The sequence below is a fragment of the Garra rufa genome, chromosome 12, assembly GCF_049309525.1.
Source record: "Garra rufa chromosome 12, GarRuf1.0, whole genome shotgun sequence".
NCBI classification, from domain to species: domain Eukaryota; kingdom Metazoa; phylum Chordata; class Actinopteri; order Cypriniformes; family Cyprinidae; genus Garra; species Garra rufa.
The window spans coordinates 6,054,596-6,126,684 of NC_133372.1; the positions used below are offsets into that span (position 1 = coordinate 6,054,596).

At 32.6% G+C, this 72,089-nt stretch overlaps 1 long non-coding RNA gene across 1 annotated transcript; it reads left to right on the plus strand.

Annotated features, from left to right (window-relative positions):
- Positions 1-21,023: 21,023 nt before the first annotated feature.
- Positions 21,024-51,242, plus strand: LOC141346346 (uncharacterized). The gene is made up of 3 exons (XR_012357199.1): positions 21,024-21,119; positions 44,166-44,279; positions 50,563-51,242. It is a non-coding gene; the product is annotated as an uncharacterized lncRNA (long non-coding RNA).
- The last annotated feature ends 20,847 nt before the right edge of the window (positions 51,243-72,089 follow it).

Here is a 72,089-nt window from a genome sequence, read left to right on the forward strand (position 1 = left end):
TTCAGGACCGGACTGTCATCAAACATGTGAAGTTTGAGGCAGATCGGACATCGTATGCCTGAGTTATAGCAACTTCCTTTTTCATGGCGAAACATCAAAGTTTGTCAGGCCGCCACGGACACGCCCATCGACGAAAACTCTAAAGCTTCGCAATTTAACATCGCATAGGCCTTATGATGACACTCAGCAAATTTGAAGATGATCGGATAAAAACTGTAGGAGGAGTTCGTTAAAGTACGAGGCCTGAAAATGGCAAAAACTGCACAAAAATCGTACAGGAAATTCAATATAACGGACTTCCTGTTGGGTTTCGGATGTTGCACCAGGAGACTTTTTTGTAGGTATTGGTGTGTTACATATGTGTACCGAGTTTCGTACATGTACGTGAAACGTAGCTCGAGGCGCACTCCGTTGAAATTTTATAGGTGGCGCTATCGAGCCATTTTGCCACACCCACTTTTTAAAACCATATCAGATTAAATTTTCGCCAGGTCTGATGCATGTGCAAAGTTTCGTGAGTTTTCGGGCATGTTTAGGCCCTCAAAAAGACTTTTCATTTTGGAGAAGAAGAAGAAGAATAATAATTAAAGCTGCAAGCAGCGATGGTAGGGCCCTCGCACTCGGGCTCACCGCCGATCTGTGGCGAATGGTGGGGACTATGCTATTAACACAGTAAATGTAGAAGGAATATGTCAAAGTCATTGATATGTGCCAATCTTCCTGCTGCCAGCTGGTGGCGCTATGCCTATAACTGAATATTGGCATGCAGATGTGTTCAGGCCAGTGCTTTCATGAAACATATGAAGTTTGGTGAAGCTTGAACATGGCATGCTTGAGTGTAAGTCATGACATATCCTGCTGCCAACAGGTGGCGCTATTACGAAATATTGGCTTTAAGATGTCTTCAGGCCAGGACTATTGGCAAACATGTCAAGTTTGGTGCAAATTGTACATTGCATGCTTAAGTTAGTGTAAAACAAGTAATTTGCTGTTGCCAGCTGGTGGCGCTATGACTATAACTAAATACTGGCATGTAAATGTATTCAGGCCAGGACTCTTATCAAACATATTAAGTTTGGGGCTGATTGGACATTGCATGCCTGAGTTACAGTAACTTCCTGTTTCATTGCATTAAGAGTATGCTTTAGCACTTAGCTAAATGTTGCTAACATGCTTCTAGAATGTTGCTACCCTATTTAACACTTGTTGATATTTTTAAAATGTTGCTTGGCATCCACAACAGTATTAAACATGTGACTTCCTGTTGCCAGCAGGTGGCACTATGACTATAACTGAATATGGGCATGGGCTTGTGTTCAGACCAGGACTCTTATCAAACATATTAAGCTTGGGTCAGATTGGACACTGTATGCATGAGTTACACTTATTTTTCTTTGTATTAATATCATGCTTTAGCTCTTAGCTAAGTGTTGCTAGCATGTTTTAACATGATTCTAGCATGATGCTAGCCTATTTAAAACTTGCTAAAGCTTTTTAATATGTTGCTAGGAGTCCGTAACACCATTAAACATCACTTCCTGTTGTCAGCAGGTGGCGCTGTGACTATAACTGAATATGGGCATGTATATATCTTCAGGCCAGGAGTCTTATCAAACATGTGAAGTTTGGGGCTGATTGGACATTGCATGCCTGAGTTACAGTAACTTCCTGTTTTATGTCTTTAACAACATGCTTTAGCACTAAGTAAGTGTTGCTAGCATGTTTGAGTACGTTTTGAACTAGTTTAGCACTCAATGGCTTTTTTAGTGTGTTGCTAATAGTGTGTCACAGTGTTAAACATGTCACTTCCTGTTGACAGTAGGTGGCGCTATAACTATAACTGAATATTGGCATGTAGACATCTTCATGTCACGACTGTTATCAAACATGTGAAGTTTGGGGCTGATTGGACATTGCATGCCTGAGTTACAGTAACTTCCTGTTTCATTGCATTAAGAGCATGCTTTAACACTTAGCACTTAGCTAAATGTTGCTAACATGTTATAGTATGTTTCTAGCATGTTTCTACCCTTTTTAACAGTTGTTGAATTTTTTTTTAAAATGTTGCTAGTCATCCACAACAGTATTAAACATATGGCTTCCTGTTACCAGCTGGTGGCGCTATGACTATAACTGAATACAGGCATGGGCGTGTGTTTAGGCCAGGATTCTTATCAAACATGTTAAGTTTGGGGCTAATTGGACATGGTATGCCTGAGTTAGAGTAACTTCCTGTTTTGTTGTATTATTAGCATGCTTTAGCATATTAGCTAAGTGTTGCTAGCATGCTTTATTATTTTTGTAGCATGTTGAATATTAAGTTTGGGTCAGATTCAACAGTATTTACATGAGTTACAGCAATTTCCTTTTGTATTTGTATTAATAGCATGCTTTAGCTCTTAGCTAAGTGTTGCTAGCATTTTTTAGCATGTTTGTAGCATGTTGCTAGGCTATTTACGACTTGTTAACGCTTTTCAATATGTTGCTAGGAGTCCGTAACAGTGTTAAACATGTCATTTCCTGTTGTCAGCAGGTGGCGCTATGACTATAACTGAATTTGGGCACTGACATGTGTTCAGGACCGGACTGTCATCAAACATGTGAAGTTTGAGGCAGATCGGACATCGTATGCCTGAGTTATAGCAACTTCGTTTTTCATGGATAAACATCAAAGTTTGTCAGGCTGCCACGGACACGCCCATCGACGAAAACTCTAAAGCTTCGCAATTTAACATCGCAAAGGCCTTATGATGACACTCAGCAAATTTGAAGATGATCGGATAAAAACTGTAGGAGGAGTTCGTTAAAGTACGAGGCCTGAAAATGGCAAAAACTGCACAAAAATCGTACAGGAAATTCAATATAACGGACTTCCTGTCGGGTTTCGGATGTTGCACCAGGAGACTTTTTTGTAGGTATTGGTGTGTTACATATGTGTACCGAGTTTCGTACATGTACGTAAAACGTAGCTCGAGGCGCACTCTGTTGAAATTTTATAGGTGGCGCTATCGAGCCATTTTGCCACACCCACTTTTGAAAACCATATCAGATGTAAATTTTCGCCAGGTCTGATGCGTGTGCAAAGTTTCGTGAGTTTTCGGGCATGTTTAGGCCCTCAAAAAGACTTTTCATTTCGGAGAAGAAGAAGAAGAATAATAATAAACGGAGCAATTCCAATAGGGTCCTCGCACTGTAGTGCTCGGGCCCTAATAAACTATTTGTGCTCCCCACAGTATGTTTTATGCTGTGTCAAGATCATGAAAAAATTTAATTCAAACCAAAACTGTCTATTTTGTCACTTATTAAATGTATCTTATTTAGCCTACGGCTAAAATCATAAGGCCAATTTGTTTGCTTTTTGTACTATGTACTATAAATCATTTTCTGATACTGTAACCAACAATAAAAGTAGCAAAACAGGGTTGAATTGTTGATGGGTAATATAACACAAACCGCTTACCAAACAATAATTCAGAACTGAGCAGTGTGGGCAAATAAAAGCGTAGTTTTGGCAGTGAATGGTCACCATTTCCCCATTCATTGACCGGGCCGTTACTGTCCAGCGATAGGGCCACTGAGTAATGGGTCAATAAAGGCCAAGTCAGTGCGGAGCACCTGCTATCAGAGCACCGCAATAACGCCGCAATACCTCTCGCTTTCCCTTAAGAGACCTCAGGCCTCGTCATGTAGTCCAATCCAGAGTCCTTCTCATAATAAGGGTCACTTACTAAGTCAACATTAAAAGCCTATTCCATTAGGAGACCAAAAGTACACACGGCTTTAATGTCTTACCGGCTTCAGTTAAGACCGAAACAGCTCGTGTGCATTAGCAACACATGTTGAAATAGTCATGAGATTATTATCGAATCACGTTTTAGTATGTTTGGCAACACAGATGTTTTTATTCATGGCATACATCTGTTCCCAAGTCATGCTTTCCACATGCTTTATGATGACTCTTTTGGGAGCTGCAGCTTGTAGAAAAACAATATTTACTGCACGCTGAATTTCCACCTTTGAGTTAAACCCTTCATTGATTGCGTATTGGGAGCAGTCGAGGCCAGGCCGCTTACGCCACCCCTCCTCCTCCTCCTCATCTTCATCCTCTGGTGGGCAGCAACACCTCCACCTCAATAAAGACAAGGTGCAGGCCTCCGACTGATAACCTGCTGACTCCTACATCACAGGTTTCCCCTCTGAAATTGAGTCCTACATCATGATCAATTGGTTGTTGTCATGGATGAGTAATGCTGCTTTACCCATGCCATCCCAAACACACACACATACACTTTAATTAACATATACTTTCATGGACCATTTAAGCAGAGGGGATTCAATCCATTATGTAGGTTTTTGCATGGTACATTTTGGTTTAAATTAAAATAATTCTAGCATCAATTCTAGCATCAAATTCTTGTAATAAAAACAAACTGACATGCATTCAGACAAGAGTCAATTTATTACTGATTCTTATATATACAGTTGAGGTCAAATGTTTACATACACCTTGCAGAATCTGCAAAATGTTAATTGTTTTACCAAAATAAGGGGGATCGTACAAAATGCATGTTATTTTTTTATTTTGTACTGACCTGAATAGGATATTTCTTATTCAGATATTAAGATTAGGGTAAATGTAATTTATTTTGTCTTCTGTGAAACATGTAAGTGTCTTCTGTAGCCTCTGAAGGGCAGTACTAAATAAAATAAAATAATATTTAGGCAAAATTAGAAAAATGTACACATCTTTATTCTGTTTAAAATGTTTTCAACCCCTGCCTCTTAATGCATCAGTAAGTGTTTAAACCTTCTTTAATTAGTTTCAGCTGTCCTCAGTGTGAAAAGATGGATCTCAAGTCATTATTAGAAAGGGTTTAAATACACTAGTTCTGGAAAACCAAAAACTTTGTGGGACATGAAGGATTTTTCTGAAGAAAAGCAGGCAGTTTAACTGTTCAGGACAAGCAAGGGACTCATTAACAACTATCACAAAAAAAAAAAAAAAAAATCAGCTGTGGATCATTCAAGTAAGAACACAGTATTAAGAATCAAGGGGATGTAATCTTTTGAACTTGGTCATTTTTATCAATTCAACTATTATTTTCTCTTGTGGACTATATGTGATTTTTTTTTTTATGTGAAATGCCTTATTTAGGTCAGTACTAAATAAAAAATAACATGCATTTTGTATGATCCCTCTTATTTTGGTAAAATAATTAACATAATGCAGATTTTCAGAAACCTTTGACCTCAAATGAAATTTTTCTACTACGATAAATAAAAATCAATCCTCTGCAGTGAATGGGTGCCGTCAGAATGAGAGTCCAAGCAGCTGATAAAAGCGTAACAATAATCCACAAGTAATCCACACACTCCAGTCCATCAATTAACATCTTGTGAAGTGAAAATGCATATTTGTAATTAACAAATTCATCATTAAGGCAATTTAAATTGTTGCTTCTTTCCAAAATACCATAATCCATAATAAAGCTTCCTCCAGTGAAAAAGTCCATCCTATGTTGTCCTCGCAAATCAAAATCCACCAACATATTTGTTTTGGACTGTTTTCTCTTGTAAACAGTGCTTGATCTGTGCATATTTCTCTTCATGATTGAGACAAAACAACTTTTTCACAGTAGAAAGTAATTCTATGAATAAATGACTTGTATTTTAGCTGGAAGCAATGGTTTGATGGATTTGTTTCTTACAAACATTGAGTATTTCACTTTACAAATTGTTAATTGATGGACTGGACTGGAGTGGTGTGGATTACTGTGATGGTTTCATCAGCTGTTTGGACTCTTTTTTGTGTGTTAACTGTTCCTTTAAGATAACACAATAATACTAATGCTATAAAACATGTTTAGCATCCATTGAGAGAGACACAGCAATATACAAAATCTTCTTGCAAAGAGATAACAATATGGACACGTTTTTAAAAATAATAGTATAAATGGATAGTGTCTAGAATTTAATCCAGTTGAATGTATGCAAAAAGTTAGTTTTTATAAGCGACTTTCCTTTACAGCAGGCCTTCTGTGCCACAAAAAAAAAGCCACAGCTAATGTTGGGAGTATGAGACCTAATTAAAAACAAAGTAATAAGTGAAAGCACACAATAAAGAAAGAGCTTGTCACAATAAAGAGATTTCTGAATAATAGCCATTTCAGTGTTCTTCAGAGAGTGTATTGCTGTATTGGAGACGCCTGTATTATAAAACACTATGATCAGTGAATTTCAGTCACCCGCTGCGTGAAAGTTAATCATTTTCAGAGTGTGTCATTGATCAGTGTTACATCTGGAGACTGGCCTTCTGCCTTTCTCCCAGGAGTCTCGATGCCCTGCGAATTAGCAGCAATAAAGCTATAAAACTGTTCATTTGTATCTCCACATCCCTCCACCTCTGTCTCCCCCTCCTCCTTCACTCCCTAAAGTGTCTCCCATCTGCTTTTGGGACTGTCGGTTGCGGTCTTACAGCAGGAGTGAGATAAGCACAACATTTTCCTGTCGATATGTTTCTATTAGGCTCCGCAGCTCCATCCATCAGCGGGGCCTTCAGGACCGTACAGGACTGACTCTCTGTCTTTGCTTTTTCACTCAGTGCTGAAGTTACGAGACTTACAGTCTCATTTGATTGCAAGGAAGGAGAAAACAGAGACTTCAACTTAGATTTGAGATGTGTTGAACGTCTGACAGCACCCCAAGTTACTTTTGTTTGACTTTATCCATTTATACAGTGCTGGAGAAGATACCTAGTTCATAGTCAGTGACATAAAATCATTGAAAGATACTTTTTGTTTGAGGCACTTACACTCTTAAAAAAGGTTCTTCAAGCAAAGCCATAGAAGAACCATTTTGGGGTTCCACAAAGAACCATTCAGTCAAAGGTTCTTTAAAGAACCATCTCTTTCTTACCTTTTTATAATCTGGAGAACCTTCTTTTGCCACAAAGGACCTTTTGTGAAACAGAAAGGTTCTTCAGATGTTAAAGGTTCTTTATGGAACCATTTAGACAAAAAAGGTTCTTCTCGGGCATTGTGGCAACCTTTATTTTTAAGAGTGTATTAGCAAGTTAAGTTGTTTCTGTAAAAAATAATTTATTTTGAAAGTCTACACTCTGCTAATTTTGTCAGTGTTTTTTGACATCAATCTATTCGATTGCAAACTAATTATTTTTCATGTTTCTATAGTCTAAATCATCCACTTTTTTATGCCAACAGCCAGTTTTATCAAATTATCCAGATTTTTTTGTTCTAAATTTTAAGAATAAATGGACTTAACAGGGCGGATTTTCAACGAGCAATTAGTGTCAAGTGTCTTCATTTGTAATCCACTTTAAGAGCATTAAGACAGAAGCACAAATCCCACTAAAGACGACTAAATCAAACATGCTCTATTGATATTGCCAAAGGTCATGACCTGGAAATGATGTCCCCTTTTGGTCTCTAACCTTTACGCGTGGTTGGGCTATAATGACGTTGCAGAATAGCAGCGAATATTGAGATGTAAGTGACAGTCAGTGTTAATGTCTCATTTAAACACAATAGACGACACAAGTCACATTGAGATTGCTTATTGATTACTGGTTAACCATTTGGATCATGAAATCAGTTTGAACTGTCTCAGAGAGATTTTTGTAGTTTTCAAAATGTTAGTGTTCAGAAGTTGCTTTTTTAAAGCTGCTGGGATTTAAAGAGATCCAAAAAATGCTGGTCATTCTAGTTTTTTTTGTTTTTTTTTTGAAAATGAAATAAGCTTTCAACTGTTATTGTCCTTTTTTTTTTTAAGTCAGTGGGATCCAAAACAACATTGCATCCCACTGACCTTTATTGAATAAACCAAAAATGTTTTCAAAACATCTTCCTTTGTTGGTGTTTCATCAAAATGTCAGCTTCATTGCAGATGTTTCTCCTAAAAAGAGATCATTGTTCTTGGAAGCATTTGGTGTGAAATGAAAGTGCTCTTAACATTTTTATGAAACACTGTGAATGATAAGCCAAACTAAAAATAAGTTTACATCAGCATGCAGGTGTATGAATATAAGTATGCTTGTATTTTTTGTAAGTATGCACTGTATTTGCACACAAGAAGATGAAAGAATGATTCTAGATAGATCTCTCCTCCACCTGCAGTTCTCCTCAGATCGTCTTTTAGCATTGAGATGTGAGAGTCGCTTTAAAGCGCAGAGTCTTTATTCGATGGCAGACTGGCCTACTTCCCGTAAAGGGCCTCGGTTTGAAACAAAAGCACTACAGGAGCTACATCTGAAGCTATTGATTCAGTAATGTCATAAGAGAGAGAGCACGCAAAGCATGAATGGGCTGTTAAACAGCAAAACCAGAGAGAGCCGAGTTACTCATACTGTGCTCAGGGCTAAATATGAAAGATTCAGTTTGGAGTTTTCCCACTTATGAATGTGGTACGTTTCTGCCTGCCACGCAGATAAATGCAAATCCCACAATGGCAGCAGATGTACACATGCATACACGCACAGATACCTGTATTGTTAAGATACGAGCATATGGCTGTGAACGACATGTGGGTTTCTCGGGGACAGTTTTCCAGATGCATCCAGAGGAAGAAGGCAGACAAAAACATGTCACATCTATGTCTCTCTGTCGGTCTCTCCCTCTCTCTCTGCCTCTGGCAGGTGTCTTGTACGTACTGACTGTTAAGCACTTGATAATCACAGTGCCTGAGAGCATTGAGCATATAGCAGTGAGACCAGATCAACATCTCTTTGATTTAAACTGGTCGTCTCCTGCTGCTCTCAACTAACTATTAAGCAATAAATTCAGAATTATAGAACTGGGTTCTCTTCAGTTCTATCTATCTATCTATCTATCTATCTATCTATCTATCTATCTATCTATCTATCTATCTATCTATCTATCGTTCTGATCTCTTTCTATTCACAAATCAAACACATGATTTGTTTATTATAAATAATTCATTGAATTATTCATTTAACCAATTTGTTAAAAAAAATAGATTCATTCAGGAATAAAACACGATTTGTCATTAACTCATTAAATCATTCATCCCAATGATTTGTTCAAAAAAGTTGATTAATTTAGGAATAAAACACAATTTGTCATTAAGACTGAGTCATTGAATCATTCATTCAAATGATTTGTTCAAAAAATTTATTCATACTAGAATAAAACATGATTTGTCATTAAGAGTGAGGCACTGAATCATTCATTCAAATTATTTGTTCAAAAAAAAAATGTTAATTCAGGAATAAAACATGATTTGTCTTTAAAAGTAAGTCTATTTAATAATTTATCCAATGGTTTGTTCAAAAAAATGTAATAATTCAAGAATAAAACACAATTTGTCTTTAAAAGTGATTTGAATCATTCATCCAAATGATTTGTTCAAAACGATTGATTCAATCGGGAAAAAACACGATTTGTCATTAAGAGTCATTGAATCATTCATTCAATTGATTTGTTCAAAAAAGTTGATTAATTCAGGAATAAAACACGATTTGTCATTAAGAGTGAGTCATTGAATCATTCATTCAAATGATTTGTTAAAAAATTATTATATCAGGAATAAAACATGATTTGTCTTTAAAAGTGAGTCATTGAATCATTCATCCAGCTGATTTTTTTTTTTTAATTTATTCATTCACGAATAAAACACGATTTGTCATTAAGAGTGAGTCATTGAATCATTCATCCAATAGATTTGTTCAAAAAAGTTGATTAATTCAGGAATAAAACACGATTTGTCATTAAGAGTGAGTCATTGAATTATTCATTCAAGTGATTTATTAAAAAAATCTATTGAATCATTTATCCAAATGGTTTGTTCAAAAAAAAATTAATAATTCAGGAATAAAACACGATTTGTCTTTAAAAGTGATTTGAATCATCCATCCAAAGGATTTGTTCAAAAAAATTGATTCAATCGGGAAAAAACATGATTTGTTATTAAGAGTGAGTCATTGAATCATTCATTCAAATGATTTGTTAAAAAATGTATTCATTCAGGAATAAAATGCTATTTGTCTTTAAGAATGAGTCATTGAATCATTCATCCAACAGATCTGTTCAAAAAATTAATTAATTCAGGAATGAAACATGATTTGTCATTAAGAGTGAGTCATTGAATCATTCATCCAACTGATTTGTTCAAAAAATTAATTAATTCAGGAATAAAACATGATTTGTCTGTCCATGTATCTATCTACCGTTCATTTGTTTGTTCTGTCTATCATCTAACTATCTTTTTCTATTATTCTATCTATAGTTTTATCATCCTATCTGTCATTCTATCTCTCTCATTTTATCTATCATTCTATTTTTATCTGTAACTTTTAAACTTTCAAAGAAAGCTTTGTCAACATTCTTAGTTTGTCTTGTTTTGCCAATTAAAAATTACATTTATTGTAACTGAATGTGTTTGAATTTTCAATTAATTTTCATTTTCCTACCTTGCATTTAAATCCGAAATTGCAATTCTGAATTCCGTTTGCCACCTTAATTGAATTTAAGGATTTGAAATCTAATTAAAATGTATTGAATTTAAAAGGCATTCTATTCTGAATATGGTTAGAGCTTTGTTTTGTTTTGTTCCATTAATGTCCATGTTATGTTATCTAAGTGTCGTCTCATTATAAGAACATCTAGTGTTTGACATGTGAACTAAGGTTAAGTGAGTGAACAGGTGTTATTATATCACATTTGGCTGAAATGCTGTATTGATCAGTCGTCCAGGACCGGAACTGTCTGATTTGTAATTTCTGATAAGAACTCCCTCCCAGGCCTTTACCGTTACATTCAGCCCTCATTATATCATATTTACTCAAAACCCCCTGCAGCCACAGTGTAATCCGCCGATAATCACCCCAGCAGCAGTTTTTCTTCCTGCCTTTTTTGTTGCAATCGCTTCTTTTTTCTTTAGCGTTTTTTTCCTGCTGTTACTGGTTTCTCGAGTCTCCACAGGAAATCCAGTCTCCTAACAGGTCATTTAAATGCTGTCTCTCTTTCACATTATTGATCGAGCGGCCGGCACGGACGAATGCAGGGTCCTTGAGATGTGTATCTGTCTGGTAAGGGCAGTAGTGTCTACCATGAGCTGATACACGGCTCTGACCTTGTGCTGATGTGCTAATACTGCCAGAGAAAGACTCTACAAATGCAAAGAAAATGTTTAGACATCTCTGTCAAGGAAAGACTCAGTGTATTTTTAATTATGATCAAACTTCAATGGCTTCAGGGAATGTTTGGAATAGCATACTGCATATTATTATTTATGTAGTTTTTAAATGCAGAATGTACATTACTGTTAAAAAAGTGTGAAATATTTAAGATTTTTTAAATGTTTTTGAAAGAAGTCTCTCATGCTTACCAAGGTTGTAAAAACAGTAAGATTGTGAAATATTATTACAATTTAAAATAATGTTTTTCTGTCTGAATATATTTTAAAATGTAATTAATTCCTGTAATCAAATCAGAATTTTCAGCATCATTACTCCAGTCTTTATTGTCACATGATCCTTCAAAAATCATTACATATGCTGATTTGCTGTTCAAGAAACATTTCTCAATTTTAACAGTGAAAACTGTAATACAAACTGGGATTAGATTTTTTTTAAAGAAGAAAAACAGAAATTAAAACTTTTATTCACGTAAGACACATTAAATTTATCAAAAGTGAGGGCATTGATTTTTATAATGTTCCAAACTGTTTCTATTTCAAACAAATGCTGATTTTTTAAAAACTTTTATTAGTAAAGAAAAAAATGGTTCCCACAAAAATATTAAGCAGCATAAGCATTTCGATCACAATCTCTTGATTTATTTAATTGTTTTTTATAATCAATAATTTTGTGTGCTATTGTGCTTGTAGCTTATGAACTGAATTCTAAATTAATGATTCAATGACTCACACAGAAAGTTCAAGTTGTTGAATTCAGTTTCAATTCCTGAATTTAAAAAAAAAATCCAAGAATGTCTTACTTTTGGCAGTGAAATGAAAGAAAAAGATGAGTCAAGAAAAAGATGACAATGGCTGATATTACTTCCTGCTCATTCATCACATTATAAATGGAAAGTCAGTATTTAGGGTTACAGTATTTCTCACAGTAAGCTCCAGTGTATACTGCACATTTTGGCAAATGTAGTGTTCTATGCACAGTATGCTTCCAGTATATCCTTTCAAATGTTTGTCATTGCAAATTACATACTGTTTGACATTATGGACAAAAATAGTATAAAGCCAACAATATATGAAATAGTATTCAGTAGAAAGTGTGTTAGTATTCCAATCTGAACATAATCAACATTTTCAAACATTCTTTGAATATCCCACTTGGTACAGCAATTTCCCATCAGCAGTGTCTTTACCATTCGCATGATTAATCTAATAACTCAAACATGCTTGTTTTTCATCTCAGAGGCCTTCATTTCCCAGTCCACTCTTCCTTTCTGTGCTGGGTTTCAAATGCTCATGCTATCAGAAGGCTGAAGTGCATTCATTAATAACCAGCCTTTGTTCTGAGAGATTTCCATTATCACTGCAGAAATCTATCACTCTGCATTTTCATCTCTTAACATGCCAGCTATAATGAGCGACTGGGACTCCAGAGCGATTCATTCAGATATAAAACTAATGGTTCAGACTCTGCCCAGAATTGTACTGAGAGAATTGGGAAAATGTGTCCCTTTTCTTTTATTTCTACATTGGTTCATAAGATATACCCTAGAGTGGGTTAATGCTGAAGTCTCTCTTGCAATATCCACAAGAGATATGAGTTTGTCCTCTCGGTGAGCAGAGCAGCATCTCTGGCCTCCAGGCAAGCCGATGAGATGAGACTCCATTGCGCATGACTTGCATGTGAGGGGTGAAAATTAAGGCCTTGGCATAGAAAAGAAATGACTCCAGCCGACTGACTACAAATACAGTGTTATATTAACCCTGAAAAGGCTCGGTTAAAGCAGTTAATGTTATACAATGCTGCAGTAACGTGTTTTCGGTGGCCTCTGTGAGAGTCTAGGTCACTGCTTCCCAACTGGGGTTACGTGTACCTCAGAGGGCACACAAATTGTTAAAAGAAAAATATGTCTATTAGATTAAAATACAGTATGCCAGTAATCTGTTTTTAGTATACATTTAGTTCCTTTTAGTGTGTTAATGGTGGTTATACTTCAGTGACTCAGGATACATTGTTATTGAATCATTTGGATCATTTACTAAATCCATTTGTTTACAAAAAAATAATTCATTCAGGAACAAAACACGATTTGTTATTGTGAGTCATTTAACCATTTGTTTAACTGACTTGTTTAAAATCATTGATAAATTTAGGAACAAAACAAATGATTTATCATTAGCAGTGAGTCTTAGAATCATTCATTCAATTAATTTGTTCAAAAGCATTTATTCATTTAGGAACAAAACACATGATTTGTCATTAACTGTGAGCCATTGAATCATTCATTCAATCAATTAGTTCAAAAACATGGTTCATTCAGAAATAAAATGCATGAGTTATCATTATAAATGAGTCATTGAATAATTTGTTCAACCAATTTGTTTAAAACATTGATTCATTCAGGAACAAAACACATGATTTGTTATTATAAGTGAGTCATTGAATCATTATTCAACTGATTTGCTCAAAAACATTGATTAATTCAGGAATTAAACATTATGATATTAAACATTTGTTATATTGGATGTTTTATTGAATAATTTGTTCAAAAATATTGATTAATTTAAGAACAAAACACATGATTTGTTATAAGTGAGTCACTGAATCATTCATTCAACCAATTTATTCGAAAATATTGATTCATTTAGGAACACATGATTTGTCATTAACTGTGAGTCAATGAATCATTCATTCAACCATTTTGTTCAAAAACATTGGATCATTCAGAAATAAAACAAATTTGTCATTATAAATGAGTCAGTGAATCATTTGTTCAACCAATTTACATAAAAACATTGCTTCATTCAGGAACAAAACACATGATTTGTCTTTATGAATGAGTCATCGAATAATTTGTTCAAAAGCATTGATTAATTCAGGAAAAAAAACACAAAATTTGTCATTAAGAGTGGGTCACTGAATCATTGATTCAACCAATTTGTTTAGACACATTGATTCATTCAGGAGCAAAACACGATTTGTCATTATGAGTAAGTCACTGAATCATGCATTTAACTGATTTGTTCAAAAACATGGATTCATTCAGGAACAAAACATATGATTTGTTATTATGAGTCATTGAATAATTTATTCAAACAATTTGTTAAAAAACGGATAAATTCAGGAATAAAACACGATTTGTCATCAAGAGTAAGTCTTTGAACACTTGTTCATCGTTTGTCTCTTGGTTTGGATCTATTTTTGTTTGCAGAGGAAACAAAGAAACTGATAATATGTGACCCTGGACCACAAAACCAGTCATAAGGTTAAATTTGTCAAAACTGAGATTTATACATATATATACACATATGAAAGCTCAATAAATAAGCTTTCTATTGATGTATGGTTTGTTAGGATAAAACAATATTTGGCCGAGATACATCTATTTGAAATCGGAAATCTGAGGATGCAAAAAAATCAAAAAGACTGAGAAAATCACCTTTAAAGTTGTCCAAACTAGGTTCTTAACAATGTATATTACAAATCAAAAATTACATTTTGATATGTTTATAGTAGGAATTTTACAAAAAATCTTCATGGAACATGAACTTTACTTAATTTCTTAATGATTTTTGGCATAAAAGAAAAATCTAAAATTTTGACCCATGCAATGTATTTTTGGCTATTGCTACAAATATACCCCAGCGACTTAAGACTGGTTTTGTGGTCCAGGGTCACATATTGTGTTTAAAATGTCTGAAGTTACTGAATATTAACTTGTGTATCGAACTGTTGAATAAAAGTAGGTCTATGAGACAGTCCTTATTTTTTTTTCTTTGATTCTTGTCTAGTAAAATGACTTAAATTATTAAAATGCAGGAAACCATTATAATGCAGTCAGAGAAGAGGTTTTTGATATTGCTGCATTTTAATGAAAACTAGGGTGCTTAACTCTTTATAATTACTTCTAAATATTTTTTCCTTTTTTTATTGATTACTTTAAATTTTAAATTTGCTTAGATGTACTTATTTTTGCCTTTGAAATGTTTGAAAAGACATCACTGTCTTTAACATAAAATGCAATAACTCTAAAACAGAAAACTGTGAATTGTCTATGAAATCCTGGATGTCATGAACAGGCTGGTTTATTGTTTGCAGTGCAGTCATAAGCACCATAGTTTGCTAGCCAATAAAATTTGTATCAGTAATGGATGCCAGTGCTCCTTCAGTAAAGCAGTTCAGTGATAATGTGGATACGGTTATGCCTATCGACCTAACAAATAGTATTATCAGAGAAAAACAACCTGGAATTGCTCCCCTGTGTGAAGAGAATACATACTCAAGAAAGACAATCACAGTCTAAATTCTACTCTCATGATAAGACTTTTCTCTTATTGATTATGTGAACATCATTAGCATTGGTGAAATTCAGAGGGAGACACTGCAGGCAAAAACACAGTTTTTTTCATGCACCTGTCAAGTTTGAGATTTTGGGCTTTTTAGTGTTTCATAAAGTGTTTTTTGAGACTAGTAGAAAGAAAACACCCAACAGACACTGTTAAGTGTTTCTTTTATAGCAGTTTATCTATTTGTGTCAGTAGATTTCAATTGCAATCCATATTTTTAAAGGCCGTTTTCTCAAAATGAGTTTTTCTGTCTGTTCTAAGTTTCTCGTGACACGAGATACCCAGAATTCCCTCTGTAAAAACACTTCATCCAGTGTTTAGATTACTAGAAATGTATGCAAATTAGTGCATATTTCATTAAATAATGCCTCATTTGCATGTTTAAACCTAACATTTAGAAAATTTGTAATACAAAAAAATGTTTGCAAAAGTAAGGTGATAACTATTAGTTTTTTTTACCCTATTCAGCTGCAGTGTCTCGCCTTAAGTCTATACTTAAAAAAAAGAAAAAAAAATAACACTGGCTTGTTGATATCATCCAGTTTGTTTCTAAGCCACAGTCGGCTGTTATTTTTTAATTGTTTTGCTTTCTAGCACTCCCACAACATCCAGGCTGAAAAATCCCACTGTCTGCAACACTTTTGCTTATGAAATATTTCTTTCCGTCCGTCATTCTCAGTCTTGATCAGTGCTCAAGCTAATTTTGTCCAGACGGAGGACTGTCGCTGCACATCAGAAAGAGATCGCAGCAAAAACCTGGACCTTCAGTGGGGAACATGTGGCGTTATAATGGAGGACCCTGGCCTTGCACTGTCCTTATAGCAAAACATGTCCTGCAGCAAAAACCTTGAATCACTTTGTCCTTTCAAGTGACTAAAATGTCCTAAAAAGTGAAACATCTCATGCTCTTTTGAAATACAGTAATCTATCACTTACAATTTCCAGCCACAGATACATTATGCTTATTAACAAAACATCCCTTTTTTCCCCACTGTGTCCATCATTTTGCACTATATCCAGATCTCTCCTGACATTCCAGCACTGATCTTATAGCCATCTATTAATCTAGGGCATTACGGCCCTTCAGTCCCTCTGCAAACAGCCAAGCAGCCCAGAGAGGCTCGTTCAGTCTCTCGCCGGCCCAAATCTGATTATGCTGCTGTGAGGAGCTGTGGCCCGCGGCCAGAGCCAGCAGGTCCGGTGCAGGACCGCTCCGCTCCGCCATGGCCTCACACCTTTAGAGTGTGTCTTAATTATGCTGTGTGTGTTGAGCAGGTGGGAGCAGATGTGCAGTACAAGGAGCCCTGAAGCAACGTGATCCAGACCTGTGAAATTTTATAGCGTTTAGATCAGGCAAATGCGTATCGCGTTAAATTAATAGAGAGGATAATATGACATATGGAATTCCAGACAACATGGGATTAAGAGCTTGTTTTGGATTTCAGGAATGAACTTATATTGTTAAAGGGAAACAATGGATTTTCTGAAACATCTGGAAATCTAGTATTGCTTTGGTTAAATTAAAAGTAAGGTGCTTAATTCTTTAGAATTTTATTGTTTAATTAATAAATTTTATTGTGATTTCAGTTTTTATTAGAAATTTTGAAATGGTTTAGATGATGTTGTTCAGGTTCTCTTTTAAGGAAAATAGTATTTGATGCATAATTTCTCTATTTTCTTTTATCTACACAATTTTGTGATGGTAAGATTTTAGTTTTTGATTTGAAAAAAACATTGTTCAAAAATATTGATCAGCTTTGGAACAAAACACACGATTTGTCATCGAGTGAGTCACTGAATGATTTATTCAACCAATTTGTTCAAAACATTCAGGAATAAAACTTATGATTTCAGGTTATATTTGAAATTTTGAAATGGTTTAGATGATGTTGTTCTAGTTCTCTTTTAAGGAAATTAGTATTTGATGCACAATTTCTCTATTTTTTTTTTTTTTTTTATCTACACAACTGCTCAAAATTTTGTGACAGTAAGATTTTAGTTTTTGATTTGAAAATGCATTGTTCAAAAACATTGATTCACTTAGGAACAAAACACATGATTTGTTATTATGAGTCATTGAAGGATTTATTCAACCAATTTGTTAAAAAAAAAAGCATCAATGAATTCAGGAATAAAACACGATTTGTCATTATTAGTGAGTCATTGAATCATTCATTCAACCGGTTGTTATGATTGTTTTTGATTATGATTTCAGGTTATATTTGAAATTTTGAAATGGTTTAGATGATGTTGTTCAGATTCTCTTATAAGGAAATTAGTATTTGATGCTGACAGTAAGATTTTTTTTTTTTTTTTTTTGAAAAACATTGTTCAAAAAACATTTGTTCTTAGCAATGCATATCAAAAATCAAAAATTACGTTTTGTTATATTTACGGTAGGAAATATCTTTGCTTAATATCCTAATGATTTTTGGCATAAAGAAAAATTGATCATTTTGACCCATACAATGTATTGTTGGCTATTGCTACAAATGTACCAATGCTACTTAAGACTGGTTTTGAGTTCCATGGTCACAATTATTATGAGGTGTGTTGCATGTACAGTACTTATGAAATATAGTTTTAAATGCAGTACAGCTCATCATGCCCCAGGACTTGTCAGTTTTGCAAAACTTTTTCCTGTCAACAGCCCAAACACGCAGAGCGCAAGTGAATGTGAGATGTGAAGAATGATATTTAATAAGTTGTGAGACACTGAGCCAAACTGAAAGTGCGGAGTGAATCACAGATGGCACAGAATGAGAAATGATTCTTCTTCTGTTGGATTAATTATTGAGTCTGAAGTCTATGGCTATTGTTTTCAGTGAGGAACATCAGAGCATGTGGCTCCTAACAGGAAGTGTCACATCCACATCTGTCAGAGACTTTTAGTTCCTGAAAAGTGGAATTAAAACAGCTTATTTGGCATTTTCTACATCTAAGTTGTGTTTGCTTGTTAACCTTTCTCACAGATGAGAGTTTACAGCACTTATGTTGGCCTCAAATCCTGCAGAAAAGTTTGTATCTATGAGTTTGTGATGTGTTTGTGCAAGTGTTTTTGTTTGGAATTTTGGGATAGTAAGATTGTTTTTATATTTTGAAGTCTATTTTGCTCATTAAGGTTGCATTTATTTGATCAAAAGTACAGTACAAGCAGAAATATTGTGAAATGTTATTACAATTTAAAATGACTATTTTCTATTTGAATATATTATAAAATGTAATTTATTCCTGTGATCAAAGCTGAATTTTAGGCATCATTAAAAGTTAAAAAGAAGTGTGTTTTGAAATATAAATATTTTGTTATAAACTTGTATATACATTATAAATGTTTTACTGTCACTGTTGATCAATTTAATACATCCTTGCTGAATAAAGATTTTTTTTTTTTTTATCTTACTGACCCCAAAATTTTGAATGGTAGTGTATATGTGCCATTTTTCTTTTAAGTTTTGATTTATCCAGTTAAATTTATAATTTTATTTTATTGTATTTTATTATTTTATTTTATTTTAAACATTACCCTGTTTATTACCCAGTTTGAATGACCTGACACTATTTGTTCAAATTGGGGAAAAAGGTAATTGAATTGTGAAATGTTTAAAAATTACACAATTTGTATTCAGACCCAGCTAAAAAAATATTTATTTTATTTTATTTTATTTTATTTTATTGTTTTATTTTTTTATTTATTTTATTTTATTTTATTTATTTTATTTTATTTTATTTTATTTTATTTTATTTTATTTTATTTTATTTTATTTTATTTTATTTTATTTTATTTTATTTTATTTTATTATTTTATTTTATTTTATTTTAAACATTACCCTGTTTGAATGACCTGACAGTATTTGCTCAAATTGGGGAAAAAAGTAATTGTTTGAATTGTTAAATGTTTAATAATTTCACAATTTGTATTCAGACCCAGCTAAAAAAAGATTTATTTTATTTTATTTTATTTTATTTTATTTTTTTATTTTATTTTTTTATTATTTTATTTATTTTATTTTATTTTATTTTATTTTATTTTATTTTATTTATTTTATTTATTTTATTTATTTTATTTATTTTATTTATTTTATTTATTTTATTTTATTTTATTTTATTTTATTATTTTATTTTATTTTATTTTAAACATTACCCTGTTTGAATGACCTGACAGTATTTGCTCAAATTGGGGAAAAAAGTAATTGTTTGAATTGTTAAATGTTTAATAATTTCACAATTTATATTCAGACCCAGCTTAATTTATACAAATAAACTTTTTTATTTTATTTTATTTTATTTTATTTTATTTTATTTTATTTTATTTTATTTTATTTTATTCTATTCTATTCTATTCTATTCTATTCTATTCTATTCTATTCTTTCATCAACATGTTTGAATGACCTGACACTGTTTGTCCAAATTGCTACACGACAGGGGGAAAAAGTCATTGTTTGAATTATGTTAAATGTTTAAGAATTTCATAATTTCTAACAGTCAAAGAAAATACACTGCACATTTATGCCTACATTCTCATGTGCTGATCTTGTAAATATACTCTCAGAGAAAAAGGTACAAAATTTGTCAAATTTGTCACAAAACTTTGAGGATACCTTTTCAAAAGGTACACCTCTCTACCTTATTTACCCCTAAAGAGTGCATATAAATACCTTAAAGCTACATAGTTAAAACCTAAAATGTACATTTATGACCCTGGACCACAAAACCAGTAATACGCTTTCCATTGAAGTACAGTTTGTTAGGATAGCACAATATTTGGCAGAAATCTAGAATCTAAGGGTGCAATATTGAGAAAATCGCTTTTAAAGTTGTCCAAATGAAGTTCTTAGCAATGCATATTACTAATCAAATATTACGTTTTGATACATTTACAAAACATGATCTTTACTTAATATCCTATTGATTTTTGGCATAAAAGAAATCATTTTGACCCATACAATGTATGGTTGGCTATTGCTGCACATATTTCCCATGCTACTTAAGAATGGTTTTGTGGTCCAGGGTCACATATTAGGACCTTACATATTTGTAACATTTGAAAAGGCACCACCTCAGTGACAGCTTTTGTACTTTTTTGTCTGAGAGTGTACGATTAACCCACATTTCTAATGCAGGAAATGCAGAAAAATATGCATTTTAAAAATCTGATTGGTTGATCAGCACAGCCCATGTGACCACTGGACACAGTTTTTGTCACAGAGTGTATATTTCTGATGCAAACGCATACAGAAAGCATGCTTTTGTGTTTCAATGCTCATATAGATGGTTTTTACGTGATGTTGTCTGTGAGTCTCTGCTGATGGGTGATGCCATGGTTGATGATGTAAGCGCTCTTTATTTAGAGCCTTTATCTCAGAGCAGCCTGCAGTAACACAGGGAGGATTTCATTTCCCTCTGCGGACGAGACAGGACGGGACGGGACGGGAGGGGAGGGGATATCTCTTACAGTGTGGCCTGGGCGGCACAGGACAGATCTCTTTACTTAGTAGCTAATTGATCGAGGGGAGGAGGAGGAGGAGGATGTGGAGGAGCGGGTGCAGGCGTGTGCGGAGCGGGTCGAGAGGTTGATGGTATATGTGTTCTGCCCCATAAGGAGCAGGTCAGTGTACTCGCTCCCCCCTAACCCTGCTATTGATCATGTAATGGTATGGTCCACAACCCTTAACCTTCTAATCTCATCTGACTGTGTGGCTCATCACTGACAAATTCAGTCAATTCGCCTGTGGATGGAAAGAGAATGGTAAAATGTAAAAATGCATTGCAAATGGCAGTGCAAAAGGAGTGAGGATGTCTATGCCTTTAGGTGAATGTGCTCTCCATTTCACTGTATGGTTTTGTGAAAGGTCACACAGTTAAAGTAAAGTGCTGCCGTGGAACTGTTTAATTAGAAAATACCTTCCAACTTCTGGAAGGTACTTTAGCTTCAGGATGGCGATTTTATTATTTTTAGATCACAGTAATTTTAGATTTCCAAAAGCCAGGGTCATTATTAACTAAAACTAAGCTAAAACCATTCAAACTTTTTGAACTGAACTGAAATAAAATATAAAAAAGGTAAACATATTTTATTTCACCTAGCTGCCAATGGAAACTTTCTCAAGTGTTAAAATAAAACTAAATAAGCTGAAACTAATAAATTAAAATTATTAAAAAAAAATGTAGACATTAAAAAATATATAAAAATGACAAAAACAACTAAATTACTAACTAAAATAAAGTGCAAACTGAAAATATAAAAATAAAATCTAATTCAACAGATACAAAAATGAGAAGATTAGATTAGAAGACTGAAGTCATAATATTTCGAAAATAAATTCAAAATTACAAGAATAAAGACAAAATATTAAGAGAATAAAGTCGAAATACTTTGTGAATGAAGTTGTAATATTATGAGAATAAAGACGAAATACTACGAGAATAAAGTCAAAATATTATGAGAATTAAGTAAAAAAAATTAAAAAAAATTATTTTTAAAAAATATTATGAGAAAAAAGTCTAAATATTACGACAATAAAGGCAAAATATTACGAGAATAAAGTCGAAATATCACAAGAATAAAGTCAAAATATTACGAGAATTAAGTCGAAATACTTTGAATGCAGTCAAAAAATTTTATGAAAAAAGTAAAAAATATTATGAGAATAAAGTCTAAATATTAAGACAATATAGTCAAAATATTATGAGAATAAAGTCTAAATATTATGACTATAAAGTCTAAATATTATGAGAATAAAGTCAAAATATTTCAAGAATAAAGTCAAAATACTATGAGAATAAAGTAAAAGTATTACAGGAATAAAATCGAAATACTATACGAGTAAAAAATCGAAATATTTTGAGAGTGAATTCGAAATATTACATCTTACTGGAATGAGGAAGAGTCAATTTAAGAACTCAGGGAAACAGCTTAATATCAGGAATATGATATTTATTAACAGACTGAACAGGAACGACTAATATATAACGTTTACACAACATTTTTTTGTATTGTATAGTCCTCCCAATTTAGTGTTCCCAATTTTGTGGTTGTGATGCACCACTTGAGAACCACCATAATAGTGTCTTAAATTATAAGATTTAAAAATGAATATGCGATTCATGACCTTGGATTACTTTTCTTAAAAATGCCTTTTATATAAGTAGGGGAGAGTTGCAACACTTTTTGCATTTCCTTTAGTTTCTCAGAGACTGTTTGTATTAGAAAGCCGAAATTTGAATACAATAAAGCCGCATCTGTCAACTACTCACCCATATTGCTGCAACATGTGTACATATTATAATATACGTACACTTTACACTTAAATAGACAAAGTGAAATGTTGCAACCGTCCCCACAATAGGGGACAGTTGCAACGTTCAATAAAATGTAATGAAATCATTCTTGAATATAATTTTGCAATTTCTTTATTTTATTTGTTCACAGTCACGGTATTCAATTAGGTAAATTGGCTGTTAAAAAAAACAAAGAATAGTAAATTAAAAACATTGTTAAGTAACAAGTAGATTTTTTACCTATTCACTTAAAAAAAGGAGAGAAAACTAACTATTAAACGGGTTCATTAGTATTATCATTATGAAATTACCATTCTGTAATGTTATAGCAAGCTTTTAAAGGATAACTATTGCCAAAATGCAACCTGGGCTGTTTTTTTTACTGTAAACGAGACTAACATATATCTAAAAGCATAATTAGGACAAACGAGCCGTTTTTGAGATTGACCGTGATTTCGTTTTGTGGTCAATGGCCGGTGAATGGGAATACTAGGGGCATAACTTTGAGCGCATCAAAATCGATATTTTTACAACACTAAGAAGACTCGACACACCATGAAACTTTGCTCGAAGTATCGCCTGGGTCTCTACACATGAACTCCAACATTGAGAACATTGTTTGTGTACACAGAGTTTACTAAAAAGAAAGGTTTTGAACAACTCACTTTCACTGTTTGGGTTTCCGCTCGCAGCCATCTTGCCAGTCAAGAAGTGTCGATCTCCGAATGCGAGGATTGATAGCTCCTAATGCATATTTCCATATAAATGCACGGCTAATTCGTTGTTTTGTCGCAAGTGAAAAACAATATTAACCTTCTAGTTGTAAAAAGAGCCTCATATAAGCCTAATATTTCGTCCTATGGAGTCCATTCATTCGCATTCGGAGATCAACACCTCTTGACTGGCAAGACGGCTGCGAGCGGAAACCCAAACAGTGAAAGTGAGTTGCTCAAAACCTTTCTTTTTAGTAAACTCTGTGTACACAAACAATGTTCTTAATGCTCGAGTTCATGTGTAGAGACCCAGGCGATACTTCGAGCAAAGTTTCATGGTGTGTCGATTCTTCTTAGTGTTGTAAAAATATCGATTTTGATGCGCTCAAAGTTATGCCCCTAGTACTCCCATTCACCGGCCATTGACCACAAAACGAAATCACGGTCAATCTCAAAAACGGCTCGTTTGTCGTAATTATGCTTTTAGATATATGTTTGTCTCATTTACAGTAAAAAAAAACAGCCCAGGTTGCATTTTGGCAATAGTTATCCTTTAAATCAATATTGTGGTAAGGGACAGCATGTTGGGAGGGTTGCAACAGTGTGTTGCAACTGTACCTACAGTGATAGCCATGATAAAAATTGGTATATTAGCTTGACAACATATCATTGGCACACGCTAGCTATGCCTATTAGAAACTAAGAACGCACAGATTAAAATGTTATGTTTTTACAATTTGTCACACAAACAACTTAGACACTATGACCAAAAATCTAATCTTTAAAAAAATTACTTTTTTACCAAGAAAATGATTTTGGGCAGAAGGAATGATCACATGTGACTGATTTCTTCCAGGAAGTATGAGGGGCCAATAAAGCATGTGCAGTATGAATATTATCACTGTATCTTATTCCTGCTTGAAGAAATAAGCAATGTTGCAACTGCCACACGTTGCAACTGTCCCCACTCTCCCCTACATCCTACACATTTTTTCAGTGTAGCTTTATTAATCATACAGATAGCCAAAGTCAACAGCCAAAAAATATAGGCAGCATTATCTCTCAATTTATTTTGCTGTCCAATTTTGCATGATTATATGATTAGTTGCTGCTCTTACAAAAAATACCTTGGTGTTATCTTTATGGTTCTTTCCCAAACATGCCAGATCAGTAATCCAAGAGCATAGAAATGCCTTTTCTTGACGGGCTATAGTTTAAAATGACCTATCTGTCCAGGTCTTCCTCAGATCATCACCCAAACAGTCAGAGAAGTGTTTGGTGTGATGTGAGCAGGTGTGGGCGGGAACTTCTAGTGTGTGAAATAAAACCTGGCTGGATCGGCTGTGGAGGCCGTGTGTGTGTGTGTGTGTGTGTGTGTGTGTGTGTGTGTGTGTGTGTGTGTGTGTGTGTGTGTGTGTGTGTCTACCTGTTTGTATTGAATAGTGCCCATTAATAATTTAGCTGCATGGCTGCTGGCTATTATTACAGAAAAATAGTGCAGTGCGTTTGGACACATGCCTCCTGCTTGTAAGTCAATAGAGAACAGTTCACCCAGTAGGACCAGGACAGAGCTCTCTCAAACCCGTGACAAACCTCTCAGCTTTACGTCTTTGTCTACAGTTTCCATTACAAAGGCCTTTGCATAAGGTGTGAACGGTGCTTTAGGAATGAAGCACATTATTATCAGATATTATTAGCTCAAGGCCTGTGTTGAGGGTTGTTTCAGTAAAACAGGGTGAGAAGTTTCTAAAAAAAATAGCATGAAACAACTTTCCATCCTTGCGAAAACCATGCAATTTAACAGAAAATACAGTTCAATTTATTTAATAATGCACCTAATAAAGCTAATTATTACATCTAAGCAAGGATTAATTAAAAATAACAGTAAAGATTTACAGTGTTACAAATGTTTAAAATAATTGTTTTTAATTTGAATATTTTTTAAATGTTTTTTTTTTCAATCAAAGTTAAAATCATCAGTATCATTAGTCCATTCGTCAGTGTCACATGATCCTTTAGATAGAAATCATTCTAATATGCCGATTTGCTGTTCAAAAAACTTTTTTTTTATATTTGAGTTACTTTTTCAGGATTATTTGATGAATTAGAAAAATACAAAGATCAGAATTTATCTGAAATAAAAAGCTTTTGTAACATTATACACTATACTATTCAAAAGTGACGATTAAGGCATTTATAATGTAATGGAATAAATGTTTTTGAGCAGCAAATCAAAATACTAGAATGCTTTCTGAAGGTTCATGTGACTGGAATAATGATTCAGCTTTGAAATCACAGGAATAAATTAAAAATGTAAATATATTCAAATAGAAAGTGGTTATTTTAAAAAGTCAAAATATTTCTAAATTTTAGTTTTTGCTGCACTTTGGATCAAATAAATGGCGTGAACAGAGGAGACTTCAAAACCTTTACCGTTCAAAAACGTTTGACTGGTAGTGTAAATGTTACATCAGTTTCTTTCAAATAAGAAAATGTATCACTGTATCCACAAAAATATGAAGTAGCATAATGTTTTCAACATTGATAATAATCAGAAATGTTTCTTGAGCAACTTTAGCATATTACTATGATTTCTGAAGGATCATGTGACACTGAAGAAGTAATGATGCTGAAAATTCAGCTTTGCATCACAGAAATAAATTACATTTAAAAACATATTCAAATAGAAAACAGATATTTAAAATGTAAATAACATTTCACAGTATTGCTGTTTTTACTGTATTTCTTTATCAAATAAAAACAGCCTTGATGAGCAGAGAAGACTTCCTTCAACGAAAATCCCCAAACTTTTATGACCCAGACTACGTTAATTCAGGTTACAGGTTTAATACACTTTGGTTGCCACAAAATCTGGATCCTAAAGCAAAACCAGTTGAGAAGCAGTGATCTAAAGCGATGACATTCATACATATTTAAGCATGGCTTAAGTGTCCAAATCCACTGTATGGGCATTTGCGCATGAGATGTGTCTCATCTGAAATCTTCAGATGGTGAAGTGCGTTTCCTTCCTCTGACATCTCCATTCCTCTGTTCCTTCTGCTTTTTATTCTCTCGCTCTCTCTCTTTCTCTTTACAGAGGAGACCATTTGTTTCTTTTTTGAGTCTGTAGGGATGTGGTAGTGTTTGGTGGGCTGTAAGGTGAAGGGTTTAGATTGAGGGCAGATTTTGGCCAGTTCCGTGCGCGTTTGATACGGTCTGTTATCGATACCGGGCCTGGATGGAGTGGAAATTGTTTGCCGAGTTAATAGCGGTTTGATGATGTCACTGTCAGTGACCTGGGGAAAAATTGACCCCCGTGCGGCAGGAATCGCTAAAATGCCACCCGCGCAATTACGAACTACAGGCCCCAGCGGTCCGCTGCGTTTTGTTTTATGTCCTTCAGAGGCACACAAGCTCTTACGCACGGATAAAGACTCTCTCTCCCACACACACACACACACATGCATGCATGCATCTTCTAACACACTTATTGCAATCAGAAACACAAATACTGGCAATTTGCATGCAAGCCGTACATTTTGAGTTTTATCTGTGACCTGCATTTAAGTGTGTGCGTGCAACAGAAATGGGGCAGTTACTATGACGATGAAATTTCAGGCGCATAATTTATTCATTAAGAGTAAGACAGCATTACATCACCACGCACTCACTATTTTCACGATTTAGTGGCTCTTTTCCCTTTTTTCCTGTCTGTTAATGTGGCTTTTGATAGGCCTGTTTGGAAACAGGAAGCTTTTTTGGTTAGTATCGGATAAATGTTGACAATCAGTGGGAGTTTTTATGACGGCGTTTTGCGGCACCTGCCTGCATTTGTAATGCTAACAAATCTCATATGATCTGGAAACCACACAAGCGCTTCTAACAACGTTTCTCAAGCACATCCCTCTTCAACATAACAGTCCAAATAGGCTTGTAGCGTATCTATTTGTTTTATCTGTGTATTGTTGTTTTTTTCTATCCCTTTCTGTCCTTTAAAAAGAAAAGACGGAAGAAGGAGCGGAAAGAGAAAATCCTCAGGAGGCATCTATAATTCATGGCTTAGCTTAGTGGCTGGGAAAGAGCGCCATACTGCTGTTCTGAGCTTTATTTGCTGATACCCCCCTTTTCTCCACACACTTCCACTCACTGGCTTTACATGGCCGTGGATTGAGTTTACACACAGGCAAAAGTTAGGTCAGCACAGGTGCAGGGTTCAGGACACATGGATCCTCAAACATTTGCATTTGTTTCGTTCTACATATTTTTATTCATTTGCCTGTTTGAGTCTGAGTTATTTAATTCAAAGTCATTCTGTAAAATCATAATTGGTACACATTCTTATTTGACTTAATTATGGATGCAAAACTGGTTTATGCAGTGCGACTTGTGGGACAGGTGTCCAAAATGGGCTTCAGATCTATTCTGTTTTCTTCTCAGTATTGTTGCAATTGGTAAAAAAGAAAAGAAAATGAAAGAAAGAAACTTTTTTTCTTTTTTCCTGTTACATGTAAACAATTTTAATGTAAAAACGTTATAATAAAACGTAATAAACTAATATTTAATATTTCAGATATTTCTCTGTTTGATGTAGAACCTTTGATTTCAAATCCTCTTCATTTTCTTATATATGTGGTCTATGGTTAGACATGTTTATTAAGCCAGGTCTTTCAAAGCCAGATCTCTCCTAAAACATAAAAAAGAAATTTAAAACCTGAACAAAATATAATAGAATGAGTGAACAGAAAAGAAACAAAAACAGACAAGACAGAAGAGTTCCTGAACTGAATAGTCTAGACTAGACTAGACTAGACTAGAATAGAATAGAATAGAATAGAATAGAATAGAATAGAATAGAATAGAATAGAATATAGTGAACAAACTGAATAGACAGAAGTGAACAAAAAGAATAAAATAAATATGAAGTAAATCAGAAGAGACAGAGTGAAAGAGCACCTGTATAGAATAAAATAGAATAGAAAAGAAAAGAATGTAGTGAACAAACTAATTAGACAGAAGTGAACAAAAAAGAATAGAATAAATCTGAAGTAAACCAGCAGAGACAGAAAGGAAGATCACCGGAATAGAATAGAATAGAATAGAATAGAATAGAATAGAATAGAATAGAATAGAATAGAATAGAATAGAGACAGAAGAAGAAAACCTATAGAATAGAAAATAAATTAACAGAACAGTATAAAGTAGACAAAAGAAGAGAACGGAACAGAATAGAAGCAGAAGTGAACTGGACAGGACAGAAAAGAACCTGAATAGAACAGAAAGAAGCAGTGAATAGAATAGGGTAACACTTTCTATGAAGCCCCTATTTATAATACATTATGAGGGTATTTCTAAGGCATTATAATGAATGCATAATGCATTATAATAAACCTTATAATATGTTATATTATCTCATAAATACTCATAACAACAATTATAACACATTATAATACTTGGGTATTTGAGGTTATAACTTTTAAGATTATGATTATTTATAACACACATTTATTCTACCTAATTTACAATGGACTATATCATATTACATTTATTTTTTTCATTTATATTATATTTTATTTTGATGGTCCCCTTAGTCTATTGACTATACGCAACTTTTCAACTACATGTCAACTAACACTCCTTAGTGTATTAGTAGACTTAGGTTAAGGTTAGGCTAGGCAGTAGAACGTTTACATGCTTGCAAAGTTACTTATAATCAGTTTGTCATTTGGGGAACCAAAAATACAGTGTTAGCATATATTTTGCATACTAATTTAAAAATTATTACATAAAAATTACTGTTAGCTGACATGCAGTTGCAGAGTTACTTATAAAAAGCTGTCTAAAGGGTACCATCAAAATAATCAAACTGATAATACTAATGTGTCATATTACACATTTATCTCATCTAATACCTGATCTTATGGTTCTTTGAGAAATATTATTATAATTACTTATAAGTGGTCTTTGTATGCTTTAAGTAAAGTGACATGAGAAACATGGCAAGATATGAGACTTATAATATGTTATAACTATGGAAGAGGTAATCATACTGTTAAAAGCTATAACCACAAATAAGTAAAACATAATACATTAAGACTGTTCTTATGAATACTCATAAGATGATACAACATATTATAAGTTTTTTTTATAATGTATTATTAATGTATTATAATGCCTTAAGAATACCCTTATAATGTATTATAAATACAGGCTTCATAGAAAGTGTTACCTAGAATAGAATAGAATAGAATAGAATAGAATAGAATAGAATAGAATAGAATAGAATAGAATAGAATAGAATAGAAGTGAACAAAAAGAATAGAATAAAATCTGAAGTAAACGAGAAGAGACAGAAGAAGTGAAAAGCACCTGAATAGAATAGAATAGAATAGAATAGAATAGAATAGAATAGAATAATAAATAAACTAGAAGAAACTGGAAAAGAGAATAAACCTGAAATTAATTAAAACAAAACAGAATAGACTGAAGTAAACACACAGAACATGATAGAACCAGAAATGAACTATAAGGGTATTTCTGAAAATTGGCTTTGCCTTTTTTTCTGAAATATTGAAAGATTGACTCACAGCAACATTTCCAGGAATAATAAATAAAACTAAAAATAAATAAATAAAAAGTAAAATCGTAAATTGGAACACATTTACATTTTACTTCACTATGCATGCAAAACTCTTTCATGCAATGCAACTGGTGAGTCAGGATCCAAAATGTTCAGTTGCAGTTCAGCTTTGATTAGTTTGAAGAATAGTGCTTAATGCAAATAATAAAATGCAACTAAACATTAAAGTTAGCACAGTTAAACAAATAGATTTTTTTTTTTTTTTTAATGGAGGAAAAATGCTTCCCACTTTGTTTTTGATAGGCCATGCATCAAACTTTATTCCGTCACCTGGATAATTAAATAGTCTATTTTCCTATATGTCATGTAAACAATTTAGCATATTGTTGCATTTTGTTGTGCAGTTGATAGGAAATGTATTGGCCTGCAATATTTGATATGCAGGACATTTTTGGTTTACTTTTGTATGATAAACAGCTGTGTGGGTCACCAGTTGATGTGAAGCTCTGGTTTAGTGTTGAACTCAGATGAGTGCTGTTCCCTCTCTGTTTGGATTGCTGTCCTGCCGTCATGAATAATAGAGTTGAGGAGTCCCGTGCGTGCGCCATGGCATTGTTCACAGTTTGTGTCACACCAGCGCATGGTTAACTAGGCAAAACAAAAGCTTTTCAATATTTCAGTGTGTTAGGGACGCCGCTGCTGCAAGCACAGGCCTGAGTGAGAAACACACTCACACACACTGAGACACTCAGATTTACACGTAACACATGTAGTTAAATTTAGTTTTTAATTTAGGTTTTAATCATTAAAAATGACTTGGTTTGGAATAAGAATGAGACGTTTTTATCAATGTGCTTTAATTTAAAATTATAGATGATTTATCATAAAATTACAAACTATTTTTAGTGGGATACTTACATACTTATTGCTTGATTTACTTCATACACTCTTAAAAATAGAGGCGCTCTTAAAAATAAAAGGTTCTTCACAGCGATGAAATAGAAAAACATTTTTGGTTCCACAAAGAATCATTCAGTTAAAGGTTCTTTAAAGAACCATCTCTTTCTTACCTTTTCGTAATCTGATGAACCTTCTTTCGCCACAAAGAACCTTTTGCGAAACAGAAAGGTTCTTCAGATGTTAAAGGTTCTTCATGGAACCATTTAGACAAAAAAGGTTCTTGTATGGCATCCTGAAGCATCTTTATTATTTAGAGTTTATTATTAGGCATTAAGCAAAAATGAATACTAACGGTTTTTTTTAGCATTGTAACCATATGAGTCTGTCCTACAATGCTGTACATAATTGTCTTAATATGTTGGACAAATAATTTTAGGATGAAAATGTTTCATCACATAATTTTTGAGATTTAAAAAGTCACAATTAAATAAGTGAATTTTGAATTATTTCGTTTAAAGCAGATGGGCAATTTATTAAGAAATATCTGATTGTTTTATAAGAAGTTTCAAACAAATTTGTTCATAGTTTTAATTTGTTAAAAGTCCTTTCTATCTTTCTACAGTATAACGGATAATAATCATTTAAAAAATGACTTTATTTTGGAGGGAAAACAACAGAACAAACATCAGTATTAGTTTTAGTAAAACATCATTTTGTGAAAATTATGATGGTATTATTTGGTTTGTCATACACTTAAACATTTCAAAGTTAAAGTAAAATCTTGTTCATTTTCTTGCCTTTGTGTAAATAATTTTAACAGCGAAGAGTAAAACGCTTTACTTAGCTTTTGAGTGTTCCAAACCATATTCATTTTTATATAACAGATTGACTCACATCAACATTTTCAGCAAAACTAAATGGTCAAAGTTTAGATTAATAGAACAGAAAACTGACACAATAAATAAACTGGCTACGTGCTCAAATATTCTGACTTGTAGTTGGTTAGTAGTTAGTTGGATTGAAGGAGACACTGTTTTGTTTTAATGTCAAAAACCAAAAAAGCAGAAAATGATGTTACTACAACTCTTATAAATAAAGGTGCTTTAAAAGTTTCCTCACAGCGAGGCCACAGAAGAACCATTTTCAGTTCCACAAAGAACCATTCAGTCAAAGGTTTTTAAAGAACCATCTCTTTCTTACCTTTTTATTCACCACAAATAAGGGTTTTTCAGATATTGATGGATTTTTATGGAACCATTTAGACAAAAAAGGTTCTTCTGTAGCATCATGAAGCACCTTTATTTTTAAGAGTGTAACTGCATGTGCCCTAAAAGTGTGATTCCAGTTTCATACTAAACTCTATGCCTTTTAATTCTGTTTTACAACCCAGTCAGGCTCTTTAGTTTTAATGTCATCGGGCAGGAGCTGTAGTGTTGTAATGCAGGTGTCTCTGATTCTGCATGGACCAATTGTCCATATATGATTTCAATACACAGTCCAGTCAGAACTCTGAAGAATGGCTTCTCTCAGTGCTGATTATGGCTCATGGTGGTATTGTTATGCAAATGGTGCTTTGCATTATTGAGCTGAAAGACTGTCAGAGTGCCACACAGCCAAAAAACTGGTAAAAACTGTAATTAAACATATAGATACACACTATGGAGATTTTATGTTAGTCGATAAAGCAGAAGTGTGTCAGTCAGTGCAGAGAGACAGATTCAGATCTAACCACGGGCCCTTAATGGCCCTCACAGAGCCCAGGGGCCTCCCGCTGAGTTATCAGCTAATTACTCACTGCTTAATTGAGCTTGACTCAACATGCCTTAAATCAAACTCAAACAGATCTCATCCAATCCCAATTTGGAGATGGAATTATGTGTGTTGTAAACTCTTAGAAAAACGAGGTATGAAACTATCACTTGGGGCGGTTCTATTTTGAACAGCACTGATTTAAATACAGCAAATATGTACCTTTATACATGCTAACATCCCAACATTCAAGCAAGTTATGAACAAACATTCCACCTGTAACTTTATGTTCTTGAAATATTATGATAAAACACTAGTTAAACATCATTCATGGAATGTTTTGTCCTGAAACATTTTAGAATGTTCATGTAACGTTTTCTGAATGTTACTATGTTTCAAAATGTTCAGAGAACATTCAAAAGTAACATTTGCTTGCAAAATGATCAAATGGAATGTATCTACATGTTGCATATCAATATAATTTAATTGTAATATAATATGAGTATATAAATAAAAAATCAACACATTACTATATAATATTGTACATACAGATTAAATATTAACCATACACATTAGTATTCTGTAAGATTTTCTAATGCCTTTAAAGTCTCTTACATTCCTCTTATACTCAGGCTGCATTTATTTGATCCAAAATACAGTAAAAACAGTAATATTGTGAAATATTATTAGAATTTAAAATAACTGTTTTCTATTTTGAAATATTTTAAAGTGTAATTTGGCAAAATAATGACATAATATTTTTGTTTTGTTTTGTTTTCAACAATTACTGAATCATTCATGGAATGTTTTGTCCTGAAACATTTTAGAATGTCCATGTAAAAATTTTTGAATGTTACTATTTATTTCAGAATGTTCAGAGAACATTCAAAGTAACATTCCCATAAAGCTTGTACTTTTAGCTTTTTTACCTAAAGGAACCATCTTTTATACTATTATATTTATGGTATAATACATACTTAAGTTCCCAAACTGTATTTCCAGTGAGCAATTGTACACTAAACAGCAAACACTGTATCTATGACATACTGTATGTAGACTGTAATAAGGCACATATTTGTTCTCATAGGGAGGTTCAGGAGGGTCTGGCTGGCCTCAGGACAGTGTGTTGGTCAGAATGACATCACCCCCCTCTCACCCCTCATGAGATGACCACATTAAATCAATGTATGGATCCTGCCACCTACTGCCAATACTGAAAATGACATCTAAGAGCTATTAAGTGAAAAGCAATGTGTGCTATTCATCAACATACTCACACAGGCTTGAAAGATAATGAGCAAATTTACTTTACATTTACAGTTTGGGCTACATAATGTTTAAGAATTACCAAGGTATTTAACCTTTTGTTGTAAAATTAGACCTTGATGTCTTGCATTTAAAATTTAAATGCATTTTTTTATTTAATTATTTTGATGAAACTTTTATAACACATTAAATTCATTTGAATCTGTTCATGCAAACAAACTATGCCATTGCCAAGTTGTGTGTTTTATACATTGAACAATTTAATCATTAATAAGGATTATCACAAAAATTGCACCTTAAATGCTAAATATATTGTTTTATATATTATGCATATCAATATACTATAGTTGTAATATAATATGATTCTATAATATAAAAAATATATAAATCAAATAAACACATTACTATATAATATTGAACATACGGATTAAATATTAACCATGTACACTACTGTTCTGTAAGATTTTGTAATGCTTTTAAAGTCTCTTAAACTCGCCTTATACTCCGGCTGCATATTTTTGACCCAAAATACAGTAAAAACAGTAGTATTTTGAAATATTATTAGAATTTAAAACAAAATTTTCTATTTTAATATATTTTAAAGTGTAATTCATTCCTGTAATGGCAAAGTATTTTTTTTTTTAACAATTACTCAAACAGTTCTTATTAATATCATATCAATATCTTTGTGGAAACCATGATTTTTTTGAAGTTTTTTTGTTTTCACAGAATGGTTGGACGAACAGAAAGTTCAAAAGAATGGCATTTATTGGAAAAAGAAAATACAGTGAATTTGAATCAGTTTAAAGAATTAAAATATTTTTTTAATATCTTACGGACCCCAAACTTTTGAACAGTAGTAAATTTATCTGTATATTTAATGATACTGTTATGTTTACTGCTCATATGCACTAATACAGAGAGACTGGCCTCTATTGGACATCATCTGTTATTGCAGCTAAATCCACACAAGCAATGTCTATGATGAATATGATTCATATGTAACCCTGGACCACAAAACCAGTCATAAGTGCCAATTTTTCAAAATTGAGATTTATACATCATCTGAAAGCTAAATAAGCTGGAAAATCTGGAATCTGACAAGTGCAATATTAAGAAAATCGTTGTTCAAATGAAGTTCTTAGCAATGCATATTACTAATCAAAAATTAAGTTTTATTATATTTACGGTAGGAAATGTACAAAATATCTTCATGGAACATGATCTTTACTTAATATCCTAATGATTTTTGGCATAAAAGAAAAATTGATCATTTTGACCAATGCAATGTATTTTTGGCTATTGCTACAAATTATACCTGTGCTGCTTAATAAGACTGGTTTTGTGGTGCAGGGTCACATTTATCTCATTCAGACATTTCTAATGTGAAATAACAGTGGATTGTCCTCAGTGTAAAGACACACACACTAGATCAGATGTGCAAAGTTCATTAGCAGCTTTGTTGACATTATTGACACGTTTAAAATCGTACAGTTTCTCCATGTAAGGTCCAGCACAGTCTAACCACTGGGTTAACAAGCTCTTTGATCCTTAAAATCTCAATATTGCTCATGGAAGCATAAAATGTATTTCTGATCAATGTATTTGATTCATTCGGTTTGACTGAGGCCTCGTTAACCAATCAGGATTGAGCTCAGCTGCTGGACGATTGTAGAGCAGTGTTGTGTTTTTCTCGAAACAGGAGTTAATAACTGCACTCGTGAACCAAAACACACACACACACACACACACACACACACACACACACACACAAGTACAATCCACATTACACACCAGGGATCCTTTGCAGACACTCAAGTTACACTAAAGTCTCAAAATGAAAGAAATGACTAGCTGTTATTCAGTGCTAAATGATCTCACATGAGTGTGTGCGTGTTTGTGTGTTTATATGAAATTTAGCGGCGGGTAAATAAAGACGCTGCACTCATCCGCAGGGGTTGATCTTTACGGCTCTCAAATCGCCTGTTCACACACAGTTTGAGAATCCACATTTGCAGCACGCAATGGCTGTTGGTTTAGCTGTCAGACTTGTTAGCGAGGTGCTTTTATGCTTTTGTATCAGTGTAACGTGAGTTACGTAATCAGATTACTTTTTTCAAGTAACTAATACAGTAAAGCATTACTTATTAATTTACAAGAGAATATCTTGAATGTTCAGAAATAACATTGTCATAACTTAAATAGGAACATTAGCTAAATATATCATTTAGGGGTAAAAGAGATGTACCTTTTAGCTTTTGTACCTAAAGGTACCAACATTTATACTATTATATATAATTGCATTTTTTTTATATTAAAAACAAACAAGCAAACCCTGCACAGATTTTTAAAAAATTGCAATGCAATTTAAAGCAATGCAAAAGTAACATAATGCCTTACTTCCCATAAAAAAGTAACTAAGTAATGTAATTAGTTACTTTTTAGGGAGTAACTCAATATTATAATGTTACTTTTAAAAGTAACTTTCCCCAACACTGCTCATTATACTGTATTCCGGCCTGTCCCTGAGGAACACTGTATTGCTCAGATATTGCTCTTTTATGGCTCAGGAGAAGTAATGGAGCTCTCAGTTTTGTTTCATGTATCAATTTCAAATGTCTTGTAAAATTCTGTGTGAAAAACCAAAAGTGTGACAGTTGTTGACTGCTGTAAAATTAGCAAGGATGGCATAGCTGAGATTTGGCCCAAGAGAGTTTGATTTAAAGTATTAAAGCTCATATTGAGATCTTTGACTTTTGATAGCAGAAATTGTTTCAGACATTTAGATCTTATCCAAAACTCATGAGACTTAGATGAGACACATGTGAAAAACATCCGATAAGCAGCAGACAGCAAAAGTGTTAGTTTGGTCTCCTTTTTATGTTTTTGCTTTTTTGAAATAATAATTAAGATATTAAAAATACCTTATTGTGGATTTTTTTATTTAAAGAGACAGTTCACCTAAAAAATTTAATTCTGTCATTAATTATTTACCCTCATGTCATTCCAGACCTGTAAGACCTTTGTTCATCTTTGAAATACAAATGAAAATATTTTTGATTAAATCTGCATAGGCATAGGTAGCAATGCACGATGCATGTTGACACGGAAGAGAAGAAATTGTTCAAATAAAGTTGTTGTTTTGGTTTTCTTTCCACACAAAACATTTTCTTGTAGCTTCTTAACATTATGGTTGGACCTGATGTCATACGGACTATTTTTTACCTTTCAGGGCCTTGATCATGGTAGTTGCATTGCTTCCTTTGCAGAGTCAGAAAGCTCTCGGATTTCATCAAAAATATCTTAATTTGTGTTCCGAAGATGAACGAAGGTCTTAAGCGTTGTGAGGGTAAGTAATTCATGACAGAATTTTCGTTTTTGGGATGAACTGTCTCTTTAAATTGAATAAAACTGAGAATTCCTTAAAAAAAGATCACCAATGAGATATTTTTATATTGTAATTTTTTCTCCAAGAAAGCATAAACATAAAAAGGAGACCAAATTGACACTTTTGTTGGAGCCTGCTGCTTATTAGATGTTTTTCACATGTGTCTGTAGCTATTAATTTTGTCTCAGATGTTTTTTTTTAAAGTAAACATTCCAATTTCTGTCCATTAAATCTTAAAATAAATGTGAAAAAAATAATTATATATCCAAAAATTAAATATATATATATATATATATATATATATATATATATATATATATATATATATATATATATATCAAACATATGCAATTTGTGATTTTTTGATAGGAAGAGTAAACCCAGAATACCTCCTTTGACTCTAAATCTTCCTGTAGGGAATCTCTTTTTGTGTCGTCTAATAGCCAAACAAAAGCTTGGACAAGTCTCATTCAGCTCCTTGGAAACTCTTTATTGCACAGGCTTTATTCAGGTCAGCTTGTTAAGTGGCTAATTACACAAGCAAACACAATAACGGCTGCCACAGGACACTTGTGAGGGAAGGACACTCAAAGTCCCACGATAGCTGGACATCCAGGACCCACACTAACAGACCACAGCCATATCAACCTTTAAAACAAAATTTAGCCTGTTGACAAGATGAAAATAGGACTAATGTACCCCCCAAAAATGTTATCTTGAAATATTTGTATTTTTCTGAAAAGAATAGCTAATATGTTGTGATATTTTGATATTTGCCAAATAGGAAAACTGTTGCCTAGATTAAAAATGTTTATGTTTATGTAAAAATATAAATAGTTTGCATCCCATTTTATTTCCAAGATCTAAGAAACACAATAGTTAACAAGTCAAAATGGCAAAAAGACATTGGGAATTGACTGGATGGTAAAAAGTGGGCGTTACACATTAGAATCAATACAGATGGCAAGAGAAACTGAAAAATAGGAGACTCGGTGACGTCAACCATAAAGTAAAGTCATTTTAATAAAAGGCTATAAAGATAAACATTTTCCCCCCGTTATCACACTTGGAACACAAACATGCAATAAAAATAAAAAATTAAATAAGGGTCCATTTTAATTTCATGTTGCCGTTAAATCAGTGGCGCTATTAAATCCTAGTTTTCTTTGTGCTGTGAAACCAGTCTAATCACACGACCTCAAGGAAATTTACCAGCCAAATAAAAAGTGCATTAAAGCTGTCACTTAATTTTGTATCACTGTGAGTATTCATTATATCACCCGGCCTAAGATGAAAGCATTTCAATGTTGCAAAATCTAAACAGATTCATTTGTCTTAAATGAAATATAACCAAAATATGAGGCGAGACACCCAGCGTTTCTTACATACACAAATAGCCCACTGCCTCCAGACCACATCTGAATTAATCATAACAACAGCATGGAAAATGCCGCTTATTGACACTGAGAGAGAAAGAGAGAGAGCCTGTGGGAATGAAAGACATGTATGTGAGGAGGACAGGAGCGTTTGCAGATGGGAGATGCTCTGCTCTGCCTGGACGTGTTCCTCTGTTGACAAAGTTGGGTAATTAGGGGCAAGAGCCCATTAAAGGAGAATATTCAAAGGGTGATAAATGGCTTTAATAAAGGAGCAGTGTATCCCTTTAACAGAGACAAATCCTCCCCATCTTTCTCGTGCGCTGATAAAACACGCCACACAGGCATCTCTTTCATCTCACCTGCTCTGGACCTAAAGCGCTTCCCGTGTCCCTTCCTCTGCTGATTATGTCTGTTTTTGTTTGAGCATGTTTCTGTGTTTTTACACACTAACGGTAATATCATGATGTGCTTTTCTCAGATATAAATCTTACACGGAGCGCTCCGACATTAATTAGGTCCATAAAAGCCTCTGTTTGCTTGCTGGGTAGAAATCTGACAAGCCAAACACTTTAAAGTTTTGTGAATCGTCTCTTGCAAATTGGGCGTTGAGGCCGAGAGGAAATGGCTCTTGTGTTGAGAGCAAGAGCAGCTCTTTTATGAGTCCGGCAGGGTGACCCAAGCGTTTCTCTGAGCATAATAGTACATCTCTTTTAGGGCCTGTCTGCATATATGGCCACAAAAGCCAGGACTCGCTCTCAGAGAGACAAAGCTGAAGAGAAGCAGAATAGGACATAAATGTAGTGGAGAAAGGAATTAATTGTGAATGGAAGTGTAGGTTATGTTTTGTATTGCTGTACTAATCTTAGTAGAAATGGAGTGTGCATACTGTGCTAGAGATACAAGGTTGAAATTTGGACAAAGTTATAATTTTGAGACAAAAAGTCTAAATTATGAGAAAAAACGCGCCTGGAAAAAACGAGCGCGTCGCACCGCGTGCACGTCGCTTCCATTATGCGCGCGCAAGCTGCGCGTCTACATTTGAAATAACGAATTTGAGCGCGCAAAAGACGCTACTTGTGAACGGCCCCTAACTCTGCACCAGATATGTATATTTTATACTGATTGCATATTTTAGCACACATGACAGCATCATATGGAAGCCCATTTCCAACAACAAAAAAATCATGCTTTGGTAAATCATAATTATGACAGAAAAAGTTAAAATTAGAGATAAAAGGTTGATATTTAGTTACATTTTGAGACAAAAAGACTTAAAAGTAAAAAAAAATTGAAATTATGAGATAAAAAGGTTGAAATTTTAACAGTTATAATTTTGAGATGAAAAGTCGTAATTATGAGAAAACAGTTAAAATTCTGTCACAAGTCGAAATTATGAGATAAAAAAGATTAACATTTCAACAATGTTATAATTTTTTAGACAGAAGTCATAATTATTTAAAAAAAAAATAATTCTGTCAAATCGAAATTATGAGATAAAAAGGTTGAAATTTTGACAAAGTTATAATTTTGAGATAAAAAGGTCATAATAATGAGAAAAAACTGTCACGAGTGGAAATTATGAGATAAAAAGGTTGAAATTTTGACAAAGTTCTAAGCTTTTTATGTGAGAATTATGAGAAAAAAGTTAAAAATCCTTCACAAGTGGAAATTATGAGATAAAATGTTGAAATTTAGATAAAGTTACATTTTTGAGACAAAAAGTCATAATTATGAGAAAAAAGTTTTAGGGCCTGTCTGCATATGGCCACAAAAGCCAGGACTCGCTCTCGGAGAGACAAAGCTGAAGAGAAGCAGAATGGGAAACTAATGTAGCTGAGAAAGGAATTAATTGTGAATGGAAGTGTAGGTAATGTTTGCTGTACTAATCCTAGTAGAAATGGAGTGTGCATACTGTGCTAGTATGTAGCATTTTCTGCATGCATGTATGCTTTTTATATTTGCATAACATGCTGAAAATGTAAGGTCATTAGGATGCATTATTCTATGCAATGTGATTTTGAGTTGGCTAACTCTGCACCAGATATGTAGATTTTACACTGGTTGCATATTTTAGCACACATGACAGCATCTTATGGAAGCCCATTTCCAACACCAAAAAATCATGCTTTGGTAAATCATAATTATGACAGAAAAAGTTAAAATTAGAGATAAAAGGTTGAAATTTAGTTACATTTTGAGACAAAAAGACTTAAAAGTAAAAAAAATTGAAATTATGAGATAAAAAGGTTGAAATTTTAACAGTTATAATTTTGAGATGAAAAGTCGTTATTATGAGAAAACAGTTAAAATTCTGTCACAAGTCGAAATTATGAGATAATAAAGGTTAAAATTTCAACAATGTTACAAGTGGAAATTATGGGATAAAAAGGTTGAAATTTTGACAAAGTTATAAACTTGAGACAAAAAGTCATAATGAGAAAAATAATATTTCACAAGTGGAAATTATGAGATAAAAAAGGTTAAAATTTCAACAATGTTACAATTTTGAGACAAAAAGTCATAATGAGACAAAATTATTTTACAAGTGGAAATTATGGGATAAAAAGGTTGAAATTTTGACAAAGTTATAAGCTTGAGACAAAAAGTCTAAATTATGAGAAAAAACTAAAAATTCTGTCACAAATCGAAATTATGAGATAAATGGTTGAAATTTTGCCAAAGTTATAAGCTTGAGACAAAAAGTCATAATGAGAAAAATATTATTTCACAAGTGGAAATTATGAGATAAAAAAGGTTAAAAATTCAACAATGTTACATTTTTGAGACAAAAAGTCATAATGAGACAAAATTATTTCAAAAGTGGAAATTATGAGATAAAAAGGTTAAAACTTGGACAAAGTTATAACTTTGAGATAAAAAGGTCATAATAATGAGAAAAAACTGTCACGAGTGGAAATTATGAGATAAAAAGGTTGAAATTTTGACAAAGTTCTAAACTTTAGACAAAAAGTCTAAATTTTGAGAAAAAAGTTAAAAATCTTTCACAAGTGGAAATTATGAGATAAAATGTTGAAATTTAAATAAAGTTAAATTTTTGAGACAAAAAGTCATAATTATGAGAAAAAAGTTTTAGGGCCTGTCTGCATATATGGCCACAAAAGCCAGGACTCGCTCTCGGAGAGACAAAGCTGAAGAGAAGCAGAATGGGAAACTAATGTAGCGGAGAAAGGAATTAATTGTGAATTGAAGTGTAGGTTATGTTTGCTGTACTAATCCTAGTAGAACTGGAATGTGCATACTCTGCTAGTATGTAGCATTTTCTGCATGCATGCTTTTTATATTTGCATAACATGATGAAAATGTGAGGTCAAGTAGTGTGCATAGCAGGATGCATTATTCTATGCAATGTGATTTTGAGTTGGCTTATTCTGCACCAGATATGTATATTTTATACTGATTGCATATTTTAGCACACATGACAGCATCATATGAAAGCCCATCTCCACCACTTAAGAAAAAAGAGATAAAAAGTCGTAATTATGAGAAAAAAGTTAAAATTCTGTCACAAACTGAAATTATGAGATAAAAGGTTGAAATTTCAACAAAGTTGTAAGCTTGAGACAAAAAGTCATAATACTGAGAAAAAAATATTTCACAAGTGGAAATTATGAGATAAAAAGGTTGAAATTTGGACAAAGTTATAATTTTGAGACAAAAAGTCTTATTTATGAGTAAAACAGTTACAATTCTTTCACAAGTCGAAATTACAAGATAAAGAGTTGAAATGTTGACGTTATACTTTTGAGACAATAAGTCATAATTATGTTACAATTTTATCAAGTCGAAATTATGAGACAAAAGGTTCAAATTTAGGCTGTTATAATTTTGAGGGGAAAAAAGTCATAATTATGAGGAAAAAATGGATAAAAAGGTTTAAATTTTGACAATCATAATTTTGAAACAAAATATAAATTATGAGATTAAAAGGTAAAATTACAACAAGTCTTAATTATGAGATAAAAAGGTTAATTTAGACAGTTATAATTTTGAGAAAAAAGTCAATTATTAGAAAAAAAAGTTAAAATCTGCCACGTTAAAATTATGAGGTAAAAGGGTTTAAATTTTGACAATCATAATTCTGACACAAAATGTCAAATAAGGAAACATTAAAATTTATGACATAAGCCAGAATTGTGAGATAAAAAGGTTGAAATTTTGAGTTATAATTCTGAGACAAAAAGTCATAATTATGAGAATTTCTTTTTTAAATCTGTCACATGTTAGAAAGGTTGAAATTTTGACGTTATAATTTTAAGACACAAAGCCATAATTATGGGATACTAAGTCATAATAATTAGAAAGATGATTAGAAGACATACTGTGACATTGTGTGTCACTATTATGAGATAAAAAGTTACCAATAAGTCCAAATTTTGAAGACAAAAAAGATTCTGAAGCAAAAAGTTAAAATTATGACATTAAAAGATAAAATTACGAGTTGAAATTATGAGTAAAAAAGGTTGAAATTTGAAAAGGTCGAAAGTCATAATTCTGAAAAAAAGAAGTTGAAATTATGAGCTAATAAATCATAATAATTATAACAAGAATAGGTTTTGACATACTGTCACGTTTATGAGATAAGTTTAAATTACAAGTTTTGTCGTAAAGAAATTATGAGATAAAAGTCAAAATTTTGACATAGTCTGAATTCTGATATAAAAAGTTGAAATTATGAGATAAAAAGTAAAAACGAAAAAATAGATACTGTCATATTTATTAGACTAAGTCTAAATTTGGATAGTCAATTGTAAGATAAATTTAAATTATGAGAAGTCAAAATCATGAGATTAAAAGTTGAAAACGATGACATGAAAAGTCTAAATTAAGTCAATTTTGATTTATATAGCATGTGAACTTCAACTTATGTCATAATTTTGACTTATGTATAACTTTGACTTTCTGTGTTGTTATAATTATGACTTGTCATAATTATAATTTGCCAAAAGCATGTTTTTTTTTTGTCCTCATGTGGTGGAAATAGCCTTTCAAAAGCAAGAAGGACCAGAATGAGCATTTACTAGTATGTAGTAAGCTGTAGTCCTATGTTAGAGGTTGTGTGGAGAGGTGAGCTGTTCTGTATTCAGCGTGTGAGGAGCAGGTGTCTGCGAGGTCTCCATCAAAGCGGCGGCCTCACACCTGCTCTTCCACACGGGGCTTTACCCGCCGTGTCATCCGGTGACAGCTCTCCCGTTCCTGCCCCCTCAGACCATCTCCAGGGCACGACGGACCATGACACACCGCACAGATCACATCACCTCTCTACTAACAGACAGAGCCAATTAAAAACCTATGAAACACTAATGAACCTCCATCTCTCTCTCTCTCTCTGTCTGTCTGTCTCTCTCTCTGTCTATCTTCCTCCTTTTCTTTCTATCTTCAGGTTCTTCTTAAAGAGAGTCAGACCCTTTGTTTGGTGATGATTGACAGGAATTGATCTTCTCAAGGTTCAACTCTTCAACTGAATGACAGCTACTGATCATAAATTATATGAATGGTAAGATAATATGGTCCTTTTTAATCAAATTACATATTATGGCCATGCATTTGACACTATTAGCATTTGTTAGACCTAAAAATGTATTGAGAATCAGGGTTATTATAACGAAAAATACCACAAATTTTCCATACTAAAAATGATTGTTATTTGAAATAAAATAAATGCTTCCTGAAATAAAATATAAAAAACCTTAAACTTTTACTTAGCTGCCAATGCAACATTTATTATTTGGTTTAATTAGATATTTAGATTAACAAAATATCAATAAACTATCAAATTTAATAGAATTATTATTTTTCTTGTAATATATATATATATATATATATAAAATTTATTTTAACTATATTAAATGTCTGTATAGTTTTTTTAATTACCTTTAAAAAAAAAAATATATATATATATATATATATATATATATATATATATATATATATATATAAAATAAAATAAATACTAAATTTAACTATATTAAATGTCTGTATAGGTTTTTTTAATTACATTACTGTCTAATTAAAAAAATATATATGAAAAAAAATCCTTACTGAAAAAGTTAAAATTATGACATTAAAAGATACAATTACAATGAGTAAAAATTATGAGACAAAAATGAAATTTAATTGAAATTTAAAAAGGTTGAAAGTCATAATTTTGAGAAAATTCTGATATAAATGACAAATAAAACAAATATATATATATATATATATATATATATATATATATATATATATATATGACAAAAACTCTAAATTGAACTATATAAAAAAATACTAAATTTAAAAATGTGTTTTTTATAATTAAACTAAATATATATGAAAACTAAAATTAATATGGACACATTTTCAATACTAAAAATGTTGTTACTTGAAATAAAATAAATGCTACCTGAAATAAAATACAAAAAACCTTAAACTTATTTTTACTTAGCTGCCAATGCAACATTTCTTATTTTCATTTAGTTCAATTAGATATATTAAAATAACTAAAACAAAATATTAAACACATTTAATATAGTTTAATTTTGTATTTTTGTCATATATATATATATATATATATATATATATGACAAAAACACTAAACTAAAAAATTAAATATAGTAAATATATAAAGTTTATAATTTTGTGTAAAATTACTTTAATATGCCTAATTAAACTACATTTATATGAAAACTAAAATTAATATAAAAAAAACACCTATAAATAAAAACTATAACAGTGTCCAAATAATACTAACAGTCATTAATGCCATTTCGAATAGGTCAATATTTATGATTTATAAAGTCAATCTGTAGGTGATATGTATTTTTCATATCAATGATTATATATTTTGAAGTACTTTTCTAGTAATAAATGGCCTGCAGTTTTAACCTACAGCTAAAGTAGTACTGCAGTAACAACTGTTACCAATTTAAACACAATTATCAGCTCATGAGTGTCATTTTGCCTTTTCCCCACCAACAGGCTACTCCAAAATTAATAATTCAGTTTAATAATCAAGTCCCATTAGTGGCAGTCTTTAAACTGTGGCCATCGTGAGCGTGACTCAAGCTCTCCTGTGAATCACTGTAGTGTGATGACTTGTATAACCTTTATTAGTCAGAAACTGAGTCAGATACCTATCCAAATGATGGCAAGCATGATAAGTGACACAGTATTATCCGGGATACTTAACGTAATGTCCCATGATTGCCTCCCGACTCTATAGCATGAAACGATCCTCTCAATAATGACAAGAGTAATGAAACGCATCATGTTTTGAAAGCTCGCTGCCAAAGCCAGCATCTGTTTTCCGCATTTTAGCGCTCTCCTCTTCCAGCGAGAGACGTAATTAACCTTGCTTATAGAAAGGTTGCCTATTTGAATTACTGCGTTTTTGTTATTTAGGAAGAAAATCATTTTCTCGGCTTCATATTGGATGAAATATTGCCCGAGACATAATTTTTATTCGGAAGCAGCTCTGCGCGAGATATTATTTAAATTACCTCTCCTTGGGCTAAATTCTGCTGAAATATCTCTGGTTTGATTTATCATGCAGTCACAGTGAGAGAATGAAGCATATGAGGGTTTTATTACGAAGAGAAAAACGTCCGCGCTCCTGCATAAAATGAGTCTGACTGAATCCCGCAGTCACATTTGGACACTAGATGTGAATTATTACAGACACAAGCCTGTCCACCTGCCAATTAGAGCCGCTTCATAATTCAAGCTCATTTAAATATTGTCATTTGTCTCTCTGCTCGCCTCCTCATTGCGCTGTTGCCTATAAATTTGGAGATAATACATTTTGTTGTTGTGTTTTTAGAGGAAACGTGCACTTTTCTGTCTGAGAGGCTTTGAGACAATATCATTTGTATTAAAAAATGGCAGCAACTGATTAAAAGTGACAATAAATATAAAACATTTTATAATGAATAAATATTAAATGAACTTTCAAATAAATTATATTGTTTTATATTTATAGTAATTTATATTTATAAATAAAATGCTGTATACATATATATATATATATATATATATATATATATATAATGTTATATTGTCATTCAGTGTAACATTTCTTATTTTCATTTAATTGGATATATTAAAGTAACTAAAACAAAAACTGTTTTTGACACACAGACACACACACACACACACACACACACACACACACACACACATACACATTTATATATGTGTGTGTGTGTGTGTCAAAAACACTAAATTGAATTATAAAAAATACCTAATTGAACTATATTAAATGTGTCTGTATACTTAATTATTTGTATGTTTTTGTTTTAATTACTTTACTTTCTAATTAAACTAAATTTATATGAAAACTAAAATGAATACCAAAAATGTTAAAATTATTGATTAAATTATTTAACGAGTTGAAATTATGAGATAAAAAGGTACGACAAATATATATATATTACAACTGATTAAAAGGGACATAATAAATATAAAACATTTTATAATAAATACATTTTAAATAAACTTCCAAATAATGTATACTGTTTTATATTTATATTAATTTATATTTATAAATAAATGCTGTATGTATGTATGTATATATATATATATATATGGGTCAGTGATGTTAAGGTTTCAAATAAGTGGGAATAAAATGTCAAAATTTGGTTGAAATAATGTTATATTATAGTATAGTTATTATATATAGTTTAATTAGATATATTAAAGTAACTAAAAAAAACTAAATATTAATAAACTATATAAACACATTTAATAATTTAATTTTGTTTATATGAAAACTAAAATGAATGACAAAAATGTTAAAATTATGACATTAAAAGATAAAATTACAACGGGTTCAAATTATGAGATAAAAATATAAGACAAATATATGTATTACAACTGATTAAAAGTGACATAATAAATATAAAACATTTTATAATAAATAAATATTAAACTAACTAATTAGTATGGGGTGACAGTAATTAGTCTTTTAATATGTCTTAAATAAATTTTTGTTGTGAATGTGCCTGACAAAATTGTTACACTAAATGACATATTGGTGGGTGTCTTCTGTAAATTAGGGACACATTTATAATATTTATTTTTTGCTCAAAAAACAAAAAAACAAAACAAAAATGCAATTAAATTAAACAGAAAACTTTTAAATATTTTTTGGGGGAAAACAACAATTTCAAGCAGTATTACACTTATTGTTTTTAAATCATATATGTTTATTGACAGAATGATTTCTGAAGAATCATGTGACACTGAAGACTGGAATAATGATGCTAAAAATTCAGCTTTGATCACAGGAATAAATTACATTTCACAATATATTCAACAGAAAACAGTTCTTTTAAATTGTAATAATATTTCACAATATTTTAGTTTTTAGTGTATTTTTGATCAAATAAATGAATGCCTTAGGAGACTCATTTCCAAAACATTACTGTCCCCAAAGTTTTTAAGAGTAGTGTAAATCTCACTGTAAGTTTTCTTCCATATATTTTAGTTATTTTTAGCTATTTCTAATTTATAAAACAGTCCAAGCTTCCTTACTGTATCGTCTGTCTTATTATTAATCTAACACTTAGTTATATGTGACCCCGGACCACTTTGAAAAATCTATTGACTTTGAAGTTGATTTTTTCCATTGATGTATGGTTTGTTAGGACAGAGATACAACTATTTGAAAATCTGCAATCTGAGGGTGCAAAAAAAAATCTAAAATCACATTTAAAGTTGTTCAAATTAAGTTCTAAGCAATGCATATTACTAATCAAAAATTAAATTTTGATATATTTATGGTAGAAAATTTACAAAATATCTTCATAAAGCATGATCTTTATTTAATACCCTAATGATTTTTGGCATAAAAGAAAAATCGATCATTTTGACCCATACAGTGTATTTTTGGCTATTGCTACAAATATACCCTTCCTACTTATGACTGGTTTTGTGTCCAGGGTCACATATTTTTCTATGCAAAGAGACATATTACTGTATTTTACGAGCTGATAAGCAATAAACAAACATTTCAGACTTTGTAAAAACTCTATTCAATTTTAACGCCAGGCCATAAAGCTGCAGAATCAGTAGTGACATGTTGCCCTTTAAGACTGTCATGTTATATTACCTTGCAGATCACATTTCATGAGTGTTTTATTAAAATATACTCAGTGTGTTTTACATGCACGTAACAGACAGATGCTGAGCTTTTAAAGTCTGAGGATGTCTCAGACGTTCCTCGAGGACATGTCAGGACATTTGTGTCTGGACTGTCACATTCAGGGTCCGAAATACAGACTCTCTGAGTGTGTGAGAAGTTTGAAAACACTCCTGAAACCTAGAAAAGGTTGTGTGTTTGTTACATTTGCTTGTTTTAAATGACAAAGTAATTATAGACATACTGTTCAAAATGAAGACAAAAGATGTTTTGTGTTAATCGTTAGTAATTTTGCAGATTCATTTACAGCTTCATAAAAAAGTATGCCTTGATATGTCATTATGCCCAAACTAACGATATTTTCCGTCTAATAAAAGTAATAGGTAAAAATAATTAAATTAAATTACATTAAATTAAATTTAAATCTTTTGGATGAAAACTTAAACTGTAAAAACAAGAAATAACAAGAAAAAAAAGCACATTTAAATTTCATCAATTGGAGGAGATTCCATATCAATCTCTTTCTAAAATAAAACACATTAAATTAATACAACTTAAAGTAAAAACGAAAACTGAAAAAAATATAAATTTATAAACAATAATAAAAAACTAAAACATTTAATAGGTAAAATAAAATAGAATTAAATTAAATTAAAATCTTAAAAAAATAAATAAATAAAAACCTGTAAAAAAAAATTAGAAATGTTGCCTTTGCAACTAACTGAAGTACTAAAGTTGAAGTACTAAAATTAAAATTAAAACTAAATAATAATAATAATAATAATAAAAAGCTAATTTACTGGAAAAAAAAATACTGAGAATCACAATTAAAATATAATAAATAAAAATATAGGCCTTATTTATTTTTGTTATTAAATAAAAATATAAATGTATAAACAATAATAAAAACAATAAATAAATAACAATTTTGCATAATCCAAGTTTCTTCAAAACAAATTGAAGTTTAATAAAATATAGATTCAAAAAAACTAATAAAAACGCACATACAATTTCTAATCCTTAAACTAAAACTAAAATACAAACTGAAATATAAAAAGCTCCTTCAAAATATGAATAAATACTGTAGTAATATATGTGACCCTGGATCACAAAACCAGTCATAAGCGTACATTTTTTTAAGTTGAGATTTATACATCATCTGAAAGCTGATAAATGTATGGATGTATGGTTAATGGAATCTGAGGGTGCAAAAAAAAAAATCTAAATATTGAGAAAATCACTTTTAAAATTGTCCAAATGAAGTTCTTAGCAATGCATATTACTAATTAACTAAATTACTAAATTAAGTTTTAATATATTTACGGTAGGAAAATTACAAAGTATCTTCATGGAACATGATCTATACTTAATATCATAATGATTTTTGGCATAAAAGAAAAATCGATAATTTTGACCCATACAATGTATTTTTGACTAGTTTTGTGGTCACACATAATACAAAAATGTAATTGGAGCAAGTCAAATGGGACTATGGTAAGCATCGAAAAAATAGTTGAATAAGAACAAGAATCTTTAAAAAAAAAGAAACCCGAAGAAAATTGAGAAAACGCCATTTTTTAGACTAGCTGTGATATTTTATGATTCAAAATGATGAAATTCAAACACTTTTAAGAGCAGCTAAGTGTTCAAATACTTTCTGCAGAGTTCCACCTGCCTCTCAGAAATCAAGTCAATCCGTCATCATTTTTTCCGACTAACGTCCCTCCCAAAAACACATCCGAGCAGGCCGGAGCCCGGACCCTCGGCGCTGAATTATTGAGTGTGTGGTGGAGGATCTGGCATCGCTGCTGTCCACACAATGGATTACAATGTGAATCCTGCTCTAATTATGACTCTTTCAGACGGCTGACAGGGGAAAATTGAACCTGAATATTTCATAATCTGCATCTCCTCTTCAAATGAGAGATCATTTTGGAATCACATGCTAATTTTTGTCACAGCCCAGAGTTCCCAATAACAGTAATTGGAAAAGTCTCTGAAGGAGCGTTGAAAATGAGAGGAGATGAAATGATCAGCGCTAATGCAAACTGCCAAACACTGCCACTTTACCAGCTGCTGTCATTTCTACTACATTGCTGAACTGATTTTTGTTTATGAATACAGGCCTCTGTATTTTGTGAAAGCAATAATACAAGTTAATATTTTGAAATTGATAAATGGCTGTATTACAAAACAGACAAAGGAAATTTCAGAGCCTAACATCCCTTACAAAAATTGTAAATTCATAATGGTAACAATGGTTTTCATCAAACGATTTAGCTGTAATATAAATAATATTGTACTATATGTACATTATATGGTATATAAAACATAAATCTCCTTCAAAAAGTCAACAAAATAATTGATTATTCATTTAATTTTCATACAAATAATTTAATTATAATATATCTATATTTTATTGATTTAACTTTTTTTAGATTTTTTTTATTTTTAATTGCATTTATTTTGTTTATTTTATTTTTAATAAATACTTTAAGGCAAGACACTGCAGGTGAATAGGGTAAAATAATTGCAAACATTTTTTGTATTACAAGTTTTTTTTAATGTTAGGTTTAAATATGCAAACGAGGCATAATTTAATGAAATATGCATTAATTTGCATATATTTCTAGAACAAAAATCTAAACACTGGATGAAGTCAGTTTCATTTTTGTTTCCAATTCGTGTTTAATTTATTAGAGTCAAAAGTTTTTACTCATTTCGTCATAACATAATTTAGAAAAAACTTAGAGCAGACAGGAAACACTATATATTTTTTTAATTTTGGGGGAATAAAATGTTGTATAAAATCAAGCAACTTATATAGGAAACAAATCCCTCTGTAAAAACCTTCAGGATATAGACAGGAAAAAAATGTCAAGTTTGGTGTGTGCAAAAAGGAGATTTATGGCTCAGTGTAAAAGAAACAAACTCATTTTGGGAAAACGGCCTTTAAAAATATGCATTGTAATTGAAATCTACTGACACAAATAGATAAAGTGCTATAAAAGAAACACTTAACTGTGTTTTTTGGATGTTTTCTTTCCACTATTCTGAAAAAACCAAAAAGCCCAAAATTTCAAAATTGATAGATGCATGTTTTTGTCTGCAGTGTCTCCCTTTAATCATTTGCTTTAAAATCAATTCTGTCAGATTTGTTGACGTGTTCAAAACCAGTATGATTATCAATGTAACGGTGCTTTGATTGTTCCATGTAAAATGTCAGTGTTGTTTTGTCAGACTAATAAAGTTATTTCCCGTCTGTTAGCTGTCTCCTGTGTATTGTTGTGTTTGTGATGACAGCGAGAGGTTGCAGTGAAGGTCACTGTTAAAGCTCGCGGGACACCACAAATAAACCAACTGGAGCAAGAACAAGGTGCGTGTCTAAATTTTACATGTTGTGGAATGTCAAAGCCATGAATTAATAAAGATCAGATAAAACCCTTTGTGTGTCCAGCATCTGGAGTGTGTGTGTCTGAGTCAGACAGTCTTTTAACCCCAGTCAGAGATGCCAGAGCTCCTCGAGGTAAACAACAGAGTGAAGGAGAGCCAGAGAAACAAAGTCAAGCTGTAGAAAAACAGCAGCGAGGTCAGGGGGACATGAAAGATCATGTAGTAGGTCTTGCACAATTGACTGAAAAAGGCCTTCAGATACCAGAAATCTTGTCAAATCTAGTTTAAAATTTATCAAATTAGTTTTTGAAGTTCTAACTGTTTGACACACTTTAACCTTGAATACATGTGGTTGTAAACATCATTATTTATTAATTGTCATTATATGATTATATCATTTTTTCAGTGCTACACTACTGTTCAAATGTCGGGGTTTGACAAGAAAGAGTTTCTAACACTCACAAAAAATTATAATAAAAATTAACAATGAATAAACAGTAAAAGCACCAATATTGTAAAACATTATTAATTTTTTTTTAAATAAATACTTGATTTTTAACATATTTTAAAAGTGGTCTATTTGTGTTGTGGCAACACTGTATTTTCAGCACCTATAAATTAATGACTTAATAAAATTAAATCAATTTCTTTAAAAATCATACCGAGTCAACATTGCATTTTACAACATTAAAATAATTTAAATATACACTACCTTAATTGTAATGTTTTTTTAAAGAAGTCTCTTCTGCTCGCCAATCTTGCATTTATTTGATCCAAAGCACAGCAAAAACCGAAACATTTTGAAATATTTTTACTATTTGAAATAACTGATTTCTATTTAAGTATATTTTAAAATGTAATTTATTCCTGTGATTTCAAAGCTAAATTTTAAGCATCATTACTCCAGTCACACGATCCTTCTGAAGTCATTCTAATATTCTGATTTGCTGCTCAAAAAACATTATGTTGAAAACAGCTGAGTAGAATTTTTCAGGTTTCTTTGATGAATAGAAAGTTCAGAAGAACAGCATTTATCTGAACTAGACATCTTTTGTAACATTAGAAATGTATATATCATCACTTTTGACTAATTTAAAACATCTTTGCTAAATAAAAATATTAATTTCTATCATTTATTTCCCAAAGAAAAAACAATAAATTAAGACTCCAAGCTTTTGAAAGCTTTTCAAATACAGATAAATGCTGATCATTCTATTTATCAAATAATCCTGAATTATGCTTTTTAAATACTGATAATAATAATAAAAACTGTTTCTTCAACAGCAAATGAGCATATTAGAATGATTTCTAAAGGATCATGTGACACTGAAGACTGCAGTAATGATGCTGAAAATTCAGCTTTAATCACAGGAATAAATTATATTTTAAAATATATTCAAATAGAAAACAGTTATTTTAAATAGTAAAAATATTTCAAAATTTTACTGTTTTTGCTGTGCTTTGAATCAAATAAATGCAGGCTTGGTGAGCGGAAGAGCCTTCTTTAAAAAACTGTTCAAAAACTTTTGACTGGTAGAGTATATAAACATTAAAATGTGTTCTAAAATACAAAGGCTTGTACAAACATCTATCTAGAATAATTTTTGTTTGTAATTTTTTTTTTTTTTTTTTTTTTTTTTTTTGAGTAGACAAACTTTGGAGTGTTAAATATTTTAATATTTTTAATACTTCTTGAATGGTTCTATTTTCATCTCAAAATATTTTTTTCTCTCCATTTTGAGACTGTCCTTCAGAGTACTCAGATTTTTGATACATATTTGAAGTGTCAATATCAGAGAAATTGTACTTTGCATTTCCCCCCTAAAAATGTGATTTGTGATAAATGTTAGTTTGAATTCTTCAAGTAGCCACTAATTGAAGATTCACACACTAAATAACATCCCTACGTAGTCAACACCCGTCTACCATTCACTGACTCTCGGCTGAAGTCAAGAAGCCTAGGGTGAAAAATGCGTCTTGATAAGAAGAAGGTGGATGTTGAAGCAGAGCCCACACTCATTCAGCATTCTCCCATCGACCTCTCCTCTCCTTCACCATGCAAATCAGACAGGAACAAATGTCCTGACTCAGTAGGGACCCTCGACCCGAAGTGTTTAACTCGGCAGCCTCCCATCTCACTCATTCCCGTCTCTTTGATGTTCTTTAAATGAGCTTTCCAACTCCACTTCAATTTTACAAGGCCATTATGGGGAGATATAATGTGAGGGTTAAATATATCGGGCCAGACGTTATGTGAAAATAATTAGTGCTGATGAATAATGCACTAATTCAGCTGATGAGGGATGGTTAGCCGAGTAATGGAGTGTGGGGAAGGCGGCGGCTTGACAAATGAAATTAAAATATTTAAACACTGCTTTATGATATTACGGGAGAGATCTCATCATCATCATCATCACCATCGAATCCCTCTCACCTCCGGCACGGAGCACACGGCTATTACGGCTGATGCTTCTGTTCGAGTGACACGCTCACGGTAATGTGACGTCCATAAGTCACACGGCCCATCCGTCAACCTGAACACAGACGGCATCGGAGCAAGGACAAAAGGGGCTGAAGACTCTGAGATTTTGGATTTCTGTTAGCAGTCACCCTGCTGAGACCTGCAAAACATCAAAAGTCAAATGAAAAGTCTGCAAAAACTGCTAGAACACCAAAGACTATACTTTTAAAATACTCAAAAGCAGCTTTTCGTAGTAATGCTACAGAGCCTTGAACTGTTTATGGCCATTTATTCTTACTACACTCTTAAAAATAAAGGTGCTTCACGATGCCATAGAAGAACCTCTTTTATCTAAATGGTTCCATAAAGAACCTTTAACATCTTAAGAACCTTTCTGTTTCACAAAAGGTTCTTTGTGGCGAAAAAAGGTCCTTCAGATTATAAAAAGGTAAGAAAGAGATGGTTCTTTAAAGAAACTTTGACTGAATGGTTCTTTGTGGAACCAACAATGGTTTTTCTATGGCATCACTGTGAAGAACCTTTTGAAGCATCTTTATTTTTAAGAGTGTATAAGAACATTTTAAAATTCTAAAAAACGTTTTTTTTTTTTCACTATGAAGAATCTCAACGGAAAGGTTCCATGGATGTTACAGACAGTGTAAGGGCCTCTAGGGGCCTCTTTCACACCAAAAAGTAAAATTAATAAGCCTCAGTCTGGAGGAAGTACCTCTGCAACTCAACATGGGGACATGAGAGATGTCAGTCAATAAATGGGGAAGCATAGTAACTTGTGTTACTTATTTGAAAAAGATATTTTGTTGTAAATTTAAAAATGCATTACATTATTAGTAATCTGATTACGTAACTTGGTTACTTGTAATGTGTTCCCCCTAACACTGCCTGTAACATTCATGGAATCTTTCTGTGCTACAGTCTTAAAATAAAAGTTCTTTTTTGGCATTGATGGTTCCATGAAGAACCTGTAACCAGTGTTGGGAATGTTACTTTTAAAAGTAATGCATTACAACATTGTGTAAAAAACAAATGTATTGGCATCAATGGTTCTATAAAGATCCCTGAACATCCATTGAACTTTCAAATGCAGAAAAGGTTCTTTAGATTTTTAAAATGTTCTTCAAAATGGTTCTTTTAGGAACTGTTCATTGAAAGGTTATTTGGGGAACCAAAAATGGCTCTTCTGTGGCATCACTGCAAAAACTCCCTTTTGGAACTTTTTAAGAGCGTAAATATTTGCATTACTTTATGCATTATATTTCTTTTGCATTACTTTTTGTCACCTGAGCTGGGTTTGCTTATTTATTTTCAATAACAAAAAACCCAAAAGAAGAACCCTTTTTGTCTAAATGGTTCCATAAAGAACCCTTAAAATCTTAAGAACCTTTTGTTTCACAAAAAGGTTCTTCAGATTATAAAAATGTAGGAAAGAGATGGTTCTTTAAAGAACCTTTGACTGAATGCTTCTTTGTGGAACCAAAAATGGTTTTTCTATGGCATCGCTGTGAAGAACCTTTTGAAGCATCTTTATTTTTAAGAGTGTATAAGAAGATTTTAAAATTCTAAAAAACTTTTTTTTTTTTCACTATGAAGAATCTCAAAGGAAAGATTCCATGGATGTGAAAGGGCCTCTAGGGGCCTCTTTCACACCAAAAGTAAAATTAATAAGCTTCATGATGCCATAGAAGAACCTTTTACATCTGAAGAACCTTACTGTTTCACAAAAGGTTCACTGTGGCAAAAAATGTTCTTCAGATTATAATAAGGTAAGAAAGAGATGGTTCTTTAAAGAACCTCACTGCAAAAAAATGTTTTCTTACTTAGATTTTTTGTCTTGTTTCCAGCCGAAATATCTAAAAATTTCTAAATCAAGATGTATTTTTTAGATGAGTAAAAATTATTTTCTTATTTTCAAGTCAAAATTAAGTGAGTTTTTGCTTAGAACAAGCTAAATAATCTGCCAATGGGGTAAGAAATCTCATTTCAAACTAAAAACAAGATTATTTTTCTTAACCCATTGGCTGATTATTTAGCTTGTTTCAAGCAAAAACACTTAATTTTGACTTGTCTTTTTGTGAAAACAAGAAAATAATTTTTTACTTGTCTAGAAAATCCTTCTTGATTTAAGAATTCTCAGATATTTTGGCTGGAAACGAGACAAAAAAAATCGAAAGAAAAGCTTTTTTTGCAGTGCTTTAACTGAATGGTTCTTTGTGGAACCAAAAAATGGTTCTTCTATGGCATCACAGTGAAGAACCCTTTAAAGCACCTTTACTTTTAAGAGTGTAGCATAGAACCCATGCTCTTAAAAATCAGTGTTGTTTTCGTCAACGATGACGATGACGAAATCATTTCGTTGACGCCACTTTTTTCCATGACGATAACGAGACGTTGACAAGATAAAATTGGCTCGTTGAAGACTAAAACATGACGAGACGTGTGCGAGTTTTCGTTGACGAGACGAGAATAGACGAAAATGTTAGTGGGTGGTCCGTCAGGCGTTTAAAATGCATGACATTTCTGCTTATTGTGCATGCCAATTAAAACCGAAAAATATCTGCCGCTATGGCAAGCCGTTTTAGCATTAAATACTCTTTGCCATACTACTATGGCAAGCCGTTTTAGCATTCCATCCTTGTTTGTCTTTTTTGTTTTAAAACATTCCTTCATTATTGTAATTATTGGTGAAAATAGTCGATCCGGAAGTTCACATTGTGTTGAACTATAGATCTGCTATTTTCAGAACTTATAAGTGACACTACCCAACAGCAAAATACTTACTGACCTACATTAATTTGTTAAAAGACTACCTTTTCCCCTTTTTTTGACTAAAACTAGACTAAAACCTTTTTGACTTTTCGTCGACTAAAACTTTCTTGACTTTTCGTCGACTAAAATTGGACTAAAACTATCACATATAGAAGTGACTAAAATTTGACTAAAACTAATAACCATTTTAGTCCAAAAGACTAAGACTAAGACTAAATCTAAGATGGTTGTCAAAAACAACACTGTTAAAAATAAAAATTCCAAAAGGTTTTTCACAGCAATGCCATTTTTGGTTCCTCAAAGAACCATTCAGTAAACAGTTCCGAAAAAGAACGATTTGGAAGAACATTTAAAAAATCTAAAGAAACTTTTTTGACTATAAAGAACCAGAAAGTAGACAAGAAGGCACGACATAGGTTAAAGCAGGTTATAAGTCTAAACAGTAAGTTATGACATGGAAATAGGCCAATAGCACTATACATGATATGGATTTCCCCTCAGGGATATCTTAAGTATACCTGTCTACTTTGGATCGTGATAGAAGTGAACACATGACGTTAGATCTGTGCCTGTACTCATCTGTCTCTGTACTGGGTATCAGAGAGCCGCTGATACAGCGACAGCCGCTTGCTTTCCTCTCTGGACCGGAGTTATTTATGAGGAGGTGGCGAGGAGCGACGCGACCCACCTCATTCCCCTCGTTACGATCACATTTTACACCCATCATCTGACAATGAAGTGGCTGCACAATAAATCCCTGCTTCACTGCCATTTCCCAGTAAATTGCCTCTACAGAATCAATATGGCGGTCGAGGCTGTCGCGTCCAGATAAATGACAGAGTATCGATAGATGGGAGGAGAGTCAAACAGACACATCTACAGGAGGAGAGTTAAGGGTACAAGACAAAGAGTCGCTAAAGTTCAATGAACACAACACTACTAAAGAAAGTAAAAGACTTTCTGAGGGACTTTTTCAGTTTTACAAGAGTTTTCAACATACACTCTTAAAAATAAAGGTTCTTTAAAAGGTTCTTCACAGCGATGCCATCGAAGAACCATTTTTGGTTCCACAAAGATCCATTCAGTCAAAGGTTTTTTTAAAGGACCATCTCTTTCTTACATTATTATAATTGGAAGAACCTTATTTTGCCACAAAGAACCTTTTGTGAAACAGAAGGCTCTTCAGATGTTAAAGGTTCTTTATGGAACCATTTAGACAAAAAAGGTTCTTCTATGGCATCGTGAAGAACCTTTATTTTTAAAAGTGTAGTAAGAATAAATGTATCTTGAGCAGCAAATCAGGATGGTTTCTGGAGGATAATGTGACACTGAAGACTGCAGTGATGATGCTAAAAATTCAACTTTGAATTATTTGACAGAAATAAATTACATTTCAAAATATATTATCATAGAAAATGTTTATTTTAAACTGAAATTGTTAAATGTTTTTTACTAAACTTTTCAATGTAAGTGGACAGTGAGCCGAATCCCTCTGTTCATTGATCTTTTCTACAGGTTTAAAATTACTGAAAGGATGAAAACAGCACACAATCCTGAGTCATTGATGAATGTATGAAATTATGAAAAATAAAAAATTTTTAAAAATAAAAATGTTTGTCATTTTGTCTAGGTTCTGATTTAATGTCTCTAAAAAATGTAGAGTTGTTTTATCAATAAGGAAAATGTTTTCCAACATATTTGTCCAATAATTTTTTCTAACAAATATGTGACCCTGGATGACAAAACCAGTTAAAAGTGTCAAATGTTCCTCTGAAACCTGAATAAATAAGCTTTCTATTGAGGTATGGTTTGTTAGGATGGGATAATATTTGGCCAAGATACAACTATTTGAACGTCTGGAATCTGAAGGTGCAAAAATTATCAAAATATTGAGAAAATTGCCTTAAAAGTTGTCCAAATGAAGTTCTTAGCAATGCATATTACTAATCAAAAATTAAGTTTTAATATAATTATGGTAGTCAATTTACAAAATATCTTCATGGAACATGATCTTTATTTAATATCCTAATGATTTTTGACATAAAAGAAAAATAATTGTGACCCATACAATGCATTTTGGCTATTACGACAAATATACCCATGCTACTTAAGACTGGTTTTGTGGTCCAGGGTCACATATTATGATTTAAGTAATATAATATCAATATTTCTTGGGGTTCAACTGTTGGCTGTTTATGGTTTTTAAACATAAACGTTATTATACATTAATATTTTAAAACAAAACTGCTTTACTACTTGCTCTTTTTAAGAAACAATAACAAATGATAATCTAGAGATTTTTTTTTCATGAATCTTTGTAAGTAGTTCAAAATTTGTATATTACTTTGACATTTTGACATTATGTCTTACAAAAAATATAAAAAAAAATAAATGTTAATAAAGAAATTGATAGCATTTATCATAGAAGAGTCATCTTCTCTATGAAATGGTTTGTTGTAAAATATACTACCAGTCAAATGTTTTGGACAGTGGAGTTTTTTAAAGAAGTCTCTTCTGCTCACCAAGCCTGCATGTATTTGATTCAAAAATACAGCAAAAGCAGTAATATTGTAAAATATTTTTACTTTTTAAAATAACTGCTTTCTAAATGTAATATTTTAAAATGTAATTTATTTTTGTGATCAAAACTAAATTTTCAGCATCACTCCATGATCCTTCAGAAATCATTTGAATATGCTAATTTGCTGTTTACGAAATTTTATATATATATATATATATATATATATATAAAGAAATTAAAGAAAATACTTTTTTAGCAAGGGTGCTTTAAATTGCTCAAAAGTGATCATGTGACTCAAAATTCACCTTTGAAATCACAGAAATAAATTACATTTTAAAATGTATTCAAATAGAAAACAGTTTTTTTTAAATAGTAAAAATATTTCCAAATTTTTACTGTTTTTGCTGTACCTTAGATCAAATAAATGCAGGCTTGGTGAGCAGAAGAGACTTCTTTAAAAAACATTAAAAATTCAGTTCCTGAATGACATCTTCCTCCAAGAAGTCTGTAAGTATTTGGCATGTTTTGTCCTGTTACATTTCAAAAGCTGATATACATATAACTTTAAATAAATAACTTTAACTTTAGTGTCCATCCAGCTTTTTGTCTTGCCATTGTGTGGATAAATTAATATGAATATTAATGTTTATGTGAGCTGTGTATGTGTAGAGCAAAAGGTGCTACAGAATAGGAATGGCCCATAACAAATATTTTTATGGTACGTCATAGATTTTCAAAAGTTCACCAGGTCTCCTTTACTTCGTGAACGACTTGAACTGTTTCCACTAACTAATCACTAACTGTATCAAACCAATTTCCATTGGGTTAGAATGAATGTGTAGTAATCAAGTGCCAATGTCTGCTCCCAATATGGCTTCCGGCAGCTCCAGATATATGAGCGTTGTGGTCTGATAATCTTAATATCTGGGAGATGTGGTTGGCCGTATATTAGAATGAACAATTGCGGTATATGTGAAGTCAGAAAGAATCATTACTGGCCTTGAGCTGACTTTACACTGGAGCTGATATTTCTGAGGGAGAGAGACGGAGAAAAAGACGAGGACGGAGGCAGAGAGACAGGGGGAAGCATTGTCTCAGCTGGCACTTTTTATTAAGCTCATATTTTGCGACTGTCATTGGCGCTGCATTTGACTTGTAAAACAGACCTAATTACAGGCCCCAAAAATGCGATTCGCACATCAAACACTAAGCTACAGTAACGGCCTCCTCTGTCCTGGCTCTCCTCTCGCTCCCGCGCCTCCCGCCGCACTAAAGCCTCTGATTATGAGAGAAACATTAAATGGGAATTACTGCAAAACAATTTACCCTTAATGTAGCAGTCATATCTGCACAGGGATAGGAAAAACGACTCAAATATAGCCGGATTAATAATACATGCTTTAATTAAACAGCTTGAAGGTGCACATAACAGGGACAGGAGACGCCAAGATCGAATCTCCACGCGCCACATCTGAACAGATGACTCGCCGTGAGTAAATATGCACCCATGAGCAGTCAAAGAAATCATCGTAATCTACAAGATGTTAGCCCGAGTGATAGAGGTCATTCAATACATGTTCTGAGAAACATAACGCATCTGTGATTATTAGATATCCAGTAGGGCTGCTCCATTTTTGTAAAAATCATAATCACGATTATTTTGGTCAATATTGTAATCACGATTTTTTAACACGATTCCAAAACTTTATATTAGTGATTCATTTAAAGATGGCAATACAACAGAAAAAAAAGATACAAATTAATTTTTGGAAAAAAAAAAAAAGTGTTGAATACTTTTATGCAAGTCTAAAGTAGTCTAACAGTACTACAGAAATTGAATGTAATTATTTGAATGACTATAAAATAAAAAAGCGTCTTCACTGTAATAGTTAAACATGCTTTGTTTCTTATTAAAACTACAAAAGTCCTTCATTCAAGAGCGGTGAGTGATTTTTCTCTTTGTGTGTTTATGTTTTATTAATATTAAGCACAGAGACGGCAGAAGGAATATTATTTGTTGCCGCTTTAAGAGCCACACGGATCCGATATACTGTTACGCACGTATTTACATTCTCTTTTCAGGATCATTTAAGACATAACTGACAAGCGTTTTCATGAATAATCACCAAGCGCCTCATTTTAAAAAGATTTTGTGTGTATTTGACCATTTAGGGATGCACCTTGAGTTAAAAGATAACTTTACATGTCCGTGTTCTGCTCCGTCTCTGAGCGCATTCACTGAACAGCGCAAATTCTAATTCTCGCTTTTAAAAACACAGCATCAAATAAACATTGATAAATTAAGCACGTGCCATTTTATGAAAGTCACGTTACGTGATTTTGCTGATTTGCATGTGAAATCAGGCTTTTATGGAGGAGCGAAAGCGCACCACTGGAAAGGGGCGCAATAATCGTTTTATCTTGATTACTGTATTTTCATGATCGTTTGAAGCCGAAATCGAAATCAAAACTGAATTGCAATTAATTGCACGACCCTCCAGGATAAGAAATGACAAAAATACTGAACTGCTTCTAATTTTTTTGCATCATGTTGCACTTCAGAGTAAAAAGTGTATGTCTTCTAATACTTTTCCAAGAACATACCACGGTAACCCATTAGGAGTGGTAAATATTTGCTTTCATAATGAATCGTTTCTTAAATAAATATGACATTTTATTACTCTGACCCCTGGTTTAACAGACCAGGCTTAAGACCTAGACTAAGACCTAGTCCTAGACTGAAATGTAAGTCTGAGCTGTTTTAGCTGAAAGAAACTTGCACTGGCTGATCTTACAATATAGCAGTGCCTATGTTTTGTCTCAAGATGCACACCAGTAATGTTTATAAAAAAATAAAAGGCATGTTTATGAAAAATTACTTAAATGTCTTAACTGAACTATGGCCTAATCCTGGTTTAGGCTAAACCCTGTCTATGAAATCTGGGTCTGAATTGACTCAGTTTGTTTGGTAGAATCCATGCTAATTTTTATATAAATGCTGTAATGGAAAGGGTCAGATTGGAAATCTACAGTTGGTACAATTTATTTTTTAATTTTGTAAATGGTATTGGTATTTATAATGCATTAATTACGCAATTTATGCAATAAACTGCTAGATTGTTATTGTCTTCGCAATGCATTGACACTTTATACTGCTGCTAACCAAAATGTCTGTTGTCCGTCACAATGTTATAGTTAATACAGTAATTGTTTAAGAAATGAATATGAGATCTCCATCAAAAAGTTCTGGAAGCTTTCAGAATCATTGTCAAAAAAATATTTTCTTTCTTTTTTTTTTATATCAAAGTGAGGTAACAAGCATAACAGTTATGCAATTTTGGTAAAAACTATGCTGACCATGGTAAATTACAAATTAAAAGTAATTAATAATTATAGACACAAAACATTGATTTTAAAACCGAAGAAAATGTGTACTTGCTCATATCAGTGCTTATATTATGTTTTGAGGTGTTTTGATATATGCGTACTAAATTTCTCTGATTGTGATGTTAATGACACAAATTTCATGCTTCTATCTAAATATTTATATTTTCTTTTTATTTAAGTAAACCTTCAAGATTTATAAAAATGTTTAAATGTGTCAAAAGTATAAATCTTAAAGTTTTAATATGGTTTAAAGTTTAATCACTTTCACTTTTTATTAATTTAACACATCTTTGGTAATTAAAATATTAATTTCTTTCAAAAAAGAAAGAAAAAAAATGTACTGACCCCAAACTTTTGAACAGTAGTTTTAGAAAACCTTTCTATTTTAAATAAATACTGTACATTTTAACCTTTTATTGATTAAAAAAATCCTGAAAAAGTTTTCAACATTAATAAATCAGCATATCAGCATGTGCCAAAAATCGGTAGGATATTAAATAATGCTTCATGAATATATTATGCTCATTTTCTACCATAAATATATCAAAACGTAATTTTTGATTAGTAATATGCATTGCTAAGAACTTCATTTGGACAACTTTAAAGGCTATTTTCTCAATATTTTGATATTTTTGCACCCTCAGATTGCAGATATTCAAACGGTTGTGTCTTGGCCAAATATTGTCCTGTCCTAACAAACCATGCATCAATTGAAAGCTTATTTATTTCAGATGTATAAATTTTAATTAAAAAACAAATCGACCTTTATGACTGGTTTTGTGGTCCAGGGTCACATATTACGAATTCTGATCCCTAAAAAGCATCTAACTGTCTTTTTTTTTTTTTTGTCTAATGGATATTGTTTAGTCTGCCAGACAAAATATTAGTCTGATCAGAAACTAAATCGGTCATAAAGTAATAGCCCACCTCTCTACAATGAGCCACATGATTTGAAGTATCATTCATGATCGTAATACGAAAGTTACACAGCAAAGTTTAACACTGAGGTTTGAGGTTGGTTCGAATCATTAATCCTATAAGAGCAATAGAAATACTGACACTTGCCTTAAATATTTGTATTATAAGCCCCTAGCTCACAAAAAAAGATGGAAATAGAGGTCTGGTGTGTCCATCCATGCACTCACGGATCTGTACGGTGTTTATAAAAGCTCAGAGACTCATAAGCACAAGCAGACTCTCAAACATATTAGAGCACGTCTTCTGAAATCCTTGGTCTCTAATTACTGTGTAAGGTGTGAGACTCCACACACCGGCCCTGTGCGTGTGTGCCGTTATTGCTCGGGATAATAAATTGTGTGCTACATTGATAAACTAATGCAATTACAGGCAGGGTCACAAAGTCAGCTAATTTACAGATAGCGCTGTTTGGGGTGGAGGGGATGTTGAATAGCCCCTGGGGTCCTGATGCAGTCTCTTTATTTCCACTCGGAGTTTAAAGCAGCGGAGTGCAGCAGGATTGATCCTCTGAACTGCGTCGTACTGACCGTGTGTTACAACAACAGACAGTCCCAGATCTTTAACACACGGCAATTATTTCTGCAGATAGCATCTAGACGAAAACAAGCTTAGTAATCAAAGCAAGTGATTGAGAACTTGTGGAAATAACTGGGAGAATTACTTAATTGCTTTATGTAAAGTTGTTTTTAGAATCATCTTCAGTTTTCTCTTACTTAAGTCTTAAAAATAGAATTTTCAGAAGTTTATTTTAATTTGAACACTGCAGTGATGTCTTAGAACCATTTTTTTTTCTTAAATGTCATAAGGGTCAATTTTTCAAAAATGAGGTTTATACATCATCTGAAAGCTGAATAAATAAGCTTTCCATTGATGCATGGTTTGTTAGGATAGGACAATATTTGGCAGAGAAACTATTTAAAAATCTGGGCCCGTATTCACAAAACATCTTAAGGCTAAAAGTCGCTCATAACTTGCCGATTTAGGAGAAAATCTTAAAAATAATGGGCGTGTCAATCCTAAATTTTTGCTCCAGGAGTATTTCACAAAGTATTTTAGCAGTAAAACTAACTCCTAAATCTGTGAAACATTAGGAGTAGTGAAGAGGACTAAGTCACTAAGACCAAATCACAAACTAGGCCTATACTCTCTGCTGAAAAAAAAAAAAAAAAACAATCACAGAAATTCTAATTCCACTACAAATACTATTACAAATGTTACAAGCCATCAACTTTTAACCATTAAAATCATTAATATATGGTTTTCTGTACATTTTTTTGGGACATATTCCATTAGGATTTAGAGGTTTTAACAAGCCACCAATAGAAGGTGACCAATTATTAGTAGAGATTAACAGGCACCATTACAGTTACCTTAAAAACCAACACTATTTCTATTATAACCAGTAAAAACAAAAATTTTTGTGATGTTTTTTTTTTTTTTTTAGCATGGCTAAAATGGCTGTTGGTCAACCCCGGCCTTACTCTTAAGACTTCTCTTTATTCCTTAGTAAAAGTTTGTCTCAGCAGCTTTGTGAATCGGTTTTAAGAGAAAACTCTTAACTAAAAACTTTTACTGCTATTTAGGAGAACTCTTAGTGTTAAGATAAAATGTTTTGTGAATATGGGCCCTGGAATCTAAGGGTGCAAAAAATCTAAATACTGAGAAAATTGCCTTTAAAGTTGTCCAAATGAAGTTCTTAGCAATGCATATTACTAATCAAAAATTAAATTTTAATATATTTATGGTAGGAAATGCACAGAATATATTCATGCAACATGATCTTTACTTAATATCCTAATGATTTTTGTCATAAAAGAAAAATTGATAATTTTGACCCATACAATGTATTGTTGGCTATTGCTACAAAAATATGTGTTACTTAAGACTGGTTTTGTGGTCTAGGGTCACATATGAAGAACATTTTAAAGAACCACTTAAAAAGAAACCACTGATGCCAATAAAGAACATTTATTTTTGATATGTTAACATAAGGTATCTAGATGACTTGAGATCATTCTAATCTCCCATCTTGGATCCAGGATGTGTTCGTAAAGTAACGTGACCTTTGACCCATAATTAAATTGACATCTTTAACCTTCGTTACAGCCTGTCACATCACATCTGTGCAAATCAGAATGTCAATATGTCATTGGGTTTACATTAACTGCACAACACATATGCTTAAAAGTGAAGTACACATGTATAGAGACTAGGACCCTATGCTGATTCAGAAATGTATTACTCAATGTAATGGTTTTAGTATCACTACTACTAAAAAATTATTATTAAAACATTATTTTTAAAGAAATATTTACCAGAAAAATTATTTACCACAATTTTTTTTTAGTAGAAAAAATGTAAACAGTATTTTGGAGATAAAAAAAATAATTATACAATTTTTTTAATAAATTCAATTAATTAGAGATGCTTTTGATTCTTAAAATGTAATGAAACCATTAAAAATGGAAATGAAATAGAATGTTTTATGGAAATAAAATTGCATTTGAGAACAAATAAAAAAAAAAACGTATTTCATTAAAATGTAGTTTTTGTTAAACTTTTAATATATTTCTGTTAAATATTGTTTGTATCAAGTCTAGAAAAATGAACATGGGAAAAAATGCAATCCAGAAAAATTCAAATGGAAAAAATGAAATTTGGAAAAAATAAATAAATAGAATTTATTTTTATTATTATATATTATTAATATATAATATTATTTATTTAATATAATTTATATGTACAAAGGCGTAAAAGGGTTTATGCAAAAAAGACAACAAGAGTAATACTGCTTTAAATTCTTGTTTTTCAAAATAAATAAATAAAGTTTTCTGTTTAATTTCATTGCATTTTTGTTTTCGTTTTTCTGAGCAAAAATAAATATACATTTTTCCCTAATTTACAGAAGACACCCAATAAAATATCATTCAGTGTAACAGTCTTGTCAGGCATATTTACAACAAAATTCAACATTTTACTCATTTAATACACAATACAATTTTATATGCTCCCTTATTCTTTTATATATTTCAATATGTACAAGTCAGAATAAGCATGTTGTTTAAATTTGTACATAATATTGTGTTACACTGAATGACAGGGTAACATTACATTATTTCAACCAAATTTGACATTTTATTCTCCAAAAACATATTTGCAACCTTAAAAGTAGACACTTTACTTACATTTAATGTGTAATTTTTGTAAATTTCTTTAGACGTGGACACCTTGACATCTTTGACCCTTTTATATATATACTGTGTGTGTGTAGATATATACACACACACACACACACACACACACACACACACACACACACACACACACACACACACACACAGTATATTGTATACTGTATATTGTACATACATACATACATACATACATACATATATATATATAAAATTAATTTAAATTAACAATTTTTATTTCCATGAAGTGCGTTTAACATTCATTAAATCTTTGTTAGACAAAGATTCTTTACAGTGGAGAAAGGTCATTTATATTAAAATCTTCACACCAAGAAAACAAACAAACAGTACTTTCAAGAATTATGCAATAAGCGATAAAGCATGTAACAGACAAAACACTCAAAACATGAATATATTTGCAGCACACTGCCATCCAGTGATCAGTCACAGAACTAGGAAAAACAATTAAAACGGTCTCAATCTACTTCAAACTTACAATACTGACTATTCCAGTTCAAAATCTGCTGAATATATTTAATAAATCATAAGTAAAATTACGTCATGCACCAGCCAATGCAAATAAAAACAGAAAGAGTGCTTTCTATGTACGTACGTGTGAACATTCACACCGACAGACACTTTTGGCAGCTCCTGCCCGTGTGTTTCTCACTGACTTCACTGGAGTATTTTTAACAGGAGTGATGGCTGGATCTGCCTGCGGTCTCCAGTCCTGTGGCATCCAGATTCGCGCACCCCTGACACCAGTATCTGGGATGATCCATTGCCCCTGGCAACACAAGGCCTATTCCCAGAAGCCCCTCTGATTTATGGAGCTAATTTTGCCGTGTTGCTGGGGAATCTGGGATTTGTGGTTCAGCTGAGGGCAGTTGTCTGCATGACAAGGCCACTGTAAAGTTCAAACAGCCAAAGCTTCTGTCAGCACCTTTACCGACACTGCAGAGTGAGACAGATGGAGCGACTCTTGACAACTCACCCAGAGAGAGAGAGAGAGAAAAAAAAAACAGCTACTGTAATCGGTCATTATAAGCACTGGATTGAAATCCCTCATACTTCTGTTCCCATCTTCTGTAAAATTGCAATTAATTCATCTAATTAATTCATCAAGAAATTTATCTGTGGTTCTCAACAAGGAAGCTGTGACAATTTCAGGAGTGCGCCAATAAATTTTAACAAAAATTTAATTCATCTTATGTGAACTTCTAAAACACTCCAAATAAAAAGCACATTTTTTGTTTTTGTAAGAGGGCTATTTTGACATTAGGGGGCCTTGAACTAGCCTGACAAGCCAGACCCACATAAATGTAGGGTCTGGGCACTCTCCATAGACAGGGCTCAACCGGAGGGGTGGGATAAACGGTTTCCCATGGGTTTTCCCACCAGCTGAGCTAGCTGGTAGATCAAACTTTTGCCGTATCCGGTTGGCAAAACTCCAAATACATCCTTCTTTTGTAAGAACGACCTCAGTGCAGTTTCTTGTTCTTTTCTCAGAGAAAAGCTTAACTTCAAGTCTTTCAGAGTGGCGGCCAAAGCCGATTCGAAAGAAAGTTGTTCGCTAGCAGCAGCCATCGCTCCATCTCTCACGGGACCAGAGAATGTCTGACGGAACTTATGGTCGCAGGTCAGTCGTCATCGTGTTAAACCCGCCCACCGACTCGTGATTGGTCCGGTCGATTTTGGATTTTTAGAAATCTCAAGTGAACGGAGAGTAACTAGACTGCCCTTGGAAGCAAATGTAATTTGCTGCCTCTAGGGGCGCGTCTAGATTCTAGGCTAGCCTTGAAGTTAAAAATGACTTGAATTACATGAATGAATTACATGCATGTAAACGTGGAACACCAGAAACACAATCTCATGCTCATATCATATGTATTACAAAAAAGTTAAAGGATAACTATTGCCAAAATGCAACCTGGGCTGTTTTTTTTACTGTAAACGAGACAAACATATATCTAAAAGCATAATTACGACAAACGAGCCGTTTTTGAGATAGACCGTGATTTCGTTTTGTTTTCAATGGCCGGTGAATGGGAGTACTAGGGGCATAAATTTGAGCTCATCAAAATCGATATTTTAAATATGCTTTAGGAGCTATCCATCCTCGCATTCGGAGATCGACACCTCTTGACTGGCAAGACGGTCGCGAGCGGAAACCCAAAAAGTGAAACCGAGTTGTTTAAAACCTTTCTTTTTAGTAAACTCTGTGTACACAAACAATGTTCTCAATGCTCGAGTTCATGTGTAGAGACCCAGGCGATACTTCGAGCAAAGTTTCATGGTGTGTCGAGCCTTCTTAGTGTCGTAAAAATATTGATTTTGATGCGCTCAAATTTATGCCCCTAGTATTCTCATTCACCGGCCATTGACCACAAAACGAAATCACGGTCAATCTCAAAAACGGCTCGTTTGTCTTAATTATGCTTTTAGCCGTAATAAGGCTGAAGCAGGCGGAGTATTATCAGAAATGAGTTCCCAGCTAGTTTAGCATTTGCACATGTGCTGCGTGGTATTACTGCTCCTGCTTCGGCCATATTACGGCAGAAAACTTCTTTGACTATTACGCCGGAATGGAAGTGTAGTTCCTAATCTTATCAGCCTAGAAACTCGCAGCTTTGCATTTCCGCTGGTCTTAGTACACGATATAACTACAGAAGAGTCAAGTTTTAAATACAACAAATATGGAAACTCGTTGGTCATTTTTGAACGTGATGCTATTGGTCTAATAGGATTCAATGATCTAATCCAATTATCCAATCCAATCCAATTCAAAAAGCGCCAACTTCAAAGCTGCAAGTTCGCAGAGCTGCAGAAATGCTTCAGATTTTGAATGCAAATCATTGGTGATTTATTACACCACCCTACATCATGTTTATGGAATGAAATCCAGTACTTGTTTCTTATCGATTTCGGCTTGCTGATTCCAATCATTTTTGAGATGAAAAGTCTTGTATTATCCGATAATCATCAGAAAAACTGGCACAAGCTTCATATCTCTCTTAAATTTTCAGCCCATTTTCATGTGAAATGATTCTGACATTATTTTATGCCTGATTCTGAAGACTTTTTATCATGCTTTTGACATTTCACTGCTTTTGTTATAAGTGCATTAAAGTTGATACATACATGTGACCCTGGACCACAAAACCAGTCATAAGGGTAATTATTTTTCTTCTGAAAGCTAAATAAATAAGCTTTCCACTGATGTATGCTTTGTTAGGATAAGACTATATTTGACCAAGATACAACTACATGAAAATCTGGAATCTGAGGGTGCAAAAAAATCGAAATGCTAAGAAAGTTGCCTTTAAAGTTGTCCAAATGAAGTTCTTAGCAATGCATTATACTAATGGAAAAATTAAGTTTTGATATTTATGGTGGGAAATTTACAAAATATCTTCATGGAACATGATTTTATAATAATGATCAAATATAATCGTGCTACTTAAGACTGTTTTTTTAATCCAGGGTCACATATAATTTAAAAATTCCATCATTCTTATTTTGTGCGCTTTTATTGATAATCTTGAACTCAAATTAGGTCAAATTTGGCCTTTTTGCAAATCAGTTTAATTTTTCTTTAAGACGCAGGGCTGTGTAATTTATTATAATTTATTACATTTGGGGACAGCCGTGGCCTAATGGTAGAGAGTCAGACTTGTAACCCAAAGGTTGTGGGTTCGAGTCTCAGGTCCCTTGAGCAAGGCACCGAAACCCCCAACTGCTCCCCGGGCGCCGCAGCAATGGCTACCCACTGCTCTGGGTGTGTGTTCACAACTGTGTGTGTGCACTTGGATGGGTTAAATGCAGAGCACAAATTCCTAGTATGGGTCACCTCACGTCACCTCCTTTCCTTTTAAAAACAGAAACCCTAGAGTGTGACAGTCTATATTGTGCATGCTCAAGTCCACAATATGACCACAGCTTTAACATACAGAACAACTTTCCACTGTTTCGTAATCATTTAAAGGGACAGGCCACCTAAAAATTTACATTCTCACATTACTCGCCCTCAAGCTGCTCCAAATTCATATGGATTTCTTTTACAATCTCTTCATGAACTTGTAAAGTGTCAATTAATTTTATTTTGGGCCTCACAGACAACTTTTCACAAAAATAAATAAATAAACATAACGTAAAACATAATTGCTGTAAAAGGTGTAGGCTGAAGCCAAGCTTATTATACCTACACTTTAAACATAATTAACTGATGAACGACACTTTTCACTACATTTGACAATACAAGATAAACACAATTACATAAAACATTTCCCAAAATGTACATACATAATTCCAAAAATACATAATAACAGAAATACCTATTCTAGTTATGCAGTCTGACGGGTTTGAAACGACATGAGGGTGAGTAATAGATAACATTGTGTGATGTCAAGTGGGCCTGTCATCATTCTTCATTTCGTTGTATTTTTTCTTCATCACATATTTTAGAAATAATAAAT